This window comes from Sceloporus occidentalis, unplaced genomic scaffold (assembly GCF_023333645.1).
Source record: "Sceloporus occidentalis isolate IW3139 unplaced genomic scaffold, rSceOcc1.0.p SCAF_104, whole genome shotgun sequence".
NCBI lineage: Eukaryota > Metazoa > Chordata > Lepidosauria > Squamata > Phrynosomatidae > Sceloporus > Sceloporus occidentalis.
The window spans coordinates 2,494,746-2,566,834 of record NW_028317084.1 but is presented as its reverse complement, the minus strand read 5'-3'; the positions used below and the strand labels follow the sequence as shown (position 1 = coordinate 2,566,834).

At 41.2% G+C, this 72,089-nt stretch overlaps 1 protein-coding gene across 5 annotated transcripts; it reads right to left on the bottom strand.

The window, feature by feature from the left end:
* Nucleotides 1-21,303: 21,303 nt before the first annotated feature.
* On the bottom strand, nt 21,304-67,820 carry ODF2L (outer dense fiber of sperm tails 2 like). Of its 5 annotated transcripts, XM_089497531.1 has the most exons (19): nt 67,700-67,820; nt 65,183-65,275; nt 63,267-63,431; nt 60,880-61,043; nt 58,314-58,440; nt 56,106-56,237; nt 52,985-53,047; nt 52,034-52,105; nt 49,768-49,884; nt 40,858-41,043; nt 36,950-37,059; nt 31,159-31,294; nt 29,816-29,926; nt 28,112-28,216; nt 27,809-27,967; nt 25,938-26,023; nt 25,684-25,846; nt 23,836-23,961; nt 21,304-21,480 (listed from the first exon to the last, which is right to left on the bottom strand). In XM_089497531.1, exons 1-19 carry the CDS (start codon nt 67,790-67,792, stop codon nt 21,352-21,354), a joined length of 2,337 nt encoding a protein of 778 aa, XP_089353657.1. In that variant the 5' UTR covers nt 67,793-67,820; the 3' UTR covers nt 21,304-21,351. The 5 variants fall into 5 exon arrangements, with proteins under 5 accessions (XP_089353657.1, XP_089353658.1, XP_089353659.1 ...); XM_089497532.1 differs by lacking the exon at nt 49,768-49,884; XM_089497533.1 differs by lacking the exon at nt 56,106-56,237.
* Nucleotides 67,821-72,089: the final 4,269 nt, after the last annotated feature.

Here is a 72,089-nt window from a genome sequence, read left to right as displayed (position 1 = left end):
TTGGTAAAACATTCTGGGGAATATCTTCGAGGCTTGTTGGCAACACTGGTCACATGACACTTGGGCCTCACACTGCCAATCTTCCAACCTTACGATCATCAGAATTGGCATCTTAACCACTAAGCCACCCCTGATGTGAAATTCTTAACTAGTTTTAAGTTATTAAACATAATACGTATGAGATCACATATTTTCAAAAACAGATGTATGGGGAGAGTCTGCAACTTCATTCTATACTGATGAGAATGTTTAGATATTTTGAATCACTTCAGGCTTTCCTTCTGGCAGTCACTGAAACTATTGTTTGGTTCTTGGAAGTGCACAACAGGGCTTAGGGATAGACATATAGCAATATCTATGATTGCATATGATGGCTGAGCGAAATCTAGAAGAATTGGGAGTTGATATTAATCAAATGAGGAATTCCTTTCAAAACATGTGGTACCAATGAAGCCCAGACAAATCACAGCTAGGTAGGGTCAGCTATAAAAAGCAGGCAATAGAAATGTATTATGTGTTAGGTTATTTGCAGAACTGGGAGGACATATCTAAAACATCTCTGTCCGCTGTCCTTCTCTGGAAATGTTGTGACCTTGGAAAGTCCAGTGTTCTTTTTGTGTACTTATAATTTAACCTCTGGAACTTTAACATATGGTTAGGAATACTAGTGAAGGGCATCAAGATGGTATTTGGCCAAGTATATGCATATAAATGTTCTCTATAGCAAGGAACAGTAGCGTCACTGGGGAGTGCGGGGGATGCGGCCTGCACAGAGTGACACCCCAGGAAGGGGGGGGGTAACCCCGAGTCAGCCCTCCAAGAACTCCCTATGCTCCATCCCCTGCTCACACTGATTTGCCCCCAGCACATGCTGCTCTGCCCCCGTGTGTGCCGCTTCATCCCCCCCACGTGTGCTGCTTTGTCCCCCCACATGCTCCATCTCACATGCACTGTCCTGTCTTTTTCCAGGGGGCAGAGAGGTGCATGCTCCCTCTCCTAGTGCTGGCCACCACATGAATGCTGCTCTGTCCCCCTGCATGTGCACCACATCTCCATGTGCTCCATCTTGCACACGCCATCCCATCCTTTTCCAGGGGGCAGATTAGCACGCTCTCCCTCTCTCTGTGCTGGTCCTCATGTGCATGCTGCTCCATGTCCCCACATGCATGCTTTGTCCTCATGCATACTCCACCCCCACGTGCTCTGTCTCCCATGCACCGTTCTCTCCATTTCCAGGGGGCAGGCCAGCACACACTTGGGGTGATGGTGTGGCACACACGGGGAGCCGGCACTGGGAGAGGGAGCATGGGCAGTCCTGAAAGCCCTGCCCACCAACCCCCCCTGGAAGTCCCACCCCAGACCTCCCATCCACACTAGCCCTTCCACCTGCACTGGATGACAGCTGGTGCAGGAACACTATTGGCAAAGAATGAATAAAATGAATGTATGATGTGAGAAGAGTCATTTGTATAGCTTGCCCCTTGGGACAGTCAAAGAAACTGTGCCTGTTACTAAAATAATTATAATAAAAAATTTATTTATATATATTATACATAAACAATAGTAAAATATTTCCTAATCTCCTTAACCCTCCCTCCCTCTCCTAGAATATAAGAATAAAACATATAATCTACAATAACAGTTTTAATACAACAAGTTACACAAAATTAGAACAAATTTACAAGAAGTTTGAAACAATTTTTTTTTTTTTTGTTTACGGGAAAATACAGTATTTAGTTCATAAGCAGCACTGACCAAGCCTACAACACTCACTATCATGGTATATAAACACACAGAAAAGTAAAGCACCATCTTTGTAGCAATGGGAAACAGTGGGGGAATAATAGCCAGATAGATAGACGATCTCTTGTGTTTTCTTTTTTGCCTTTTCTAGATCTCTGTGTACATTCCTTATTTTACTGACATCACTCCTTTCTTTTCTCATCTAGAGAGAGGCAGGCAGCCATGATGCCTGAGCTGTTTCCCACAAATGGAAGCCAGCTTTATGGGAGCTCCGGAAGTATACACTATCTTTGAGCGGATTTTCTGAAACAATAAGTGGAAGTTTTCCCTTAAAAAAAAAACAACTTACTATGGACCTTTAGAGTACAGTGAGCCCTTCCCTTTTGTGTGGGATCAGTTCCGGACCCCGCCACATAAGGGAAATCCAGTGTATGTTGGAGCCCCATTAGAAATAATGGGGCTTGTGCCCATGGTGCAGTGTGGCATGCATGCCAGAGGCGTGCCCCCATTATGTCTTCAGGGGCATGTGATGGCCTTTTCTGGCGTGGCTTTCAGTGTATGCAAGCACACTGTAGTTATTTTTGTTTAACAGCCACAAGAGCCAGCACCTTATATTCTCACAGTTCTAGCACCCTATATCAGCGGTTCTCAACTTGTGGGTTTCGACCCCTTTGGGGGTTGAACTATCCTTTCACAGGGGTTGCCTGAGACCATCGGAAAACAGTAGCAAAATTACAGTTATGAAGTAGCAACGAAAATAATTTTATGGTTGGGGGTCACCACAACATGAAGAACTGTATTAAAGGGTTGCGTTATTAGGAAGGTTGAGAACAACTGCCCTATATTCTCCTGGTGTTCTTCCATTCCTAATAAATAGAGGGTACATCTTTAAGTTCTCCCTACATTCCTCTAGACCAGGGGTAGGCAACCTTTTTGAGCCGGGGGCCGGGTTGCTGTCCCTCAGACAACTGGGGGGCCGAAGCCAAAAAATAAATAATTAAATAATTTTTAAAAAATTAAATAAATAAATAAACCGGGACAAATGTAGGACAAAAATTTCAAATGGAGGACGCTTTTCCTAAAAAATGGAGGACACGCTAAAAAATTTGCTGATTTTTTAAAAAATGTTAATATAAATGCATGTTTCGGAGGCTTCTATAGACAATTGCCCCCCTTGCCCGCCGATTGCCCCCCTTGCCTGCCTCCTCTTGATAGGCCAAAGGCCCCACACCCTCACGTGAGAGGCCAAAGTCTCTGGCGGCAATCGGCAGCAGGACTGGGCTGGGGCCGGTCCCAAGGCCTTGCCGGGCCGCATCCGGCCCGCAGGCCGCAGGTTGCCTACCCCTGCTCTAGAGATCCTTGTAACAGGGAAGCTTGCCTACCATAACTGATGAATCTCTATAAGCTTCTCAGACCCACCAAAGTTCCTTGCAAAACACACTGAAAACCACCAAAATGCACAAATGCACGACAAGTTTTCATATACAGGATTTTTATTTTGAAAGCCACACTTTCATTTTAAAAAACAAACCTTTAAAATCTTGGTTGGGTGGGTAGGTAGGAATGGCTTTCAGTGGTCTGGTTTTGAGAAACGTTGAAACCGTTATTCGAACAACTAAGTCCCCCTGTTGCAGATGTGGAAACTTCCATTGCCCTTGCCATTCTGCTGGTGGTATTTACAGCACAAAGTGGGTGTGCTGGAAGTGTATCAGGATAGGCTCTGAATCCAGTGGATTGAATGTTTTGGGCTCCTGCATTGCACAGTCTGTGGAAAATATACACTGCTACTTCTGTTATCTGGTAACTCTTCATTACAAATACTGTTCCATGAACTAAATTCATATGCTAGAATAAGCAAGAGAAAGATGGAAGTAAAGGACTCAAAAGAGTTCCATAATTCTCTATGGAAATTCTCCATGTTGAAAACTCTTTTATCTCACCTCTGCCCACACATGCACCTGCAAAGATCACAGCCTTGTATTCTCTTTACAGATGTAATTCTTCACCAGTTTTCTTCTTGAAGGAAGCAACAAGTAATTTTAGCATTCCTTCCATGCAAGAAACACTTTGAAAACTGCACAGTTTTCTAAGCCCATTTGCAATTAATTCCTGTGCATAGAAAATAATATATCTGTGCTGGGAAAATATTTCAACCATATTTCAACCATCTATATACAGTGGACCCTTGTTATACGCTGTGGTTTGGTTCCAAGATCCCCCGTGGATAACAAAATCTATGGATGCTCAAGTCCCATTAAATATAATGACATAGCAAAATGGTGTCCCTTATGAAAAAAATGGAAAATCAAGGTTTGATATTTGAAATTTATACTTCTTTTGAACATTTTCAAAATGTGGATGCTTGAATCCGTGTGTATAAAAAATCTGTGTATAAGAAGGGCCAACTGTAACAGCTTTGGCTATTATACCAACTGTGCCCCTTCCTAGAGCTGGAGGATCTAAAGATGATAATGCATGCACTGGTAACCTCAAGGCTGCACTTTTGCAGTGTGTTATACACTGGGTTACCTCTGTACCAAGTTCAGAAAATTCAGTTAGTTTAAAACATGGCATCCAGATTAGTTACTGGTACGTCTAAGAGTGACTAGATTACAGAAATATTAAAATCACTCCACTGGCTGCCAATTGGTTTCCGGGCAGGGTACAAAGTGTTGCTTGTTACCTTTAAAGCCCTATATGGTTTGGATCCAGGTTATCTATGGTATTGGCTCCTTCCTTATAATCTGTCCCTTACATTCAGGTCCTCTGGGGTCATTTACTCCACGATATTTACTCTGGGTCTAGATTGGCAATTGTCACTCCTAGGCTGTGGAATGACCTGCAGGAAGAGATTTGGCAGCTGAATATGCTGTCTGAAACAAAAACAACATTAACAACTAGTCTCTTCTGGATGATTTTTTTTAAATTATGAATTTTAAATTATGAATTTAAAGTACCAAATGGGTTGTACACAAATTTGCTTTCCTTTCTTTTGGCAGCAGGTTCCTTAGAGGTATTCTAGAAGGTGAAAATGCAGTACAACAGTCTAACTTGACACCTTGTATAAGCGAGTATGGTCTTTAGTGTCAGCAGAAAAACTGATGCCAATGATTTACACAAAAGGACAGAAACACAAATTGTTTCTTCACGCAAGCACCAACAACAGTCAAATCAAACAAACCATAATTATTCATATGAACATGTGGCAAAAGCTGTTCAGATGAGAAGACGTCATCTAATGCTTATTGTTCTGTTTCATCCAACCTACTTTTTGTGTGTGATCCAAATTAAAATTCTTCCCCACTGTTTATTGTTGACATTATTATTGTTGTCTGTTAAAGTGTTAATGTCACCATGTGTCCACACAGTGTTGTGGTTTCTTGTAGCTTGTTGATCAATTTAGATAATAAAAAAGAGTTTCCCACATGGTCTTTACCAAGTATCTGGTCACATAGTGTGTGCAGTTAGCACTGCTTATCTGTATGAGTACCCAGTGACTGAACAAAATGGTCAAATACCACAAGTATAGATGCTGATGAGATATTAGACTTCCCTTTACCTCATATGGATTAAACCCATTATGACCTGCTTCTTAAAAAATCACAAACACACGCACAACCCAAAACAACAACCATATGTGTGCATGTATACAAACTTACTTTTTTAAAAGCGAGATCCAAATATAGCAGCATTTAATGATTCAGTGCCTAGAGAATAACACAGCTGTCAGCAATATGTGTTTCTGAGTTTCATGTCAAAGAACAACTGTAAAACTGTTGTTCCTAATTTCAAAATGATGATCATGGTAGTCAGGTGTGCAGTTCAAACAATATCATATATGTTCCTTCACCAAAATTGGAAAAGGCTACTTTTTTGAACGACAGCTTCCAAAATCCCTCAAGGGTTGGTTTTGTCCCCCACGATGCTATTTAACATCTACATGAAACCACTGGGAGATAGCATCCAGAATTTTGAGGTACGGTGCCATTAATATGCAGATGACACCCAACGTTACTATTCCTTTCCACCCCAAACCAAGGAGGCTGTCCTTGTACTAAACCAGTGTCTGTCATCAGAAGTGGAGCAGATGAGGGCAAATAAATAGATGCTTAATGCAGACAAGACAGAAGTGTTCTTGGTCAGTTGTAAGGCAGATTGGGGAATAGGGATTCAGCCAGTGTTAGATGGGATTACACTCTTTCCCAAACACAAGTTCACAGTTTAGGTGTACTCTTGGACTCAGCTTTGAACCTGGTCTCTGCAGTGGTGAGAAGTGCTTTTGTTTTTGCAACTTTTGAAACTTGTGTGCCAACTGCACCCATTCCTTGAGATGCCAAATCTAGTTATGAGGGTACATGCCTTAATTACATTCTGTTTGGACTGTTGTTACGCACTCTACTTGGGGCTCCCTTCAAAGAGTGTTCGGAAACTTCAGCTGGTCCAAAGAGCTGCAGCCAGATTGTTAACTGGGGTAAGCTACCATGAAAAGCCCCTGTTGAAACAGCTCCACTTACTGCCAGTTTGTTTTGGGGCACAATTCAAAGTACTGTACTGGTTATGACCTATAAAGCCCTATATGGCTTAGGTCCAGGTTATCTGGCCTTATGTCTATGTATGAGCCTGCCTGGGTCCTGAGATCATCAGGAGAGGCCTTTCTTTCAGTCCTGCCACTGCTGCAAGCATGGTTTGTGGGGACATGAGAGAGGGCCTTCTTAGCGGCTGCCCCTAGACCTTGGAACTACCTCCCTATGGAGGCTAGAATGGCCCCCTCCTTATTGTCCTCCTGTCAGTAGGCTAAAACCTTTTTATTCAGACAGGCTTTTAAAACAGAAAGTTTTAAAAGAATGAACCAGGGAGTACAGTATTGTTTGAACTGTTTGTAAGAGCTGAGGGTGATTTTTAAAAATACTGTAAATAGTTTAATTCTATTCTAATGTTCATTTTAATAAGTTTTTAATTGTATTTGTTTTTTAAACTTTTTTAAATTTGAGCTGTTTTGAGTCCTAATTTTGGGGAGAAAAGTGGGATACAAATAAACCTAACAACAATATCAACCTAATTATTATTATTATTGTCACTGTTGTTGTTAGCACACTAATCTTAACTTAAAGGACCATTCCCATATTAAGGTGAAGTGAGTAGAAACTTCCTTCTTTCCTTCATAGGAAGACTGGATAAGGAACATTTATTATGTTGATCTAAGAACGATAGGATATAAATTTCACCAAATCAAGACTTGCATTAAGAAACTTAAATCAATCCAAAATTTGCAATTGCAGCAAAGTACATGGCCAACAAGCAAGCAAACAAGAAATAACATGGCAAAGGTTTGCATATAGCCCTTATCTTTCACTTGGATCAGACCTCGTGAAAACTGGAAATTTTGAACCCGTGCTTCCTGCCCAGAGCAGACCCATGAGGTTCAGAGCAGGGCCCTAAGATATAACAACCATAATTGTGTCTCTCGGTGTTCTTTTTAAAATGTAGTCGCTAGATGAAGTAAAGACAGTGCTCCCATCCCTATAATGATTTTGTAGAAAGGGATATTTCAGCAGGGATATTTCCACCTGGAAGTGGAGAACAAAATCACCAGCCAGACCAGCTTGTAACTGGATCAGCTCAGGCAGCAAAATGTACACACCTTCCAACTGTGCTGATTTGTGGACCATCCCAATGACTCTGTCATTCCACTTTTTCATCTGCTTTTAAAATGCTCTGGGCTGCTGCCTAGAATGAAATCAGGTTGGTATCTACACTGCTGAATTAATGCAGTTTGACAGCACTTTAACTGTCATGGCTTCATCCTATGGAATCCTGGGATTTGGAGTTCTCTAGCAGCTACCAGTAGAAAGCAAAGAGCTCAATAGGCTAAATATTTCCCAAAACTACAATTCCCAGGATTCCATAGCATTGAGCCATGGCAATTAAAGTAGTGTCAAACTGCATTAATTCAGCAGTGTAGATACCATCCTAGTTTCATTTTCCTCATCCCACTTTCCCCCTTTGTCCTCAGCGTATTTCAGTTGAAGGAAATAGAGTTCAACATGCCAAAGCACCGTATATATTTGACTATAAATTGACCTCATGTGTAAGTCGGGGCAAACTTATGGATTTTGATATGACCCTTGGATAACTTGAGGGTACGCAACAAAGGACCTAAATGATGAAGCAAAGGAAAATTGTTTCACAATGAGTACAGTTATTACATACTGTACTGTAATAGTAGTAGTAAAATTTTATTCAGTCGTTGACCAGTATACAAATACTTGATAAAATAATGTTTTACTGTAGTAAATATAACCCGTTGTCTGAATCATAAAGTATTTGTGTGCGTATACATATGTGGAAGTTGGCTACAAACTGTACAAGATAACTATTGCATTGGCTAAAAATAGATCCTTGCAAATTTACAAAAGAGCCAAGAACTGCCATTCACAGACATTCACTAAAAACTACTCCACAGCAAAACAAAGCAAAACATGAGAGCCCTTTCTCCCGTGACATACGTTTTCTCGATATAAACTTCATAGATACAGTATTTCCCTTCCACTGCATGCTGGGGTGTTCCAGAAGCAAAATGGTTTCTGTAATGGTATCATATCCAAAAGGTTTGCTGCGTACCGCACAGGTTTGTATTTAAATCAACATTTTCATTGGTTATGTGTAAATCAATTATAAGCAGCATATGGCTATGGGAACAATCTAGTTCAAAGAATGATTAATCAGTTCCAGTGCAAGAACTGCTAAACAGAAATGATTTGTTCCAGACTTTGGGTTCCAAAAAATCCAGTCCTTGTGCTTCTGCAAGACTAATCAACGACATAACAAACAGGGAAAACCCAGGAAATTCCTACTAGTACCATAGGGATCACTGACCACCAGAAGATGTCAGAGATCTTGTCTGCTTCAGCAATAGAGCTGAATCCTTTCAGTGGGACAACTTGGCTGCATCACTAAATTTCCTACCTGCTGTTTCACTTACTCTAGTTCATGAATGAAGATCGATCTATTTTTTAATTTTTTCTTTTCCTCTGCACGTTGTCTGCTTTAAGGCATTTCTGCAATCCATATTCTCTCACATACCACATTACAATTCCCCACTGGCAATATGATTCTCTGCATAATCCCCACCCGACTCTTAATGAGGGGGATTCAATCTTTGCAGAGATTTCTTTAAAAAAGAAAGAAAGAAAGAAAGCAGCCAGGCCTTCTGCTACAACCAAAAACCTCTTATTCATGTACTTGCACATGCATACATATCACACAGAGACCCAATGTGGCGTCATGGTTTGAACATTGAACTACGACTGTGGGGACCAAGGTTCAAATCCTGGTTTGGCCATGTAAAACCACTAGGTGACCTTGGGGAAGTCACACTCGCTCAGACTAGAAGAAGGCAATGACAAACCTCCTCTGAAGAAACTTGTCAAGAAAACACCATGATAGGTTCATCTTAGGGTTGCCATAAGTCAGAAAAGACTTGAAGACACACAACAATGATAACATATCACACACAGACACACACACATAGAGCAGCATTCAGAATGGCACAGTTCCACACTAGTGGAGAATGTGTGGGAATTAAACAGCCAAAAATACAGGGACGATTGCATGGGATTTTCTCAGCAGTTTGACACCTGTCAAAAGAGAAGTCTATGGAGCTTATTGCGTGGTGTTTTAAATCAGCTCCAGCCTCCTAGCATGCAGCTGGGATGCAGGATGGAGACGAGGATTATTGCACACTAAATCACCACCAAATGGTGCTGGCTGCCATCATCCCAGGTCCCAGCTGGATCCAACCCACGCGCTGCCAGCATCTTTTAGAAGTCAGAAAGATTTCCGACTTCTAAAAAGTGCTGGCAGAGTACGGCTTGGACCCAGGTTGATGGTGGCCACCGATTCGGCACTGATTTCGTGTGCGATAATCCCTGCCTCCATTCCATGTCCTGGCTGCAGTCAGGGAGGCTAGAGCCAATTTAAAATGTCAAGCGATAAGCTCCTAAGTGTAAACAGATGAACAATTAAGTACTATGAAGCCACTTGATAGAGGTACGTAACTGGTGACCCTGGGCTTTGTTAGGTACTGGCAAAGTAGTCCCCAATCCCAACATGTTTTTATTTTATGCATCTCAGTAACTCTTACTCCAACATGCTATGAGCCAAGGCACAGGCAAATTGGAGTAACAGAGGAGAAGATAAGGGGGGATGTCATCTTCAGAGGTTTTTAAGCTGAGGCTGGATGGCCATCTGTTGGGAGAGCTTTAATTGTATGTTCCTGCATGGGATGGGTTTAGACTGGATGGCCTTGGGGTTTCTTCCAGTTCTACGATTTTATCCAATGCTTATTTTTCTGTCCACACTGAAGAATGATACAACACAGTCTTTGGACTGGTCCTTGGTATCATGACTTCTGAAGAAACAAGTTGTTGGCCCTTCAGCTTCTATCCAGTTAAAAAGATGCAGCTATTTACTCCCCCAGCCTGCATTACTGAACTGATTAAGGCTGATATCAGTTATTGCTACATTTTATACCACCTTTAGTCTAAGGAGCTTGTGGGGAAGGATGTAGATGCAAAATAAAAACATGATGTAGATGCAAGGCTGGTCTTAAAGGTCGCTAACTCAAGTCAACAGACCATGCCGAGCTATACCAACTTAAGTGATCATTACAAAAAGGGAGAGAAAGAAGTATCTTTAATGTTTTTCTTCCCAAATCCTGTAGGTTGTTTGGGTTTTATTGAGAACAGCAAACATCTGTCAATTAATTTAAAAATCGGTATAACATCAGCTTGATGTTCTCATGTGGATACTTTACTATGAGGTGCCTCACAGGCACAAAGTACCCTGCAAAAACTGTACATTGTAAGCACCACAATGTAAAAAAATAAAGCTATAGGCTGGCAAGGGCCATTAAAGGTGCTATAAGGGTTGTATTTATCCCAGGGCCAACCTTATGAGTGTAGCCATTGTAACTTCTATCCCACATTTTATTCCCACAGGAATCCAGAGAGCTGGCATAGGCTGGGCCATGGCACCCAGAGGACTTCATGGACGGTCAGGAATTTGAACCTAAATTTTTCCAGTTATAGTCCATAGGACTATCCATTATACCAAGGTTGGAGACCCTTTTTCAGCCCAAGGGTCAAAATCCAGTGATGTAGACTTGCGTTGACTGACTTGGCAATAAATGACATATTGACCCCTAGGACATCTTGTTCAGCTATAATCCAGAAAAACCTTTCACAACATTTTGGAGCAATAAAAAGTTTGCAAGAGAGGCATCCTTTATTTCTAGCAAAAGCCAAGATTGCTTCCAGTAACCAGCTCAGGCAACACTATTCACCCATGAATGGGAAGGGGTGGTGGGAACTGATGTCAAGCCACTCCATTTGTACTTATGGGAATTTGCCAAGCAGCAAGTCTGAAGGAAGTTTATGGAGTTCTTAAGTGTACTTGTATCACACATTTATCTCCATTCCAATGGCATGCTGACAGATAACTGGAAGCTGGGACATGACTTTCAGATATAAGAAGGCTCCTTCTGGGCAACTGTGGCTGCTGCCACACTGCAGAATGCACTTTGACAGCACTTTAATTGTCATGGCTCCATCCTATGGAATCCTGGGATTTGTAGTTTGTTGTGACACCAGGGCTTTGTGAGAGAGGCTAAATCTCTCACAAAATTGCAGTTCTCAGAATTCCATAGCATTGAGCCATGGCACTTAAACCTGCATTGATTCTGCAGCGTAAATGAAGCCTAATACATGTTTGCCACAAGATGTGGAAAGTAAAAGTGCTACAAGATTTGTGGAAAATGGTGTCCCTTTAGGTTTTGAGTCCCTTTCAGGAGAAAAGTGGGATATAAATCGTATAAATAAATAAATAAATTTTATTTTCGGCTTTTTACACCTCACTTTGTGTGTGTGTTGATATGAACTCCTTTCCCCTACTTTGCAATGCCTGGAGTTCATATCAACACACACACAAAGATGGTAGATGAATAATTTCAGCCAGAGAATTGAGTGCTGGACAATCTGTAATATTCATTCACGTGGAATTATTGGAGAGGAAGAGCAGAAAAGAACAGAAGGATAATCTTGTTAAGTGTTTTCTCTTCCAAGATCTAACTGGATGCCAGCAACACAAAGAAAGCATGCACTGCCAGTAACACAGACCACACAAAACCCACTGAACCACACAGCTCTCATGCTTGTAGTACGATTGCTCCCCAATACAAGTGCCGAAAATATTCCTCATTTGTTGTTTGGAGGGAGGGCAATGCCCCCCCCAGAATAGTTAATATAGCTCAATTGTAGTTGTTTTCAGGGTGGGTAGGATAAGAGTACTTTGGGGCAGTGGACTCTTACGTTAAAATTTGGACAAGTTTTGAAAAATGACATAAGAAAAGGTTGATTAGCTTGTTTGTATTGTGATTGTTGGGGATTATGTCAGTTCCATATGCTGCATTTATTTCAACCAGAGCCTGCAATGTTATTGTAGAAAATTAATGCCAAATGACGCCTCTGACCTCCTAAACAATGGGTCAGTGTTATTTGTTCCATTTTTAAAAACGTGCGTTTAAGTCTATTATGTTGTTTCATTAAAATGACTTGTTTTTAAAAGAGTGACAGGTTACGTCCAGACTCTTAGGAAGTGAACATTTAGAGCAGAAAGCAAGGGACGGAGAAGCCTATATTTAAGATGATTTGCATATCCAATTTTTTATTTTTGGTGGTGGTGGTGGGAAACACTCCATTATTGACTTTTTTCTTCCTCTCACACACAAACATATTCTTTGGTTTTCAGCATGGAATGCACCAATTGGCCCATCTAGTTAGCTAGCTAGGCTTAGGAAGCCTAGGGCCCAAACAGACAGGCTAAAAAGTAAAGTTGCTTTAGGTCACTTTGGAGATATCCTATTTAAATGACATACACATCTTAAGAGGCCAGACGATGTGCCAAAGCTGTGTTCCAGTCCTTAGGACTGGAGTGTGGCTTTGGCGCAGCTTCCGGCCTCTTAGAATGCATGCGTCATTTAAACATCACACTTCCAAAGTGACCCAAAACAGTTTTATTTTGGTCTGTCTGTTCGGGCCCCTAGTTTAATTTCTATCTTCATTGACTGAAAATTGTTTGGGAGCTCTTCCATGGGCTACCTAGAGACCGAATCCTGAGACCTTTTGCTGCAAAATAAAGTGCTCTGCCACTGAGTTTACCCACAATTGTCCTTTGGCTATTAAACTTGTTTTTGTCTCAAAGCTTATGTTTTTTCAGCTATTCCATGTTGATTTCTCTCAAAAAGGCCTACACCACCACTCTGCATTCTCAGAATGACATAAAAATGCCAACCTAGCATTTTGCGTCTGTCAAAAAGCATATTTTTCGCCCTGTAAACCCCAACTGTAAAATTAAAGCTGCTAAAAATACATGTTTACTTTGGGGAGTTTATAATTCACAGCGGCATTTTTTGGGGTGGGGCTGGCAAATTGGTACGTGGATTGTCACCGCAGATAAGCACGCTGCATCTCTGGAAGGAAGTGCCTCAACCAAGAATAATCCTGTGGCCAGGGCAATAATTAAAAAGGGGAATTGGCATGAGGGATGCTTTGGCGGGGAAGGCTTCAAGTTGTGCAGGTGGCTGCCGGGTGTCTAAAAACTACTCTGAAAATTAGATGGTATGGATGAGCCATGAAAGATTTGCACAGCTTTTCTTTAAGACTCTGTATGTTGCCACAGGAGTTTTAGAGCTGTTTTTGTTTGCTGCTAGAGCTATTACAATTACAGATTGAGTCTCCCTTATCCGAAACGCTCAGGAGCAGAAGTATTTTGGGTTTTGGTCTTTTTAAAAAAATATTTGCATATACATAATGAGATATCTTGGAGAGGGGACTCAAGTCTAAACATGAAATTCATGTACGTTTCATAGTTGTTGTTGTTGTTGTTGTTGTGTGCCTTCAAGTAATTTCCATTCCATATACACCTTATACATATAGTCTGAAGGTAATTTTATAGATATTTTTAACGATTTTGCATATGAAACAAAGTTTGTGTCCACTCAACCGTCAGAAAGGAAAGGTGTCACTATCTCAGCCATCTATGTGGACACTTCGGGATTTCACAATTCCAAATAAGGGATACTCAACTTATATAGGCAAATCTCAGTTAACAAAGTCTCTGACAAAGAAGCTTCTGTTCATGATTTTTTTTTATATTCTCCAAACCCCATTTTTGCCTTGTCCTCTGTCTAGCTGGAGCCTGGAAGGGGAAGCACTGGCACTGCGAAGGGAGTAAAGGAGAGATAGAGAAGTAGATTTTTAGTGTTGGGTTGTTGCAGCACCTGATCTGTAATAAAACATTGCAATAAACATTTCCTGGAACTAGGAAAGAATGATATTCTGCTCTAGCCAATGCTTCTGTAGCTGTGTGCGCCTGAACTTTGGCGATCAAGGTAAACAGCAACTGCCTCCAGAATCCCTTACTGAGCATGCAAGAAATAGCAAAGGGAGAAACAGAGAAGCTTGCCTCACCATTTACCCCTCAGCATGTTAAAGAAGCATAGATCCGTAAGTATAGCCAACAAAATGGAAATCATAAAAGAAGCGGTCTGGTGAAAAGGAAAAAAACAATCTCTGGATGCTCTTGTATTAAGCTTTTTAGTGGTCACTTGAAAGTTCACAGCATTTTGTTTACTCATGTAAGGCTTTTCTGACTAAATTGTTTTATTTCTCATATATGAATATTGTTAGTTTTGAATAAAAAGTTTTTCTTAAACATGTTTGCTTTTTTAAAAATTGGGGTGCAGAATGCTATTCATATTCCAGGAACACATTCACTTTGTTAGGTATACCTGTAGTTCGGTTTTCAGAAAAGCTTGTAGAGAACATCTACTCTTCTATGGAATAGTTCAGTCCTCTTTAATAATATCATGCCCTGGAAAACATCAGCCAGTACTTCAGAAAGCTTTTCCTTTAATCCAGAGTAGGTAAAAATGTATGTTTAGAGCTTGAGAAATTTCAATTGTTCCCCATGGGATGAATACAGCTTCCTCCTGCTTTCAAAATGCAGTTGGCAGATGTGCACAACAGTGTATAGAAAGCTGGTTCAGTCATCAGTTTTCTTTCCTACATTTCAGGTGGGCTGTTTTCATTCTTTAAAGTACATAATTTAAAGTACATTTATTTAAACCAATGTTCATCACCTTATTAATGCACACACAAAAAACATTTTTTTAAAAAATGATAAAACTGCTCCAGGAATGAGGGAGTCTCATTTGTGATGTTCCAAGTGCCAAAGTTAGCGTCTGCAAAAAAGTCACACAACTCTGTTTTTCCACCATCCCTCATTACACTTGGCTGTAGAGAAAAATTATTCCTTTGAGAAGAATGCAGCCAACTGCCTTTCTACAGAAGTCCCAATATTTGAACAATGTTCCTTTGGTGAGAAGTTGTGTGTGTGTGTTTTAAAAGTCATGCAGCTTTTACTGTGCAGAATCTCACTTTAAAAATCACTACAGTTTAAGATCTTGCAGTGGGTTCCAGATTTTATTTAGACAACACAGGGTTGTTTGCAAGAAGTCAATTGAAGACCAAGGGTGGCTTCTTGTTGTTATTGTTGGATACCTTCAAGTTGTTTCTGAGTTATGGTGACCCTAAGGCAAACCTATGATGGGGTTTTCCTGGTGTGATTTGTTCAGCAGGGGGTTTCCTTTGCTTTCCTCTGAGGCTGAGAGGGTGTGACTTGCCCAAAGCTGAGCAAGGATTTGAACCTTAGTCTCCAGAGTCCTAGTCCAAGACTCACACCACTACACCATCTAACACAAGGGCAGAGGAACAATAAATTGCAGAGCTATAGTATGAAAGTACAATGTAAATTAAAAGGCCTGTGCAATCAAATGGTTTTTAACTGGTGGTGATGGTGATGTTAAGGAGCCAGTACTGAAAAGTCCCTTTCTCTTATAACCACCAGCCATAATCCACCTGGAAGACTTGAAGAGCCTCAGGGCTTGGGTAATGTGAGGCAGAATTGAAGAGTAATATTAGACACAACATTTCTCATGTTGACCTTGTTGGTCAAGCAAGACCTAAGCACAACAGGGAGCCCCTATCTTCCTAACTGCCTGCTTGTGTAGCCAGAGTCAGTGCATTTCTGGAGAGATGTGCAGTTTAGCATTTCAACATCCAGAGTTGATGGCGAAGCTGCAGCCATGTGCTGCCTTGAATCCCATGTCTAGGAGAAAGGTGGAATATAGATTTAATAAATAAATAATGAAAAATAAATGGCTTTCAGCACATGGGGGTGCATTCAGCAGTCTCTAAAAAGAATCAGTCCTGTTTATACCAAACTGTCAAGGGATTCAAAGGTAAACAAACATATCCCAGCAGTTTGAACAGGGCCTGCAAATGCACCAGGAGCTAGTCACAACAACAATAAAGTAACCAGCATAATGATGGCTCCATCTGCACTGCAGAAATAATGCAGTTTGGTAACACTTTAACTGTCATGACTCAATGCTATGGAATTCTGAGATTCGTAGTTTTGTGAGATTATTTAGCCCCCTATGTCAGAGAGCTCTGGTATCACAACAACATTTCTTTTTGGTGAGAATGGATGGTGTTGGACCACTTTCAAAGGTAGTCTCACATACAACACGCTGCACTAATCCTCAGCAGTACTATTTATAACTAGAACGGTTCTGCTTTAAATTGTCTGAACATTGGTTCAGTCAGTGTTCAGATCATAATGGACTATTTAAGGAAAATAAACTTAATGCCTTAAACTTATCTTCACAGGATGATTCTAGGGCAAGGAACTCACTGTGGGTTCGCATTTCTCGTATGTAATTCTTTTGAAGCAGTGCATTTTACACTGAGAAGCCATTAAGTTTCTATTCTCTGGCTGGAGGCAGCCTCACAATAAGATTTATGGGAGCTTCTTGCCACCGATAGGAAGCGGAGATAAAAGTTTTGTATCAGTTCTGAAATACTAGTAACAGTTTATTTGGCAGACAGGATTAAAGGGGATAGGGGCCCCAAGTTGTCTTAAGAGTCTTAGGCTTATGCTTTACATTTGGGTTTCCCAGACATTTAGCAAATTGAAAGCATATGATAATAGAAGCATTCCTCAGTGTCAGTCTCTTCTTCTTCCTCAGATGAGCATTACAAGAAGAGTAATAATGACCTAAGCATCTCTTTTCCCAAGCCAAAAACATTCAAGCAGTATAATCCCTTGGGATCTGATCTGTGGTTTGTTGGACTATAAATAATTGGTCAGAAATCCATGGTCTTTTTTCCAAACCAGTCTGAGGCAATTGCTAGGCTGGCAATTAACTGCTTATGCAGAGCATTTGCTACCAACAGGTGGTCTAGTAACACCACTAATACCCACTCGGCCATGGAAACCCACTGGGTGACCTTGGGCAAGTCACTCTCTCTCAGCCTCAAAGGTGGGCAAAAGCAACCTCCCCTGAACAAACCTTGCCTAGAAAACCCCACGATAGGTTTGTCTTAGGGTCACCATGAGGCAGAAATGACTTAAAGGCACACAAATATAGTTCTATGGAATGGTAGCAACTCCACAGCCCCAATCATCTCAGGGTTTTGTGTTTTTAAATTCAAGCTTCTAGCTCTTATGGCTGTAAATGCCTACCTTAATATAAACATCTCTTAGCTTTATAAAAAGCAAATATAGCTGTGTTGGCCTGCAGACAAAACCTCAACTCCATTGTGTTAATGCCATGGTTAGGCCAACCATGACTATGGCCTGTTACAGACAGCCAAAATAAAGCTGCTTCGAGTCACAGTGGAGGTATGGTGTTTCAATGATGCAAGAGTCCAGAAGCCACACCAAAGCCACGCTCCAGTCCTTAGGGCTGGAGCGTGGCTTTGGTGCGATTTCTGGACTCTTAGGACGCATGCATCATTGAAACACCATATCTCCACTGTGACTCGAAGCAGCTTTATTTTGGCTGTCTGTAACAGGCCTATAAGATTATCTACTTGCCACAGACTTTTTATAACATTGTGCCTGATCTAAAGAATTCAAAGGCTTTCACACATCCCTAAGCGTTCCTGTTTGGTTTAATAAAGGTAAGGATCACAGTATTAGGTTTCTCTCTTAGCAAGAAAACAAGAGATTATAAGTTGAATGGTAAAACATGCTTTATATGGCAAAGGTTTCCACAACCAACACTTAAAGTAAGCAGTAGGAAGTGATGGGAGATACCTCTTACTGATATACTGGATATGATATTATTGGAATGGTCATCCAGAGTATTTATGGGGTCTGGGATGTGATGTTGGGGGGTCCCTAGGCTGCCATTGCCCTTCCCTTAAGTCCTGAATAGCAGGCTAGGTAGTGGTCAAATATGGACCCCTGTATGCTTCCTATAGGTAGAGGCATAGATGACAAAGCTTATCTACTCACTAAAGGTCCATATAAATAGTCTATAGCCATGTTTTCCATCTGGAGTACTGCCCGAATTCACCGCTCTTCCAACTTTTTACTCTTCTTGAGAGGTTATATTTGCTCACCATTAATAATATACTCTTGAGACCCATGTAAATAATTTAAATGTGTGGGGATTTACTGGATAAATATTTCAAATCAAGAGGGCAGGCAAATTTTCTTCGGGTCAATGTTATGGCTGCCATACAAAACTAACAATGGAAACATATATGTAATTTACCATGAGAGGACTGATTGTGTAGAAGACTGATGGCAACCATTTGCATTCCATCAGTGTCTTCAGCAAAATTCCCATCACTTAGAAAAACACCCCTCTTTTGCTTTATTCTCCTTAATGCATGAAAAAGAAGAAACTAAGTCAGTGCTTTTTTGTTACAGCATCAAACAACCATCACGTCTATAGGCTCAACAAGACAGGCTCAAGGAAAACCAAGAGCAAAATATCATCAGGAATAAGTAAGGAAACATCACCTGTTTTCAATCAAGCATTTCGATCTAACATTATTACAGTTTTGAAGAAATGTAATCATCAGTAGCCATTTATAATTTAATAAACAACACATGTATAATTTATAATTTAATAGGATCAAATCCTTAGTTCCATCAATGCGAGCCAACTTATTTTACAGAGTTGAGGTACCATTATGCAATTTGTTCGACAGTTGTTTGTAGTTTTAAAGAAACGGTTTACCCTGAGTAAGGAGTAGAGCAGGGTGGGCAAACTTTGGAGATCCAATTTGCCAAGTTCAGAATCTCCTGGGGATGCAGAACACCTCAACACAAAAGTGACCCAAACTGGAGGGAAAATGGTTTTCGAATCTTTTAGACAGTCTTCTATTCTGTCAAAAGGAGTGCTTTTTTTGGTCAGACTCAGAGCAGGAGTTTTATACAACCCACTCACCCACTTGCTCCAACCCCCATATTTGTCACATATGCGCCATTACCTTTTGAGATGTCACCTAACCTCATTCAAAGTTTCCCAGGCATTGTAAAATACACAATTCCCCTTTATTTATTTGTTTTATGCATTATTACTTTTTTTTTCAGAGTATTATTGGCCCACATCTTGAACTGTCATAAATTCTTCTACAACATCAATGAAAATAGCAGAAGTAAAATGCAAGCCACCAATGAAGAAACCAAGAGGAGGGATGTAACACAGATGCGTCACTAGCCTGGTGATGCAAAAGTTGTTTTTGGACTAAAACTCTCAGAATTCCCCATGTTGGCTGAGTGATTTCAGAGAGCTGGAAAACTATCTTCCCACACTGGGAAGCAGTTATTAGATGTAGAAGTTTTTCACCTTTCTCTTTGAAGTCCCTCCCTTCCCTGGTGGGTCTCTTGCGTTGAACTAAATTAGTATGTTTTTAATTCCCATTTTATTCTTGGAATAAACCAGTCCTAGTGGATGGGCTAAGATGGAGGTGAGTAATATTGGCTGGAACAACACACCACAGAGATATTACTGTGATAACCAACTTGCACGTTTGTTTGCACAGAAGGAGGAATATAGGTCAGTTTATATACTGCCAGGTGGCAGATGGAGTGTAGGTAAGGGAGGAAAAGATAAAAGGGATTTTTTTAAAATTAAAAAATTTCAAGTCATCCTCATTTACTGATTTTCCAGACATCAAGAAGAAATCCTAATCAAATCCACATTTCTGTTACCCATAAAAGTTTGAACCCCCTGTTCCTGAATTTCTGTTAAAAAGTACCATAATGGCAAGTGAAGTAACAATAGAGCAATGTTTAAGTTTTTACTGGGTGTCTGTTTTCTTAGATAAAAAGATTTGCAGTTCTCAAGAAGAAGAAAAAAATAAAAAACTTTATTTTGGAAATAATGACACTTTTTTGCAGAAGACACCAATAACCCATTCTATTTGGCCTGGGTGGGGAAACAGGCTGTCATTAGGCCCATAAATAAGAGACACTGGAACAGGGATAATCAATCTTTCACACACGAGATATATATATTTGCAAGTTCAAACCAACCACAGAAGGTTGGTTGCTGATCAAGGAAGTTCTGGGGAACAGAAGGCTTAACTGCCTTCCCTCAGATTGACATTTCTCTGATCTAACCTCCTCAGTAACTGCTGCTTAGCCAACTGCACAAATAGCAGCTCTGAGGGAGGAGCAACTGACAATTCTTTTCATTATGACTCTTTATATTGGGCAGAAGTTGGAACACAATGTCTAATTTTAGCAATTCCACCTACATAAATTGAGAACTTAGTGATACTTCCTTAAAGTGTCATCAGTTGGATGTCTATTAATTTGGAGCCAACTAATATGACTCTTGTCTAATTCAGCAGGATAAACTAGAGAGAATAATATGTACACATAATGAAGCCAGAAGGACTATTTTCAGTGAGTTACAGTATCAGAATAAATATTCCTTCAGCCTCTGCAGCCTTCCAGATTCATTCTTGGCCATGTATGCTGCCCTTAAAGTAAGATCTTAGAACAGCCTCCTCCAACCAGATGTTTAGAACCTCCACGTCCATGAAATCCAGCCAGCAGGGCTAATGGTGAAGAATGATGGGAACTGTAGTCCAAGAGATCTGGTGGGCATCTGACTGTGCACTCCTGATGTTCTGCCAAGAGTGACCTTCCACAATCACATCAGTGGAAGAGTTATTTACTGATTTTCCCATTCCCACAAAATAAATTTCCTTATGGACACAAAGGGCCAGAAAATGTAAATGTAATGCTTCCATTTTACATTTTCATCAGCACTGAACTTCATCAGCAGAGGATGCAAGGTCTGATTCTTCTAAATCCAAGAGGAAAACATTCATGGAAACAGTTGTGGGGCAACATCCTAACATCACAGAATATGGAATATCCTTTTGGATTTCAAAGCCATTCTGCACTGAACTTCAAGAAAATTTAGCATGCTAGCACCCATCTTTTTGCTTGCTTGTTGTTTGTGGGATGTTTTTCAACTAAATTAATGTTCCACCAATATACATGCAGATGTTTTTCTAATCTAGTGATATGTGTGGCTAACAATTAACATAAAACATGCCTTTCAGATACCACAGTGGAGGAAATCCTAAACGCAACAGACTCCAATGGGATGATCAGACACAAACATTTGTCCTGAGATGTGCTTCTTCATTTTGGAAAGAAACAAGAGAAAGTTCAGCTGAACATTGTTACATAAGAGGTTTTCAAAAACTTTACATAATTCTGGATACTCTGGGTCTGGTTTTCTGATCTTTGGAGGCTGTGTTCTAGTTCTTTCAAAGACACTTCATGATGTTTCTCTCTCTGGAAAAAATTAAACATTATTGATAGACATATTGACTAATAAAATGTTTCAAATTTTAGTATACTGAAAAATGTCTCTGGTAAACCAAACACCTTAACAACTTTTATTTTTGTGTCCATGAAACAAGGATGCACACATTTTAACTTCAGGCAGGCTAAGCAATCATGGACTTTAATCAGCTTTATACTTTGAAACACAAGGCTAAAGTGACTCATAAGGAGCCTTAAATTTCATTTTCCAAGTACTGTGGCATCATCATACCACTATAATATGGTTTTTATGACTGCACCTGTAACCAATTTAAATTACTTTTTTGGTACCAAAGGCACTTGTTAAAAAAGAGTGATTGATAGTCCCTTTAATAGGTCCATTCACAATTCTCCAACCCTATAAAAGATACACAGCATTCTCAGGATTTATCTTTATGTTTATTAGAACATTTAAAAAATACATGTGGTTAAAATAAATGTCAGAATTGTCCCAGAATTTAGATGTGCTGGAGATTTTTTATTTTTATTTTTTGGTATGTGCAACAATCACTTCTGGTTAAAAGTGATCAAACAAATTACTTTCTTGGGGCTTATCTTTTATTGTGATACCCTATAACATCCACAAATTTAGCAGGCCTGAGCATTGTACATATTTACAATTCTTCCCCGCTTCCAACAACATCTCTTTACCAAGAGGGGAAGAATATGCTCTATATTTTTCATTTCCATTGATTTGCATGCATGTTTACAGACATATGCACTAGCGTGTGAGCACATGCAGACCTGTATATGTATGTCTGTAATTAAGGGAGTAGAACAATGGATGTGTTCTGTGTTAAATCAATGGCATTCAATGCATGAGTGAGATTACTTTTATATTTATTTTTAACTGTCAGGCCAAATAAATCTGAACTGGAAAATGCTTACAACATAATATACTGGCCCTGACAAAAGAAAGGAAAGCGAAACGTATGCTGGAGAAAATGTATTAAGGAAGTTATGATTCACTTCAGCTGAACTTTAAGATGGAGTGGTTGGAAATGGTTAACTAAAATAAATTAACTGTGTGGGGGTGAGTGGGGGGAGATAGTTACTGATCATTTCAACAGCAGCGGATACAGAATTCTACAAACAATTCCCAAAGAGAGACAGACAGACATGAGCCTTGGGGCAACTTAAATCAGAAAGTGGTTTAGCTTAGTGGTGAAACACGTGCCTTGCATGTAGAAAGTCCCAGATTCAATCCCTGGCATCACTATTACCATTTATATTTACTTATTCATATTCCACTTCCTCCCTAGAACCTGGAACCAAGGTGGCTAACAAAAAGTACAACCAATATAAAAAACAAGTAAAAGTAAAAAACATACCATATGTTATTGTTAAAATACAGTCGCCCCTCCGATTCCAAATCCTGGGGCAACTGTATTGTTATCTATAGAATTAAGAACAATTTAAAACACCTTCCTGAAAAGGGAAATCAAAACACTAGAACACACTATTAATAAATACTTCTGCTTATAGTCACTTCCCGAAAGTCTGCAGAAATAAAGTATGTTTTTACCTGGTGACAGAAGAATGAATAGCCACTCAAGGCTCCCTAAAAAGGGAGAGTTGGTGCCTATCTACACTACAAAATTCATCTGATTTGATCATCAATTTCTTTTTTTTTTTGGCAGGGGGGATGTCTGACTAGGTAACTGTAGGTCAGGACTATAGCACTCACTGGCAGAGAATTGCAAGATCTCTCTGCAAACTACAGATCTCAGGATTCTATAGGATGGAGCCATGATAGTTAATGCGGTATCAGATTGCTAAAACTGCATATAATGTAGATAGCCTTTTGAGCCACCTCCAAATATCTGTTCCTTAAACTTGTGAAAGAACAACTATGGGAGTGCCCTTTAAGTCTTTATCTAGGCCTTAACTATTGCAGACAATTCATCTGTTAATAACGGGTGCTATTATTTTAGTACAACTTTGGAAGCAAAATGAACAGAATGAACAGATACCAAAGAAGTGAATCTATGCTCTACAAATACACATATATTTTGTTGACATTCAAAGACTACAAAAAAGTACAATAATTTGGGATAAGCTGAAATATCTGACAACTTACTGTAAACCCAAGGCCAACAGCTAAACTAGCTTACTGTAAACATAAAATGTGTTTGAATTTGACAGATATTATGTGCTAGAACCCGGGTGTGTGCTATGTTTGTATAGATTTTGTATGGCTGAAGTACAAAGAAAAAAGGAAACTGAGAGCATGTAGAATACATTTCAATACTGAAATAAAATTTAAAAATAAATATCAGAAGCAATACCAAAAGTTTGGTGGAGTGCAGGGGAGGGTCTACTTACAGCTTCTAATCTTCTAGATAGCTGTTTCTGTTCTTCTTTTTTCTTTCTTAATTTATTTTCTAGATCCAGTATTTTCAACTGAAATGCCTGCTCTTTAGAAGTGATCTTTTCCATCTCTTCTGCTAGCTGCAAAAATAAAAGTTAAAACCTGTACTATAAGTTTTAATAACACCCATTTGATGGAGTGAGCTGCAGTCCACAGAATGTGGTATCAAATTAAACATGTATGCCTTTTGTGTGACCCAAAATTTTCTGTTGTTTTAATTCAAACAATCTGAAATGCCAGCCTGATCTTTTTCAATACCAAACGTTAACAGCACATTGCTATGTTTTACTATGAGTGACTTTTTAAGATTAACTATGTCTATCATGAGAAAATTAAAGAATGGGGGGAAATGCCAAATTCATAGGTAAGAACAACAGGTTGATCATCTTTTATCATTAACAACACTCCTACTTCAGATATAATATTAACATTATGAAGTTCTGACTAGTAGCATGTCCTGAGAAGTTGAATGCACCACCAAAAAAATGAATCCCAGGATTCCACAGGGTGCAACAATATCATACTACACAGTTATTATTCTATTTTTACTGCTATAGCTGCCTTCTGTGGAATTGTGGGATTCATAGTTTAGTGAGGCCTAAGAGCTCTCTGATTGAGAATTCTAAATGCCCCTTCCTCAACTTCAAATCCCAGGATTCCACAGGAGGCAACCATAGCAGTAAAATTGGAATAACAGTGCTATAATAGTGTAGTGTGATGAAATTTAAAGACATAGCTGTGTTGGTTTGGAAAATCAATATGGAAAGGGATCTTGTAGCACCTTTGGAGTATAAAAATGTCCCTTACTCACAAGACTGTTTGTGGTTATAAAATTAAGGATTTTCCACAAAACTGAAATACCTAGACCAGAAAAAATATGTTGACATAAGGCAACACAAAAAAAAGAAGAAACCATATGCGGCTACACTTTCCCTCATCATACTGTCATGTGTTTCACTCCAATATTGGGAAAAAAATGTCGGTAGAGTTAAAGGATGGATTCATACAGTAGCAAGAGTTTAAAACTACAAAACTGGGGACGGGTAAAGATAAGATCAGAAAAGAAGTTTTGCTTTATGGCTATCTATAATGCTCCACATGTGGTTCAGGTAATTTTAAACTGCGCCACTGTAAAGAGAGCCTAAAACATATGGAGAATGGCGTCCCCAACACATTTGCATTTAAGGGGAGGCAACACCATTAATCAATGTAGGAGTCTGGTCTATGATATAGATCAGTTCAAGGTGTTCCTTCCTGATGCTTAATTTGAGCCAGAACCTAGCTCTGGAACCAATTTTCAATGTCAGTGCTCACCTTCGAATATGTAAAAAGTCATGAGAAAAGAATGCCTTTGGGCATGTATAGAGTACCTCTCCCTCACCAGTGAGCAATCAGTGGTTTGTTTCCAACAAACAAAAAAAGACATGAGAAAAGAATGCCTTTGGGCATGTATTGAGTAGTTTAACAAGGAGAAAGAGAAAATGCATTAGTGCTGTTCCACAAGTTTTTCCACAAGAGCAAGCCGGAAATGCCTCCCAGCAATGTATCAGGGATTTTGTTCCAATAAGGAAAATGTGGGTAATGGGAGAAAACATAATAATCTGATCAACTGGGGAGCTAGCATGTCTCATTTCACAGATAAATAATCATTATTCTGTCCACCCCTATCAAAAAGGTGCTATGTGGGTTGTGTGCGGGGTTTTTTTAAGAACAGAGCCAACTGCTTCTTTTGCAAAAGATTCTTATTAGGTAAATTTCTAATTTCAAACAGGCAGTAGACAAACATTTACGATCATTTCTACCTTTTTTCTTCCATCTTCCAAAGCAGCTTCCAGCTGTCTGGTTAAAGCCTCACAGTCTGCAATTTTTTGGTTAAACTGGAATTCAGTTTTCTGAAGAATCTCTTCTTTGTTTGCCAACTGATTTTCAAGTTCGTTGTTTTGCAGTTCCATTTCTTCTAATTTTCTTTTAAGTGAAGTAAACATACAAGTGAAGGTTACCACAGAATGGAAGGCAGACAGAAAGAATTATGAAGGTAGCAGCAGGACACACTTACTTTTTAACTTCTTCATACTTCAATTGAATGTTGCGATTTTCCTCTTCCAAAGAGAGCTGTTCCAAGACCCCTCCACTGTCACCTACCTGTAGAAACAGTTATTCTCATTCTAACAAGTCACACAAAACTGCAGAGAAAAAACAAATTACTAGCAAGCAAAGTTTTTTGCCAGGAACAAAAAAATAGTTGTTCTCCAGATGTTGTTAAATTGCAACTCCCATCATTCCTCACCACAGGCTTTGCTGGCAAGGGCTAATGTGTGTTGCCCTCCAGCCCCATCAGTGCAATCCTTTATAGCAGTATGTGCAGTAATTCCCAGCAATGACAAACAGGTTTGGTTCTAATTGATTAGAGTAACATAAAAGAAAAACAGGAATCTAATATATTCAAGATCAAAACTGGGTACAAAATGAGAGAAAAGTTCACTTATCGGTATTTTATCCCACATCCTGCTATGCCAGGGGATTAATAGCAGTCTCTGTGGTTCTGTTCTGTATCCTATTCGCTTCTGAAGGAAATGACCCCTTTCTTCTGTTGCTACACTAGTGTCTTTGGAGCCCTTTCACATGACACAATTATAGCGTTATGATTCCACTTTAATTGCCACGGTTCCATGCTATTCAATACTGGAATGCTATTTAGGGAATGCTATTTAGAATTTTTATTTAAAAGAAGAAGGTGTAAAGGCAGGCTTACTGCTGAACATAAAGAAAACAAAAATAATGATCACAGAGGATCTACATAAGTTCAACCTAAACAATGAGGAAATCAAAATAGTGAAAGAGTTCCCATACCATGGACTGCAATCAGGAAATAAGAAGAAAACTAGGAATGGATAGGACAACCATGAAACAATTAGACAAGAACCTAAAGTGTAAAGATATACAACTGAGCACTAAAACTGGACTTGTCCAAGATACTGTATTCCCCATTACCATGTGTGGATGTGAGAAGTGAATAGTGAAAAAGGTAGATAGAATCAACTCATTTGAGATGTGGTGAGGATACCGTGGATGGTCAAAAAGACAAACAAATGAGTCACAGAACTGATCAAACCAGGACTCTCCCTGGAAACGAAGATGATGAAACTAAGGCTGTCGTACTTTGGCCACATCATGAGAAGATATGACTCACTAGAAAAGACAATAATGTTAGGCAAAGTAGAAAGCAGCAGAAAGAGCAGAAGACCATAGGCCAGATGGATAGACTCAATTAGGGAGGTCATGGGCCTGAACTTACATTACCTGAGCAAAGCTACTGGGGACAGGGGCTCTTGGAGATGTCTTATCCACTATCACCATGAGTCAGGGTCGACGCAAGTGCAGTTAACAACAACAATTTAGAATTCTCTGCCAGAGAGCTTTACTGCCTGCCTAAATTACAAATCCCAGGTTTTCACAGGATGCAATGACAGTTACAGTTCAATCATAGTGCCATAATTGTATGGTGTGAAAAGGCCCTAAAATTCCTTCCCATATGATGATTACCTGCTGCTACATTTCTTTTCTTTCTAGTGCAGGTAAATACCATTTTAATTATATTTAATTAAAAAAAAACAATTGTGTGAACAGAAATACCTTAAGTCTAAGTGAGGCATGAGAACTGTGTGTCTCTCCAAAACGTTGTCTAACTTGCAGTTTCAGCACTCTTCGCCATTAACTATGCAGGCTAGGGCTGCTGGGAGTTGCAGTTCAGCAACATGGCAAGTATCACACAATTCTCAATCAACTGGTCAATGGTGAATCAACACATATAAATCCCACTAATTCAGTGGATGTACTTTAGCTGGAACTAGCACTGGGACTCAATCCCTTGGGTTCTTTCCATAAAGGTTTACATCTTTTATAGATTATATATTATTAACCAAGCACCTGGACCTGTAGCTCCCTAATGGCTTTGGATTTATCTACGCAGCTCTTCTGGCAGGAGAGTAGGCTTTCCTGACATGTCTGCAGTTTCCCTTCAACTGCTTTCTGCATATCACGGGCATATTCTAACTCCTTCAAGTAGGCCTCTGTCTGGTCCCGCATCTAGGCAGCCATGGTGGGGGCAGAGTAGGAAAAAAAAGAAGAAATAAAATTTCAGTCATTTTTGCATATTCTCCAATAGTCAAACTATTGTAGCTTTAAAACAATGAACATAAGCAGAATAAACAATAGGTTTCCTACACTTACCGCATTCGTTTCAAAATCCTTGTCTTCCATTATCTTTCCACTGTCACTGAGAATGTTTTCATACTTGGTTTTCAATTCCTCTGCTTCCATTTCCAATCTCACCACCTAGAATGACATGTTTTAGAGAGATGTGGGCCACTTGAAGGCATGCAACAACAACAAAACCCCTGAAAACATGTACCCACTGGAAAGAATTAACTCATTATTTGGTACATGCTTTCATGGGTTTTGTTGTTGTTACGTGCCTTCAAGTCATTTCTGACTTAGGGCAACGCTAAGGTGAATCTATCATGGGGTTTGCTTTCCTCTACATCCCTTCTCAAAATGGTGACTGCAAGTTCCATCACTTCCTGTTGCCATTTTGAGAGGGACTGCAGAGTAAATTATTTGGGGGTGGTGTGAGGTTCATGAGGTTATATAAGAAGTGTAGTGTGTTTTCATACATTTGGAGGGCTTTTAATGTAGTTTTTGGGCAAGACTTTCCTGAAAATTGTGCCAAAATTTTAATTAAAATTGGGGGGGGGGAGCTTTGTGGGCAGAGCTGTGGAGTCAGTACACCAAAGGTTTGATTCTATTTTTCTACTGTATGACTCTTACTCCACAGCCCTGTTTGTTGGACTTGTGACAGGCTTCAGCGGATGCAAAAGTGTGGTCCAGGGCTGCACTCTGTCCACTCCTGCTTTTTAAGTGATCCCTTAAGGGACTATCACAGCTACACTGCCCCCTGGAAGTCATAGTAATGCTTAAGAGGCTTTTAATGTTTAAGACTCCACATGGAAATGTAAAATGTTACAGGCTGCATCCTTACTGCAGAAATAATCCAGTTTGACACCACTTTGGCTGCTAAGGCTCAGTACTATGGAATCCTGGGAATTGTAGTTTTACAAGACATTTAGCTTTCTTTGCCAGAGAGCTCTGGTGTCTCAACAAATGACAATTCCCAGAATTCCATAACACTGAGACATGGTAGGGCTTTATCATGTGCAGCTTTTAAGCTGCAATTCCTATGGGAAGGAAGTAACATCGGTGACGCTGATCACATGACACCACTTCTCTCCTGTAGCTGCCCAGTCCCTGACCTGTGTCTTTTCATTCACAGAGGAAACCCATGAATGAAATGCCTATCGCCCATTGCCAAAATTGCAGAAAGCCATTCCCGCAGCAGTACCACGATTGTTAGTCACTTGGTCTCATTGTTCCCTCCTCCCTTTCCTTCCTCTCCCTCCTTTTTAAAAATATTGTTTCCCCACTTTGTTCATGCTATTTTGGAGCTCAGGAGCCCTGAAGTTTAAAAATTAAGTGGACTGGGGCTGTGGATCTCTGAAATAGCATGAAAAAAGTTGGATAAAAAAAACCCTGAAAGGCATGCTGGGCAAAGCATAACAGAGGGAAGGGTTAAGGGAGAGGATGGGAATGGAGCACGATGCTGGCAGCAGCCCAAGTTGTGCTAAAGGAATAAGTGTGGTGGTGGTGGTAAAACTGGTATTTTACCACTTTATTTTTAGGTTGCAGGACTACAGCGTGAAAGGGGCTGGTGTGATAAAGCCTGTAGTTAAAGTGGTGTCAAAGTGGATTATTCATGTAGTGCCAATGCAGCCACAGTCTACTTTCTCATACGGACATCCAAATGCCTCTGGAGCATGATGGACATGGAGCTGAGAATACCATCCATCAAAAGCCCAAGACTATAGCTGTACAACCTACCTCACTTTTATATTGTTCAACCAGCATTTCCTGCTGCTGTGCCTCTTCACGTAAGTCTACAAGTTCTACTTCTGTGGAAGTAATACTCATTTCCAATGTAGAAAGAGATGCCTACAACAAGAATACGTTTTGAAAGCATACTATCAAAAACAATGTAATAGCAGAATGAAACAAATCTGCAAATATGTACAAAATTATTTTAAAAATATAGATTTAGATATAGTTTTATATGTAAAATTAAAGTTCATCTTTTTCCACATCTGCTTTATTTTCTCCCCCCACAAATATTTTTATTGAACAATCAAAAACAAACAAACACAGAGAAAAACAGGTGCTGGCAAAACGTCAGGAAGAAACTCTTCTAGAACATGGCCACATAGCCTGAAAAACCCACAAAAACTATGGATGCCTGCCATGAAAGCCTTCAACTCCACAAAGAAAAACGTTCTGTATCTAAAAACACACACAAGGAAATGACACTTCTAATACATGTGTCTGTAGTATGCTTTCAAGTCTTTCCAACTTATGCCGACCCTAAGGCAAGCCTATCATGGAGTTTTCTTGGCAAGAGTTGTTCAGAGGAGGTTTGCCATTACCTTCCTGAGGCTGAGAGCATGTGACTTACCCAAGGTCACCCAATGAGTTTCTTGGCTAAGTTGGGAACTGAAACCTGGTTTCCAGAGTCGTAGTCCAGCACTCAAACCACTAAACCACATACAAAACAAAAATGACCCCACCCCCTAAAATTGACTAAAAACAAAAACACACCAAAACAAAGAGACAATGGCTTCTGGCATACCTGATTATGGCTCCTCAATAAAACTATTCTAAAGACCCCTAACTTATTTAAAGTCAATATAATAAAATAGATAAGAACAAATAAAACACATTCATTTTCATTTAGATATCAAGACAAGGATGTTGTAAGCTGCCCGGATTCCCGGTGATTGGGCGGCATATAAATAAATCCTATTATTATTATTATTATTGTTGTTGTTGTTGTTGTTGTTGTTGTTATCGAAATCCAGTGCCGATCTGACTTACAGGTTCCACTGAAGGCAACAGGGAAGGCAATGGAAAAAATCTTGCCAAGAAAACCTAGGACTGGTCAAGTCAACCAGAGCTGACTTGAAGGCACATTATAGCAACAAATGAGCATAAAAATAACTATGGACAGATATTTCAGAGTGTGGCTTAAAAATCTGAATGAGGAAATAGTTCAGGGGAAATAGTTCTTTTTTAATTTAAGAACTGTCTGCTAGAAACGTAGGGCTAAAAAAGAATTAAGGGATCCTTCACTAATGGAACAGCTACATAATACAGAGTACTGTTGATGATGGTACCTTTAATGTTGTATTTTCAAGAGAAATCTTTTCATTTTCAGAGACAGTGGCATTAAGCTTTCCAATAATCTCACTCCTTGACTTTCTCTCAGCATCCTGAATTCTTCTGAGTTCCATCATATGGTCTGTGACCTGCCTTTAAGATTTTAAACACAATTTCTGTGTCAATCAAAACACATATACATAAAACCATTTAATTAAGATTAGCTAGACTGTGCTTTTCACTGCATCCTTTTTCTTTTTCAGCTTTTTAGAATTTTAGATGTGCATTGTCATATTTACCACATACTTACTATGAAAGCAGTATTTATTTGGAGGGAGAAACCTTCAGCTTTTAAAGTTAATGGAGGTATTAAAGGAACCGAAATAAGTATAAATATCATAGTAATAAGTGACCTGACTAGGAGTTTTATTCATGTGTCTTTCAACTTGATCTTTTTTGGCATCTTCCCAAGGTGGGTCTACACTGGCCAGAATAATCTGGGCTGCTCCAGAAGTATTCTGGTCCCAAAGATGCCCTGAATTTTCTGTTACCTGGGCACTCTGGAGGGACACCAGGTGGCTCCTGTGAACCCTGCTGTGCTGCCTGGCACCACTGCTGCTTGCAAGGGTTGCTCCCTGTGATACCGAAAATGCAGTGCCCAGCATCAAACACATGGCTGGATGCCTCACTGTGAATTCAGATGGTGTGACTTGTGCCATGGTGGCAGGTGGCATAGCAGGATTTGTGGTGGGTGGCATGGCAGTGTGAACACCGCCTGGCATCACTCTAGAGTGCTCTGGATTTTCCTGGAAGATCCAGAGCAAAAGGTAGATTTTAAAAATTCACTTTAAAGCAGGGATAGCCCAGATTCAGACTGGTCTTCTCATGTGAAGACAGTCTGAACTCAAATCAAGTGATAGTACGCAGCCTTGCTTGACCCTTGAGCCAGTTTGGAATCATTCTGTTTCTCCATATTTGGCTCTGATGGCAATCTCTTGTCCTAAATACAGGTTACGCATCAGGACAATTAGATGTAGTGGCACTCCCATTTCCTCGAGAGCATTCCAAAGCTTTCCATGGTCTATGCAGTCAAAGACTTTGCTGTAGTCAATAAAGCACATGCAAAATTTATTTTGAATTTTCTGGTGCTCTCCATTATCCATCGTATGTTTGCTATGTGGTCCCCAGTGCTTCTTCTTTTCTTAAATCCAGCCTGCATTTTTGGGATTTCTCATTCCATATATGGTAGGAGTCTTTGCTGCAGAAGTTTGAGTATGATGTTGCTTGCATGAGAAATTAGTGCAATGTTCCTGTAGTCACTGGAATCTTTTGTTTCCTTTTTTTGTGTACAAGACTATATACTGATTGTTTCCAATTTGTGGGCTGCTCCTTTATTTTCCATATTGTTATACAGTATTTGTTATATTTTACTTAGAATTGGACTTGATTTTATCTCTGTGGATTGTAGCAGTTCTATTGGTATGTCATCTGTTCCTGGTGCTTTATTCTTCCCAATTGTTTTGAGTGAGACTTTCACCTTGCTTTCCAAAATTTAGAATTTCTCTTTATAGGTTACTTCTTTCCATGTGTAGTTCATAAATGTAACTGTGACTGCACCAAACGCCGTTACCTTCCCACCAAAGTGGTACCTATTTATCTACTTGCATTTGCATTCTTTTGAACTGTTAGGTTGACAGAAACTGGGACTAGTGACAGGAGCTCACCCCATCATACTGCACTCGGGCCTCAAACTGCCAACCTTCCAATCGTCAGAACTGGCATCTTAACCTCTTAGCTACCACATCACATCCTTTCATATATTTTTATATATGTAAATCCTACTATTCTCCTCAGGTTGGAAATAACTGGATTCAGGCCAATTTTCTCTATTTCACTGGTAAAGTAATATAAACTAGGAAAAAATCACTTTGCCTCTGGGTTGTGTTATTGCACTCATTCTTCTGGCTTTAAATAAAGGGTAGAGAACCTGTGGCATCCAGATGTTGGTTATTACACCAATCAACCCAGAACAATGGACATGCTGGCTGGGGCTGCTGGGACAATGTGTAGAACTAGGATACTATCACTGCTTTTAGTGGATAGTGTGGTGTGTATATGGGCACACATTTAACCACAGTCAACTGCGGCTGCAGAGCTGTTTCTCCAACAGGACAGAAAACCACAAGGAATCCATGCTGCCTCTCATATTTGGAGATGTCATAATATTTGATCACTCCATCAGGGATGGTTAAAAGATTGGGAATATCATAACTCAGGACAGAACAGGTATAAAAGACTGAGACAGAAACTAGTTTGTTACATACTGTTCACAAGTTTTAACACTGGTTTTCAGCTACTAACTGAAAGTTTATTTCAAAAGCTTTTAGCAAAGTTTATAGAAAATTCCAAATAAGATTTTAAAAAGCCTTTTATGTTTTAGAAAATAACAGACAACGTAACCATGGACTGTGGTTAATCACTCTGTCATTACTTTCAAGAATACTCTTACAAATTATCAAAATACCAATTGAATAAGTTGTGTATTTTAGTTTCCAGGAAAACTGGACAACTTAAAAAAAAAAGAATCCCATTTCAGCTTTGTAAGCATTCTTTCATGCATTTACGATTAATCCCTTAACTACAATTTATATTTCCAACCACAAAAAAATTATCATGCCATTTCTTACCTTTACCACTTGGGGCGAAGGGAATGACATTGTTATGAACCTATCTGGCTGCTAATTTAGGGCAATCGTGCAACACTGCTAATTCAAAAGAAATGCTCTTTTGCAAATTTATTAGCCAGAAAAGGCTTAGCTGCCCCTGTTTACATAGGAATGAAACACCCTTTGCAAGCACAGAAACACAGGCTACTAAGCTGCAATAGGCTGGTTTAATTCGCCTTCCTCAAAGACTTTCCTCTGTAGCCACGAATTCTAATGATGGAGGGATGGAACAACGTATTCTTTCATCCCCTGTTCTGGCAGCTTCACCAGTCTATCTTCTCTTTCTCCCCAAACGGCACAGATACCCAACAGGTGAGGAGAGGAGGGACAGATTACTCTGCTACTGTTCTACAAAGATGGATCAAGCCATTCTTCCTCTGACAAAACGGCTTATTTAGCTACATGAAACCTCTTGTTGCCTGTAGTAACTAGGTGAATCAGGCTGATTCACTGCTGCTGAAGTACAGCAGTGCACAGAGAGAGCATAATGCCCCTCAATCAAATGCAAAGCACAGCTTTTAGTTAATAGGAATGGTGACGATATGATAATATAGAACCAGTCAGCATCAGGATGAAAACGCTTATTAAGAGGTGCTGGAAAATAGAAATTTTCTGCCTGGGAACCACATAAAGAACACCATATTTGCCATTATCATCTTGTTTTATTCCTAAAGCTCAGAAAAATTATTAAACTTTCTTATCATCTTAACATGGCTCAAGTTACGTATTTACCTTTTTATCCTATAAAATGGCTGAGGTAGCACAAAGAGTAACAAAAATATATAACTGGATAATCCTTCGATAAAAACATAGCAATAAAACATGTTCAGAGTTATGACGCCTGGCTGAGCAGAACTATCTTTGGCACCAAAAAGACTGAGATCGACAGAGGAAACTGGAGACTTGGGCGCATTACAGACCGCCATAAGGGACGTCCTCAGGACGTCCTAGGTTTAAAAAGGGGCGTCACTTCTTGACGCCCCCAAGCCTAATACGTCCTGAGGACGTACAAGATGGCGGCGCCCCATCTACATGGGGGCCACCATGATGGGGTCATGAACGAGCCGCCTCCAAACGAGGCGGTGTGGACGTGACGCCATCACGCTGCACGAGGGCGCTTAGTGCGCCCTTTCGTCGGCGCAGGAAGGAGCTCCGAAATGGAGCTCCTTCCTGGTGTTGCGTCGCTGGCGCAGCTTTTAGATGGCTGTGCCCAGCGACGCAGAGGAGAAAGGGGCCAAGTGGCCTCTTTCTCCTCCTCCCCGCCACCGCAGGGTGTCCTTGGGGCTTGAAGCCCCAAGAACACCCCTTTCCAGGCCTCGGGGAAGTGGCCTTTTGCCGCTTCCCCGCAGCCTGGAAAGCAGCAGATCGGGGCCTCAGCGGCTGCCGCTCTGGTCACTGAGGCCCCGATCCGGCAGGGAAAGGGGCGGGTGCAGGCCGCCGCTTTTCAGCGGTCTGTAACGTGCCATAGAATCATAGAGTTGGAAATGACCACAAGGGCCATCCAGTCCAACCCCCTGCCATGCAGGAAATCAAAGCATCCCCGACAGATGGCCATCCAGCCTCTGCTTAAAGACCTCCAAGGAAGGAGACTCCACTACACTCTGAGGGAGTGTGTTCCACTGTCAGACAGCCCTTACTGTCAGGAAGTTCCTCCTAACGTTGAGGTGGAATCTCTTTTCCTATAGCTTGCATCCATTGTTCTGGGTTCTGTTCTCTGGAGCAGCAGAAAACAAGCTTGCTCTCTCCTTAATGACATCCTTTCAAATGTTTAAACAAGGCTATCATATCTCCTCTCAATCTTCTCTTTTCCAGGCTAAACATCCCCATCTTCCTGAGTCTTTCTCCATAGGGCATGGTTTCCAGACCCTTCACCATTTTAGTCACCCTCCTTTGGACATGCTCCAGTTTCTCAACATCCTTTTTGAATTGTGGTGACCAGAACTGGACACAATATTCCAGGTGGGGGCTGACCAAAGCAGAATAGAGTGGCACTATTACTTCCCTTGATCTAGACACTATACTTTTATTGATGTACCCTAAAATTGCATTGGTATTTTTAGATGCCGCACTGCACTGTTGACTCATGTTCAACTTGTGGTCTACTTGGACTCTAGATCGCTTTCACACATAGTTTCATTCAGCCAGGTGTCCCCTATCCTATATCTGTGCATTTCATTTTTCCACCCTAAGTGTAGTACCTTACATTTCTCCCCATTGAATTTCATTTTGTTAGCTTTGGCCCAGCTTTCTAGTCTATTCAGGTCATTTTGAATTTTGATCCTGTCCTCAGGGGTGTTAGCTACTCCTCCTAATTTGGTGTCATCTGCAAATTTGATAAGTATGCCCCCAATTCTGTCATCCAAGTCATTGTTAAAGATGTTAAATAGCACTAGGCCCAGAACAGAACCCATAGCTCAAGATACTCTGAGTTCTTTGGGGGCTAGCTAGAGTCTAACTTCTGATATTTCTAATTCAGGAACTGGATAAATGGAAACACAAAAATGAACACGTGGGCTTTTTAACCAATAAAACAACTCTCTTTTGAGGATCTTGTGGGGTTTCTAGTTTTTTTCTGTGGATTTCATTGGGTGATTCTCAGTTTCTGCTTCCACCAAAAGGCCCAAGGCCTAAGTACCAGGCGTATGGACACAGCCATGGCATTCCATGACTGGAGTGACAGTAGGGAAGGTTACTGACAGAAAAGGATTGTTCTCTGATTTCCACTCAAAAAATCTTAGTAGTCAAGCATACCTGGAGAAGGCTTCACCAGCAGAACTTTTAAAAAAGGAGAAAATGCACATGTAAGCAAGTAGTCTTTGAGGCATGAAAGTGCCAAGCTTCAATGGTTTTTTAAAAACTGAACTCCAGCACCTTGAGCTGAAGCCAGAAGAAGTGTTTCAACTCTGTCAAGATGTATCTTCGCTGTCAGGTAGAATTTCCACATTCTAAATTCTGCAATAAATTTGCAGATTAAATTAACAAACATCCCAGAGAGGAGCAAACTTGTTTGCCAGGCTGCATTTTGAAATAAAATATATAAAAAGACCGATGACTTACAAGGAGGTACAGTACATTCACTTACTTTTTTAGACTTTCAACTTGAACTTCTAACCTGGTTTTTTCATCTACTACTGTCTCATGATGACTTTTCCAGACATTAGAAGCTGAAAGTGCCTCAGACAATTGGATTTCCTGGAGAGTGTACAAAAACACAGACCATGCAATATAAAAAACTCATTTTTAATTCTGCCCAATTCCCTAAACACAGGAGGTATTTTCATTCAAGTCAGTTTCCAGGTGTCCTGCAGGAGGACAGAATAATATAAACTTAATCTTAACATAAACATACCATAAAAAAACCCTGAAAAACTGTAATGTACTGGAATCATCTGGGATCCATATTTTCCTAACCTCACGGCAAAGTAAAATTCTTAAAGTCACTAAAAGCATATTACTAAATAAGAACATTTTAAAGTTTTGTTCTAATAACTCTGTTCATGCAAAACGGTGACATGCCTACAATCCTTTGATTAGAGGTTACTGTAGATTACATTTCTTTCACTGTTTTCTTTGTACCAGAAGATAGGATTTTGATGCTATTGCACTTCAACTGCCTCAGATTCCTGATTGGATATTGCTCATGACATCACTGACAAGAAGGAACACAATAAGATCACAATGGGGATTTGAAACCTATTCTTCCTAAGCCAAGTCATTGGGCAGTCTTGTAGTCAAGCAACAAAGGCAACAAAGAATTCTATACTCAAAGGCAACAAAGAAATCCATCAAAGCAATTGAACAGGCTGGCGGAAGTAGGACCACGTGTGCCTTCTAAGTTGGGAAAGAAATTCACTGGACTCGCATTGCCTTATGCAAATAGCCATTTCACACCTCCAATGACTAACAACAGAATGAAGCATGTTTTGCCTTGGAGATCTGTATCTTCCCAAGGCTTCCAATGCATTTGGCAAAGAAAAATGTGCAGAAAACCATATGAGAAACGTGCACAAGTACAAATGCACATATTTGGAAAATGTGTGCAAAAACACTTCTGGTGACAGAGAAAATGTGAACGACTTAAATCCAATTGCTAGTGCCAACTACCGTAGACCCAATTAATCAACTGCTAAATGGCAGGTCAACACACTAATTTAACATCACATTAATTCAATGGATTCACTACCGTTGTAACTAGCAACTGGGTTTAGGCCTAAAAGTATGCTAAAGTTCTTATTCAGGAAGAAAAAAAAAAGGTAAAGTCTCACAACAGAATATGAACATGAGACAATAATGGTGATGAGATTCTAAAAAAACTCAATGGAAACGAGAATAAAAGATTTTAATACTGCTAGATCCATAACTCCGTTGCATCCAGGATGCAAACCAAGCAACAGACTGCTAAAAGAATCAAGTTCCCTCTTCAGTTCCCACTTTAGAAACCCAGTTCCTTCTCTGCCAGCCTACAAACAGGCTAATCATATTTTTTCTTTGCATGAGAGTAAATTGTGCAGGCTTATTTGCAAGGGTGCAAGAGACTCTCATGGATACTTCACAGCTACTCAGAATACACTGACAAACACAAAGAAGAATACTCAAGATTGCAGTTGTTTTGAAAACTGCACACCATCACCACCAGTACCACTGTCCATCTGAGTTTTCCTAAACAATCCAGAGTCTTTAACTATACAACATTCGAACCCCGCCCCCCAAAAATTACTTCAAGCCAGACAGTAGAAAATAAAAGGAACACATCAACCAATGTTTTCAGTGGCTTTAAAAAACAGACTGAATATTTACCACAAGTCAACTATATATCACTGTGAGGAAAGAAACCCATAAAAACTGGAAGTAATTTGCATGCAGAGTAGAGAAACAAACCACATGACCAAAACATTTAATATAGCATCTACAATGAATACACTCATTTTACCAAGTGAAATGCTTTTATAAAAGCATGTCCTCAGTTATTCAGAAGCAGAAACGAAGAGAAAGACAGAAAGAAAATACACTGTAGATGTATTTCTGAGTGGCCACTTACTTCATTTGAAGAACTCACAAGCAGATCTTCATTTTAACCATCAAATGATTGGAGACAAGAGGCTTCCAAGGAGGACCAAATGTTACAGATGTGCAGCAAGTAATTGCTAAGTGTACCTCCAAAGCTCAGGCTATTCAAAAGTTGAACTAGTTTCTAAATTAGGTAGGCTAATGATACATTTCTGCTAGATTCATTTTTTAAAAGTTAATAAAGCAAAATCAGATGGGCATGCATGAAAAAACTAAGGGGGAAACAGATGGGGAGGAAGGGATGGCCTGAAGCTGCCCCTTCCAAAGACGGATTGGGGCCATGGAAACCACATGCTGCAACCCCCATCCACCTTGAACCCAGTCCAAAAAGGAGAGGCATAGATCTACTCCTTTTTGGGCTGTGGAAAAGCTGCCTCTAGCCCCAGGGTGGCTTCAAGATGCCGCACTCAATTGGAGCATCTTGAAGCTGTCCATGTCTGGGCGCTTGCTTGGCTTTCAGGTGGCTTCAGGGCATCATCAGAGCATGCGGCCCTGTAAACGCCGCATTCTGATGACGCCCTGAAGGAGTCTTTTAAGGGCTGTCTATTCCGGATCTAAGATTTAGGAACTGATCTTCAAAGGCTGATTCTTGGGCGAACACCACACAACTTTGAATCTATTTGGTCTCCAAATCTGTGTGGTTTAGTCTTTCATATCAATCTGGAATATTGGAGCACATAAAGAAACAAAAATTATGGTTCCAAAAAATTTACAGAAGCCAAGTGGTCCATTATATAATTTTTCCTATGGAAATTACCTGGAGAGCCTATAGACTGTAATACTGTAAAGAAACTTTACACAGGCAAGGATTTCTAAATTAGGTAGGCTAGTGATTTCAGGAATTCTCAGGCAGTAAATCTCACTCTTTGGTTCTCCAAATATTTGGATGTCAACTCTGAAAGTCCTTCACTATGGGTCATGCTAGCTGGTGTTTCTGGGAGCTGGAATCCAAACCAGTGAGAGGGGCCAAAGATTGTGAGCCGTCTGAGTCTCAGTTTTGGGGAAAGGCCTAGATATAAATAATAATGATGATGATTATGATGTTCTACAGAAATATTTTTGGTGGTGCTGAGCTTTGGGGAAAGGCTGTCCATAGTTTCCCATCCGTGCACTGGTCAGATACGTACTACCTCAGCTACACATTAAGTGCTATAGGATTAGGTGTTTCCATGAACGTCAGCTTCTTGGTGTTTTGGCTGACATGAGGCCTAAACAAAGGCTCCACTACTGTAGATTATGGTTAGGTGAATCAAACCTTGAAAAGAGCCTAAAGTTCTCAAGCCAATCAGCTGATCACTCCCTGAAATCATTTGTGGCATCTTAAAATAAAGACAGAACGCTTCTTCAGGATTACAAAAAAAGGAAAGAAAGAATAACAACCCTCAACTCAGGGCACCACTGAGGCCACACATGCATACTAGTATGTCCCTATCACCATGTATGGGTGCAAAAGCTAAATAGTGAAAAAAGTGGATAAGAAATGTATCAATTTCCTTGGAAGCTGAGATCATTGCTGTCATACTTTGTCCACATGATGAGGAGGCATGACTCATTAGAAAATACAACAATGCTAGAAAGGTAGAGGAAGTAAAAAGAGAGGAAGACCACACACCAGATGGAGAAACTCAATCAGAAAGGTCATGGGCATGGATTTACAGGAACTAAGCAGAGCAGTGGAGTAGGGGGGCTTGGAGATGTCTCATATAGGGTTGTGAGTTGGGTCAACTTAACAACAACAAATGTCACTTTATAAACATGTACTATTAAAACATTAGATATTTCTTGAGGTAGACAAAACAGCAAAATATATTCTTGAAAATAAAGTTTTTCATATTATCCATTATAGCCAGTTATTCTTTACGGGGACTAATGTTAGGTTGTCTCCATTCTTTTGAAACTATGGGTTCCTTGCCAACGACTCACCTTGTCTCCAATTTTGGAAATTAAGGTCTCCACAACTGCTTTCAAATGTTCAGCTCTCTGTTTCTGAACACTAGCTGCCCTTTTCAGTGCATTCCTCCTTTCCTCTCTTTTCCCCTTTTCAGCCAAAATTTGCTGCTTATGCTCCACAACTTGTAGCTTCCATTCAGCAATCTTCTTTTCAACAGTCTGCAACAGAAGAAAAGAAATCTCATCATACATTCCAAATGTGAATGCTCACAGCTGAGGTTGGCTAAGAGAGGGGAAACTGACAGTATGTGGATGGGTGTGCAAATGGGCGAATAAGAATTAAAGCAACATTTTTTCCTTTAAAAAAGAAAATTAAAAGCAGTTAAAGATGCCTAAGCTCAGACCATCAGAGTATTAAAGACAACTGGTTTAAATTAGGCATGTGGGTCAGTTCAATTAAGTTTGGCAAGACTATGTAAAATGTACAGTCAAACACATACTCAAGTATTTTGAAGAACTAGTTCTATGCAATGTTGAGAACCTGAAGCACTTGGTTCTCAAGTACTGATCCAGCGAGTTTGAGTTAAGATCAAGTGACAAAAGGAGAGACTGTAATCACCATATTTGAAGCAGGAAAGAGTGATCAGAACAGTTTTCCCCAACATAGGACCCATCGAGATGTACTTGACTACAAGTCCCATCATATCCAGCACATGGCCATGCTGGAGGGGATTATGGCAGTTGCAGTTTGACATGTCTGGATGGGTGTCAGGTTTAGGGAAAGCCACTTTAGAAGATGAAGGAAGAAGCTTTACTACCCTAGGCCTGTTACAGACTGCCAAAATAAAGCTGCTTCGGGTCTCTTTGGAGGTATGCTGTTTAAATGATGCGTGGGTCCTAAGAGTCCGGAGGTTGCACCAAAGCCACACTCCATTCCTAAACACTGGAGTGCAGCTTTGGTGCAGCTTCCAGATTCTTAGGATTAATGCATCATTTAAACAGCATAGCTCCAAAGAGACCCGAAGCAGCTTTATTTTGGCAGTCTGGAACAGACCCTAGTTTCTAGAAAAGTTGCAATCTCAATTTTTCCTTGGTTACAACCAGTACAGCTCTTTTCTAGTTTTAACATCTCCTATGTAGGGCTGAAACTGTTAATTAGCCAGATTTTTTTTAAAAAACTTCTGATCACATAAACACGTGGCTGGAAATATTTGTTTTCCTACAAGTACCGTATTTTCCGGCGTATAAGACGACTGGGCATATAAGACGACCCCCAACTTTTCCAGTTAAAATACAGAGTTTGGGATATACTTGCCGTATAAGACTTCCCCTCTTCCAACGCACACCAAATAAAAATTAAAAAAAACATCAGATTTGATTTCAATATGGTAATTTTAATTCAAATGCTTATGACATGCAGGTACTTAGCAGGAAACCTTGTTGTATACAAAGCCTGCTTGGATTGGTCGGCTCTCCCTGCCTGCCCAGCCCTCCCTGTTTCCAAGACAATCAGAGCGGCAGCTGCTTTCATACTATTGTCTCATATGGTGGGGATGCGGCCGCGGCCGTTTTTGAGCTTCCCCCACCATATGCAGCGACCACAGATTCTCCAGTATGGCTCAAAAGTTTCAGCACCTGCCCAATAAGATGACACCTGGTGTATAAGACAACCCCCAACTTTTGAGATGATATTCCTGGGTTAAAAAGTAGTCTTATACGCCAGAAAATACAGTACTTAAGAAAATGGCAAACAAGAGCCAGTCTAGAAGCAGCATTGTTCTTTCTTGTCAAGTAGCAGGGAATGCTTCTTCCAAGATAGCATTCGCTACAACACATATCTGTGTTATCATGAAGGAGGCATGCTGATTTGCCCTTAAAAACATTTTTTTAAAAAAGAAATTAACAAATTTACGCATATTAAATGAAACAAAAGTCAGGCAAATGACTAACAGTGAAATCTTATGTATTTGTATGTTCAGAAATAAAGATTGGAAGATGGGGGGAAACGTAACGTTTTTGGCAGGACCCCCCTCCAAGCTTTTATTTATAGAATCATAGGTGGGATACAGATTGCCCATTTGGGGCGGCATGCAGCTGCCCCTTTGCGCCACGTATTGGGGCCAGGGCAGCCACAGCAGCAGCCCAGAGGCCCCAATCCAGTGCTTTTTGGGACCAGGGAGAAGCAGCAAAATGTCACTTCACCTTGGTCCTGAAAAGGGGTGTCCTTGGGGCTTCATGCCCCAGGACACCCTGGAAGCCGCAGCCAGAAGAGAAAGGGGCCGCTCAGCCCCTTCCTCCCTGGCATCGTTCCTGCGGCAATCTAGTTGCCGCAGGAACAAGGCACCCTCCGGGAAGGGGCTCTGTTCCAGAGCTCCTTCCAGAGCCACTGTTAGGCCACCACAAGCAGCCTGACACGGTGCAAACACGTCACGCCTGTGCGCGCCATTTGGTCATGACATCATAATGGTGGCGCCCGTGTATACAGGGCACCTCCATTATGCCACTGCAGCTACGTGTTAGGGTTGCGGGGCGTCTGTAAAGGATTGCGGGGCATCTGCCATTCAGGAATACACAACCAAAGCACCCCCTACAGATGGCCATCCAGCCTCTGTTTAAAGATTTCCAAGGAGGGAGACTCCCCCACTCTCTGAGGAAGTGTGTTTCACTGTTGAACAGCTCTTACTGTTAGGAGATTCCTCTTAATGTTGAGGTGGAATCACTTTTCCTGTAGCTTGCATCCATTGCTCTGTGTCGTGCTCTCTGGAGCAACAGAAAACAAGCTTGCTCCATCCTCAATATGATACCCCTTCAAATACTTAAACAGGGCTATCATGTCACCTCTTAACCTTCTCTTCTCCAGGCTAAACATACCCAGCTCCCTAGATCACTCCTCATAGGGCATGGCTTCCAGATGCTTCATCATTTCGGTTGTCCACCTCTGGAGACACTCTAGCTTGTCAACATCCTTTTTGAATTGTGGTGCCCATAACTGGACACGGAATTCTAGGTGAGGCTTGACCAAAGCAGAATAGGATGGTACTATTATTTTCTTTGATCTATATCTCTATAGATGCTATATTTCTATTGATGCAGCCTAGGGTAGCATTGGCTTTTTTAGCTGCAGCATCACACTGTTGACTCATTTTTCAACTTGTGGTCTACTAGGACTCCTAGATCCCTTTCAAGTGTATTGTTGTCAAGCTAGGTGTCCCCCATCCTGTGTAGGTGGAAAACTGAATTAGAATGATGAATAAAATATTTAAGACAAGGTATTCAGATATTTCTTTCCCCAAAATAATTTGCAGAAACTATATAAGGAGACTTTTATGTAAGATGATGTACAGGATCAGACCATTCCAATTCCTGGTCCTGGTTCCTTTTCCTCACTTTTTTTAATGGGAGTGAGTGTCATATCTGCTCGGCACTATGGAGAATGAATGGAGACAAACTAATTTTCTGTTTTAATTATAGATGGATTCTTCCATTTTTATTGGGTTATCTTTTCCTGCTTAAACTAGCAAAACCAAAGAGGTTACTTATTGTCCAAGTGTTCCTTACAGCTGTAGCTCTATTTACACATGAATAAATAATAACATTTTAAACACCCTAAATTCAATTTGTAATTATATTTGTTATTATATTCTGAATAAAGAATTCTCTACATAAAGCATAATTTTAAGTCAATGGTTTTTGTGTGTCTTCAAGTTGTTTCTGATTTATGATGACCCTTAGGAAAATCTATCAGGGGGTTTTGTTGGAAAGATTTGTTTGGGGGGTGGGCTGCCATTGCCTTCCTCTGAGGCTAAGAGAATGTGACTTGCATAAGGTCATCCAATGGGTTTGCATGGCTGAGTGGCAATTCAAACCCTGATCTCCAGAACTGTAGTCCAATGCTCAAACCACTGACTAGATCATGCTGACTCTTAATTTAATTTAAGCCAAACCAAATTAGAGATATATATGTGCATTTTAAGTTCCAAAAGCGAGAAAGTAATTTTCAACGTATAAATGGTGGTAAGACTGCAATTTTCAATTTTTCAAAAAAATACCCATTTATTCCTGAAAGAAATTAGTTCCTTCTATGGCTTTAATATTTCTGGAAATTGTACCTCTCTGTTCAGAAGTAAGTCCCAATGGGTTCAGTGGGACTTACTTCAGGATAAATGTATTATTATGATTGCAGGTTAAGACTTTTTTTTAAACCTAGGGACAGTTCTATGAAGAATGATTAAAGTGTTCTGGGTAAGAGGTTGAAAAAGGAAATCACTCTGCTTTTTCTTGTAAAAATCTGTCTCTGCTTTCCTTGGGTAGCACCTCCAATAGGGAACCCCCATCAACACTGCAAAATGTAGCACTGAGTATGACAGATATTTTACAACAAGCTTTCCCTAGGTATAGTATCTCACACATAGACTTGCAAGCTTGCTCAGGCTACCATAATATTCATATCTCAAAACCAATGACAGTTAACAGCATTTTTCCATAGTGAGGACAGGGTGGTCTTCCAGAAAGCAATCCTGCTGACACCAGTCCTGTGAGGTAGCCAAAAGCTTAGAGGTACAGAGGTATTATTTTCATTGGATCAGCCAGTTCAAAGACATTGCCTGCAGAAACATTTTTAACATACAGATCCAACATAAATGTACTCATTCTACACTTCTGCTTCTGTGGGCTCAAACTAGCCACTAATACCTCAGACAGAACATGTCTGAATATACTGTAGCCTGCCAAGTCACATGCAGGCTACCAGCAGCCCAACAAACCCTTGGTAAACTTCTCAGTTTTTCCGCCTTGCTTGTAATTGCAAATACTGAGGTGGATGAAGTGCAGCCATAGGGCTGCATATGTCCCCCAGACTGTTTTTATGGATCCTGGCCCTTGCAAATTTCCATTTTTCTAGTCAAAGAAAAGAGGACATGCCCATCCCATAGCTTAACATAAAAATATCAGTTTTTCATAACCTCAAATGTACTTCCTGTTTTTATTTTGTTGTATTTATATAACTCAGCCTTTTCCTTGAATTAGAGGACTTCAGGATGGTAGTGCACACTCTGGTAACTTCAAGGCTGGACTTCTGGAATGCACTATACACTGAACTCCCTTTGTACCAAATCCAGAAACTTCAACTATTTCAGAATGTGGAAGACTGATTTGGGTACATCCAGAAGTGATCACATTAAACCAATCTTAAAATCACTCCACTGGCTGCCAATTAGTTTCTTGGCAAAGTACAGTGGGCCCTCGCCTTACGCGGGGATCCGTTCCGGATCCCACCGCGTAAGGCGAATTCCGCCTATGCTCAAGCCCCATTATAAACAATGGGGCTCGTGCACGGTGGCGCGGCGGCGCGCGGGGCTCAACGGGCACGCACGCCCATTCAATTGAATGGGACGCGCCGCCCCGTGCGCGCCCCACGGCTTGAACGCGTATTCTCAAGCCGCGTAAGGCGCGCCCGCATATGACGCGGGCGCGCTGTACAAAGTGTTGGTTGTTATCTTTAAAGCCCTACACGGTTTGGGTTCAGGTTACCTACAGTATCACCTTCTCCCATACAATCCACTCTATATACTCAGGTCACCTGGAAATGCTTGTTCCAACCAGTCAAGACTAGACTGGCAATGGCTTCCCAGATAACTTTTTCATCTGTTGCCCCTAGACTATGGGATGACCTGCTGGAGGAAATATGATATCTGCAAATGCTGATGGCATTTTTAAAAAACCCATTAAAGACACCTCTTTTCCAGCTGGCATATCCAGTCAATTTTAAATCCTGCCTTTTTAATGTTGATATTTTAAAGAATGTACGAATATGAATGTTTTAATGGTTTTATAGTATTGTATATGGGGTTTTTCTTTTTCTTTTTAAATTCTGTTTTGTATTTTAATATGCTGTACCCTGCCTTGAGTCTTTAGAAGCAGGAAATAAATAAGTAAGTAAGTAAGTAAGTAAGTAAGTAAGTAAGTATTATATTGTCATCCGTCACCCCCCATGCCAGGGGTAGGCAACCTTTTTGAGCCGGGGGCCGGGTTGCTGTCCCTCAGACAACTGGGGGGCCGAAGCCAAAAAATAAATAATTAAAAAAATTTTTTTTTAAATTTAAATAAATAAATAAACCGGGACAAATGTAGGACAACATTTTCAAATGGAAGACACTTTTTTTAAAAAAGTGGACGACGCGCAAAAAAATTTGCTGATTTTTTAAAAAATGTTAATATAAATGCATGTTTCTGAGGCATCTATAGACAATTGCCCCCCTTGCCCCTGCGCGCGAGAGGCCAAAGGCCCTGGCGGCAATCGGTGGCAGGACCGGGCTGGGGCCGGTCCCAAGGCCTCGCCGGGCTGCATCCGGCCCACGGGCCGCAGGTTGCCTACCCCTGCCCCATGCTAACACATTTTTGGCAGTCAATACATCCCTTAGAGAGCCAGCATGGTGTAGTGGTTTGAGTGTTAGACTAAGACTCTGCAACAATATGGTTCGAATTCTGCTTGGCCATGGAAATCCATTGCTTAACCCTGGGAAAGTCACATTCTCTCAGTCTCACAGGAAGGCATGTGTGAATCAATTCTGAACAAATCTTGTTAAGAAAACCCCATGATAGATTTGTCTTAGCGACACCATAAATCAGAAACGAGTTCAAGGTATACAACAATAACAACACATCACTACAGGTCCTGAAGGGCAGAAAGCTGTCCCTCAGACCAACTATAGCCAATCACCCCTGCCCAGGATTGGCAAGCAACACCACATGGCTGATGAGCCATGTTCTGGTTGGTAGGCCACAAGTTCTGTAGGCCCTGCTTTAGCAATTAATGGAAGTTACCCATCCTGAGAGAATGCAGCTGCTATTTCTCCTGTTGCCACAGGATGGCACCATTTCAGCACTACAATTCTAGCATCAGAAAGGATTGGTCAACACTGGTATAGTAAAGACCAGGCAATTTTAACATCTAGTTATGCTCATGTCAGTGAGGCCACCAAAGACTACTAGGTGCTGTAGGCTTTACTTCAGATAAAGGAACTGGCACAACCACCTCTGAGTATTCCTTTCCTAAGAAAATCCTATGAAATTCATGGTCATAAGTCATAAGTGGCTTGAAGGCATACATACTGTATATGAATGTTGTATCACAATGTCCAACTGCTTCAAAACTCTGGGTGGAGCTAAGCCAAATGCACTGACCATATCCTCATAAAAATATGCTTGCACAAATATTTTGGACAGGTAGAACAATCGATGTAGAGTTTCCAGTATGTTTTATGAAAGTTTTCTTAAAATCTCACTTCAATTTTTTTTCAATTTTCTAATTATAAAAATAGGTCACAAAATATGAGACTTTCAATGCTCATTTTGTAGGGTTTTTTCCTGGGACGAAAACAATTTCATAGGTCACATAAAAATCTTGATATTAGCTACTGTTTTAGTAATAACCCATAGGCCTAAATCCTATTTTTAGTAATCAATTTGATTTATCTATGTGTTGATTTATTATTTAACGATTGATTTAATGGTCTATTCTAGTTGGGAGTAACCAAGATTCCAGCCACAGTACAGTATGTTTTGTTTTATGCTACTGTTGTATATCTTAAAACCAGTGTTAGAACCAAGCTGAATATAAGTCTGATTTTAGACGCTGGGTTAAGTTTTGAATGTAGCCTAAAGAAACTGCTTATAATTTATGTGAAAATCATTCTTAATCATGAAACTGGTGATCTGTGTTTTCAAATTTAGCAGCTTTATTGAGTAAAGGAGGTCTGTTCAGCTGCTGATCAGGGCGCAAGAAAGGGGATGTTTCTAGCCACTTCTCACCAGAGAGCGAGATTCCAACAAGGAATTGGGAAAGGGGTCCTGCTTCCTATTTTCACAGCCTAAATTACTTGCGGGAGGGGACTGGACATATCATACACCTTTCACTGATCAGACCTCCTTTATCTACTGTGGATGCTGGCTGTTTAAGCTAGCACGAGGGCACATTTATGAGTATTACAGGAAAACTACAGGGTCCCTTGGCATCCACTGAGGAAGTAGAATCTATGGATACGGAGGGCTGATTATATATAACCTTAATGAATACACAGCAATTACAGATCTGTAAGTCTAGGGGGTTATTCACACTGTGAAAATAATTCCGGATGAATCTAGGTTAAAACGCTGTTGTTCACATGCATCTTGAATGCACCCAATTAAGGTTTTTTTGGGGGAGGGCTGCCAACCCCCCCCCTCCACTTAATCTGGGATAATCAAAATCAGGGTTTTCCCCAAGTTTTAAAAAAGATCTGCATCATTGATAGTGTGAATAACCGATGTGAAAAGACCCAAATAAACCTGGGATAAAACTCTGCATGCCACAAAATGGATTCTGAATGCATTTGCAGCATCAATTCTATCTTTATTTGAATGCTTGCATGTATGATCAACTGAACTGGTAGAGATGCACATCGATGCAGATCAATAGTATGAATAACAAACCCGGAATGTGTGAATGAGATCATTCACATCATCACGCTAAAAAAAGTCTGAATGGCCCCTAGGTTACCAATCCATAATTGCAATACAGAAAGCCAGCCTGTTCCATTGCAAAACAGCCTTCCCTACCATCAACTCAAGAAAACATTCTGCAAGTGGAAATACACATAATGTTTTTGAACTCTGATAATTTGTATCCAATGTGGATGTATCTTGTACAGCTCATAGACTACTGTGTATTTAGAACAAGGAAGCTTACCCAGAGTAGAGCTTTTATAAAACAAAATGTTGTTCTTTTGTGTTTAATAAAAACCTCCATGATTTTCATTAAATCTGTTGTTGTGTTTTTTACAAAAGTAAAGAGTTCACTAGGAAAAATATACTATACCTTCTAACAGTAATCCATAGTTGACTTATAAACATATTTCCCTACGCTCATGAATCTACTAAAGAAGGAAAATTATTCAAAATTGCAACCTGAAATTTTGTTCTCAGTTGATTATTCTCAGCATCCTTTTTTTCTATCTGACACTGCAGGTGGTTTTGCACAGACTGTATTGATTCAGAATGGCGCGATACGTTTAGCACATTAGCCTGAAATATAGAAGATAATTCAATATAAATTGCAAAGTCAATGTAGAATGAATCTTCATACTCAATTGATTACATCCTAATTTCCCTGGTCACATAATGAGAAGGCATGACCTACTAGAAAAGACGATAATGCTAGGGAAGGTAGAAGGCAGTAGAAAGAGAGGAAGATCGCATCTCAGATGAATAGACTCAATCAGGGAGCCCATGGGCCTGAGTCTGCAAGACCTAACCAGAGCAGTGGAGGATAGGGGGTCCTGAAGATGTCTCATCCACAGGGTCGCTATGAGTCAGGGTTGACTTGAGAGCAGTTAAAAAGGATTCCAGATATTTAGGAGAAACAGAGCTGTTGTTGTTGTGTGCCTTCAAGGAATTTCTGACTTATGATGACACTAAAGTGACCCTATAATGGGGTTTTCTTGGCAAGATTTGTTCAGAGGAGGTTTGCCATTGCCTTTCCCTGAGGCTGAGAGCATGTGACTTGTTCACCCAGTGAGTTTCATGGCTGTGTGGGGAATCAAACTCTGGTCTCCAGCATCATAGTCAAACACTCAAACCGCTATGCCACACTGGTTCTCAGAAGAAACAGAGGCTCCAACTTTAAAAATCCATATAAAAACCTACATTTCAGCATTTATTTCAGAAGAAATGAAGAAAGAAAGCAACACGTCATGTCTCATAGCTTTAATGTGATTTAGTCTAGGTAAAACTACTGTATTTTCTGGCGTATAAGACTACTTTTTAACCCAGGAATATCATCTCAAAAGTTGGGGGTTGTCTTATACACCAGGTGTCATCTTATTGGGCAGGTGCTGAAACTTCTGAGCCATACTGGAGAATCTGTGGTCGCTGCATATGGTGGGGGAAGCTCAAAAACGGCCGCGGCCGCATCCCCACCATATGAGACAATAGTATGAAAGCAGCTACCGCTCTGATTGTCTTGGAAACAGGGAGGGCTGGGCAGGCAGGGAGAGCCGACCAATCCAAGCAGGCTTTGTATACAACAAGGTTTCCTGCTAAGTACCTGCATGTCATAAGCATTTGAATTAAAATTACCATATTGAAATCAAATCTGATGTTTTTTTTAATTTTTATTTGGTGTGCGTTGGAAGAGGGGAAGTCTTATACGGCAAGTATATCCCAAACTCTGTATTTTAACTGGAAAAGTTGGGGGTCGTCTTATATGCCCAGTCGTCTTATACGCCGGAAATAGGTAATTTCTGCAACTTGTTTGTGGATCACTTTTATTTTTCTATTATATGCCCCATTTTCAACATTAAGCTCAGAGCAATGAACAATATGAAAGGAAAATAATAATAATAATAATAATAATAATAATAATCTATGCATACAATTTCAAGATCTAAGAAAAAGGCATTAGCATGTACAAAATACAGCAAATATAAATGAAGAAGTATAAAACAAAACTCTCTAAACTAGATGCTTCTCTGATCTCTGTTCTTCACCAGCAATGGGAGCAGCTATTGCAGCAACACAATGAGTCAGGAAGTGCATGGGTTGCTGAGAAGGGAGAAAGAGAATAAACAATGGCCAAAGGAAGCACATATTCAAGCATAAGGAGGCATTACATTTGTGCATGCTACAACTTTGTATATGTGGTGCACTGGTTTGAGTGTTGGATCTGAATCTCTACTCTGCCATAGAAACCCACTGGGTGACAACAGTTCAGCCCCAGAGGAAAGAAATGGCAACCTCCTCCTGAACAATCTTGTCAAGAACACTCAGTGATAAGTTCACCTTAGGGTTGCTACAATTTGGAAATGACTTGCAGACACACAACAACATCACTAACATGTCAGTCAAAATATACACTCTCAAGCTGCAATCAACACTCATTTACCTAGGTGTAAGCTCTACTGAACATAGTTGGACATACTTTTGAATACAGCTACACATGATTGTTCCACATGAGTTCAGTGTGACTGAATCCTAAGTAACTGTTTATAGAAACACATCCAAAAGCAAAGAAATCAACTCTAGGAAGAATATTCATTCAATTAAAAGAAACTAGCCACTGCAGAACCCATTAAACTGGAAAGTAATATACTGTAGATATAATGGCACAGCTGCTGAGGCAAACTATAAAATGTATATAAAATATGTATTCAAAGGGAATTAATTGTCCACTTACTTTCTCTTGGTGAAGCTGAGTTGAAAGCTCTAAAAGATGCCTCTCTTTTTGAGTAACTTCAGCTCTAAGACTCTTTAAAGTGGAGAAGAAACACACACACATTTATATTTTCACTGGACAGAGAGGATGGAGTACTGTACAGAAACAGTAAGTATTCTGGCTTTAGTTTTATGGCTCAGGGTTCATTGACATGCTGCTAGGCCAAAGAATACTGTAGATAACATACACATAAGAAGCCATGTAAAAGTTCATTAAACATACATACAATAACACGGTCACCCTGTTGCCATGCTGTTTAATCTTTTTCAAAAATATTGAAAGTAAAGCAGTAACTATGTACACTGTACGTGTATTACTTCAATGTGTTCATTAAGATCACAAATCAATGCAGTGTTGCACTAGTGGGTAACCACTAGCGCAATAAACTTTCTTCCCCCACCCAGTGCATCCGCACTGCCTCAAAACCAGCTCCAAGAGGGTTCTCAAGGACAGGTCTTAGAAGCACATAGGCTGCAATGAGAAGAAAAGAGAGACTAGGGCGCTTTACAGACCGCCCAAAAAGGGCGGTCTGCCGGTGCCTCCATTTCTGCCGCTGGGAAGCCTCAGCCTCCAAACAGGGAGGGTTCCCGGCAGTGGAAAAAGCCGCAAAAAGCGGCTTCTTTTTGCGTCGCGCTTGCGAAGCACGAGTGCGCAAATGGCGTACTCGTGACGTCGCAAGTGCAGGGGGACATGTGGACGCTAAGCATCCAGCACGTCAAGATGGTGGCGCCCATGTGTATAGGGTGCCGCCATTTTGTACGTGCTCGGCACGTACTAGGGTTAGGGCGTCCAGAAGAGGAGCCCTTTTGTAACCCTAGTACGTGCTGAGCACGTACTTTTTGCCCATGCAGAACAGGCCTAGATTATCTATAAGAACTTGGATTTTGCTCTGGATACCAAAAACAAACTTACTACAATTTCCATTTCATTGTCAGTTAACCGCTTTATCAGTTCTTCAATCTGTTTACTGATAATCTGGAGGAAAAAAGAATGGGGCAAAATTGATTAAAGGTCAGTTAATGTGGAATGGAATAGTGTAGTTTAATATATTTCCTGTGACATCAAACTCTCAAAAGTGATAAAATAAACATAGTTATCTATTCACAGTATGGGAGAGCAAAGAAAGGTCACATGCACACTCCATTAAAACACCTGATCTGTGTAAAACTCATAAAGGTGGAGGTGGGCTTAGCAAAGTCTGTACTCTAAGTAAGTTAGAGAAAACAGTGTGTGCAAGAAAGCAATGAGAATTCCTTCTCTATTAAATTCCTTCTCTTAGCAAACTAATAATAGGTGTCTTGGTATAATTATTTATACCAACAAGGTTTACATTCATCATTTCTTTAGCAGCTGAACTCTGCAATAATACAGGAACAGGGCCAAAATGCCAACCCCTGTCAAAATCAGATAAACAGGAATTCCTAATTAGTTCTACAAATGCAGACAAAAGAATCTCAAGTTTGATTATTTAAATTATGTACATATTGAGTGAATTTGGACACAACAATAAGACATAATTTATTTTGGGAATGAGCATGAATATTGGCCCACCCTGAGCAATCACTCCTGCTTGGCTTCTCTTGCCAGTGAAAATGATTAAACTACTGTAATCAAGAAATTTTCACCCATGGGTTATTGAAGTTAGAATTGGAATCTCTACCTTGTTGCTCTACTAAGAAATCATAAACTATAGTTTATTCTTGGTTTATAATCTTGGTTTGACAGATGGGTGACAAGCAAGGGATCTGAGGCCCAGTATTACTGCCTGGGAATGGAGGTTTCCTGCTTTGTTTATCTACTCTTTCCTCATAAGCCATGATCATTATATCCAAACTGAACCATGTTGTTAATAAAAGATGGGGAGGGGAGGAGAATGTGGTGGGACAGGACTGCAATGTGGTTCATGTTGACAATTTAAAGTTGTCTGATGACGAAAAAAGAAAAATCAATTATTTGTATGTTGGAACACAGCACCTTTGATCACCCCTCTCTAAATCACAAATCCCAGGATTCCGTAAGATGGAAACATGACAGTTACTGGAATAATAATGCTATAATGCTGTAGTGTGACTGGGCCTTAAGGTTAAATTTCTCTTCGTCAGTAGAGAAGAAAATGGAGGTGCACATCCTCTGGAAACTGTTTCCCAGAAAACTTTAGAGTTATACTTTTATTGCTGGTCGTGTCTGCACCAGTGGCATGCCCGAGGTAGAGCATTTCAGGAGAAGAATGGAGGCAGCTGTGGGTATGTTACATCTATAACACCTTCATTCCTTCCTGAGGCTCCAGGATGAAGCTCACCAGTTCTCTCATACATAAGCTGCATCTGCACTGCACAACTTACTTCCCAGCTCCCTACCTCATATGACAGCTGTCTCTATTCCTTGAAATATTTATTATTTTGTTTTTAAAATATAACCTTTTAAAATGATAAAACAATGAATTCTGACAGCAGAATGGAATGACAAAATGTCAATGCAGTATGGTGACAACTCAGACAAAATAAATATTATTGCAGTACTGAAGGCGCAGGAGTCAATCCAATAGTTAGACCCAACAAAAGCAGACCCAATCAACCAACTAAAGAATTCTAAGTCAAGTGTCAAGGCAAGGATGGGGAAAATGTAGAGTTGTTCTGCATCACACAGCATTCCTTACCACTAGCTAGGGCAGTTAGGGCTGCTGGGAGTTTCACTCCAACAAAATCTAGAGTGCTGAACTTTGTCCAGCTCTGATTTACATAAATCCCACTGATTCAGTAGGTCTGTTCTAATTGAGGCTAGCAAGTGGGTTGAGGTCAGAATACTCAAAGAAAACATGTATATGGATTGGGTCCCAGCACAGGGAAAGCTCATCAGGGATATCGTGGCGAACATCCAATAGCTAGTCCCAGTTAAAACAGAATCAATAGCAATCCTGTATAGTAAGCCAAAATTCATGTATGTAAAATCCACTCATTCATTGGGTCAAGTTACTGGAATTAGAGTCATGCCAGTAGCATGGTTACAATCTGTAACTATATCATTCTTGTGTTGCCATACTGATGCTATTCACAAGTGTGCAACTTGCAAGTGGCAGACTGTATTAAGTGGTAAACTGAAGTCCTCCTTTTCTGAAGTAGGCTGATTAGCAAGGAAGGTTCCTACATCTCATGCTAGATGTAGACAGTTACAGGTTTCTTATGCAAGCATGCCTAATGCAAGATGGAGAAGATCTAATAAATCTTGTGGAGATGGAAGATCACAGTTTTCCACAGAACACAGTCAAACTGGATCTATCTGGAAACAACTGTGGAAGCAACTGGATGGGAAAAGGGGCTTGATTTGGGAGAGGGACACCTGGGAGAAAGAGCTGTATACACTAGGCCGGGGTAGGCAACCTGCGGCCCACGGGCCGGATGCGGCCCGGCAAGGCCTTGGGACCGGCCCCAGTCGGGTCCTGCCACCAATTGCCGCCAGAGCCTTTGGCCTCTCGCGTGAGGGCGTGGGGCCTTTGGCCTATCAGGAGGAGGTGGGCAAGGGGGGCAATTGTCTATAGAAGCCTCCGAAACATGCATTTATATTAACATTTTTTAAAAAAGCAGCATATTTTTTTGCGTGTCCTCCACTTTTTATAAAAGTGTCCTCCATTTGAAAATTTTGTCCTACATTTGTCCCAGTTTAGTTATTTAAATTTTTTAAAAATTATTTAATTATTTATTTTTTGGCTTCGGCCCCCCAGTTGTCTGAGGGACAGCAACCCGGCCCCCGGCTCAAAAAGGTTGCCTACCCCTGCACTAGGCAAATCAAAAAGATGGAATCCTTATTTACAAAGTGACATAATGATAATTAGCTCTTGGATTACACTTGGCTATTGTGGACTAGTCATAAACAAAGAGAAACACAAACAGTTTTCAGGATAGGGCACTTGAGAACAAACTTGAGAAGCAGACACAGTATTATTATCTTATTATCTTAATCCAAAACAATTTAGCAATACTTAAAAGTGCTGCTGATCAATGTTATGCCTGATTATGTTTTCTGGACATCCTCTTACTTCTTTGTCCTTGCTTGCTCTAAGTAGGTGTTGTAACAGCCCCTTCATATTTCTGAGAACCTCTAGCTCCTTTAACAGTAAATCCTCTTGCATAGAGATCTTTATCATATCTGATGCAGAAACGTAACAAGCCTGACAAAATATTAAATTGCAATTAACTTGTTTTTCAAAATAAAAATTAAAAAAAATCACTTTGTCAATCCAATTTCACAATGGTGATCACTTTAAAAGAACAAACAGACCCATATATCATGTAAATACATAAAACTAATGTCAATACTCAAAGGCGATGCTGCAACGCATCTCACAGATGGGCATAGAGCCTGTACAGACTGGCTTCTGGGCTGCTTGGGGGTGTGGTGTTTAGATGCTGCACACCCCAAAAAGGTCCAGAAGTCACCCTGGCCAACCAGATGTGGGCAGCTTCCAGCCCCTCTGGGGTCATGGTGTTTACATGCTGTACACTCCTGGAGCAGCCAGAAGCCACCCTGGAGCTGTGCTGGGGACACCAAAGGCGGCCTTTAACCAGCCCAAATAGGATCTTTTCTGCTTCCATTTGGGCTGGCATCAGGGCAAATTGGGGCTGCAGTGTGTGTTTGCTGCGGCTCCAGAGCAACTAGCTCCAGGGCGGCCCCACTTTGCCCTTTTGCGGCAGCCTGTTCCACCCCATAATCCTCCATTCTATTAAAAGAGCCTTAGCAAGCTTTTGTTTCAACTGAAGCGGCATTATCATCATCATCATTATCCCTTTCCCTTGACTCAAGGTTGTTTCCAGCAGTTATAACAAACACAGTTGCATAGGACTTTATAAGTCTATGGGTCTTCATGAAGAGTGTAACATTATCTAGCACAGTACTTCTCAATTATTTTCTGTCATGCCCCCCCCCAGGAAGAAGAAAACATTTCACGCCCCCCGCGCGACTGTAAATAGTATCATTTGTCTATAAAATTGGTCAAACGAGCCCCCCTTTACGGAGCCTCGTGCCCCCCCTGAGGGGTGCGCCCCACTATTTGAGAAGTACTGACTAGCACAAGCTGGATCCTTACTCCCTGAACTACCTTTTCACTCACCAAGAGCACTTCTGTCTTGTCTGGATTAAGGCCCCGTACAGAGAGGCTAAAATAAAGCTGCTTTGGGTCACTTTGGAGGTATGCTGTTTAAATGACGCATGCCTCCTAAGAGTCCGGAAGCCACGCCAAAGTTGTGTTTTAATTTAAGTCAGGTTTTGCAAAAATGTAAAGTTTTGCAAATTGTGCATGGTGTGTATATGCTGTGGCTGCTAGTATGTTCTCTTATCAAAGCAATTAGACAAACTGGAAAGCACAGAAAAAGCTGTTGAAAAAAAGAAGGCAGAAAAGAGTGCAGCTAGGACAGTCATTAGGCTGTTATCTCCCATCTTATGTGAAAGGTGGGATATAAATTCAATAAATAAAGTAAAATTAAAAATAGCCTCATCAAGATTCCTGACTGGAGGTTATACTAGAAAAACAAGAGACATAATCTCCACATACATTCCACATAACGTATATACTTGTGCTAAAGTGGCAGATAACTAAACGTGGATCAACAAAGTCCTAGCATAAGTGGAAAATACTTCTATTCATGCAAGGGAGGGGCCCATAGTTTCTCCAAATTCACTTTCTGTCTGTAGATACTGAAACCGATACCCTGTCCCTGATAGACCCCTAACCCCCAAAGTGACTCTTTAAGACTGGACACAGAGGGCTCAAAGAGGGAAAGGGCAAGAAAATCCAATTCCAGAAAGGGAATGTAACTCATGTTCTTAGCATCCAAGCCACAGGCCATATGTTGTTGGACTATAACTCCCATCAACCTTTACCTTTGGCTGAGCAGGCTAGGATTGTCAGGATTTGCAGTCCAATCATACTTAGAGGATAACATGTTTTGCACCTCTGCTGTAGGCTATATTTGAAAGTGCTTATTTCAAGGTAGTAATGAGATGGATTACTTCTGGTAGGTCATTCTATAATCTTGGGGCCGCGGCAGTGAATGCCTTATGTGAAGTTGTCATTAACCTGGTATTATAATATTCTAGTAAGAACTTCCCAGATGTTCTGAGAGTGCAGGGCAGATTATGAAGGGAGAAGCACTCCTGCAAGTAACTCGGACCCGAGCCATATAGGAAATGACTTGAAGGCACTCAACAACAATTTCAGGAACATGTCTTCCTTACTAGTTCAACTTACTTTTGAAATTCTAACAAGAGTTTCTCTAAATGATGGCAAAAAAAGTTCTGCTGATCCAATTGCCAACTCTGCTTCATGAAGCTTTTTCTGGAAAGTGACTTTGTCATTCATGGCATCTTTCCATAACCTAATTAGGAAAAGATATAAAGAAAAGGACAACGCACATTGTAAAACACAGAAACAAACTTACTAGTACTAAGCCTTAACTATTCTGCGTGTAAACAATAATTGTTGGGAGGTGAATTGTTCTTTTGGACTTGTATAATAGCTTTTTACTTTCTACTAAGGGTTTGGGTTTTTTGTTTTGTTGTTGTTTTTTTGCCTGAGTACATTCCATGGATTTAAACCACCATTTTGCTTTGCACAGCTTCATACATCCATCATTTCAACAGAGAAATATTTTGTTTAGAGACCCCCTCGAAATCCACATGTTGCATGCATATGTATGGCCTATGCCCACAAAGTACTGATGCAATGTAAAGCCATGATGAATCAGAAGTTGCCAGAAAACAGCAAAACACATGTGCAATTACTACATTTGCTGATCCACATGCAACTTTCATATTACCTCCTTAGAACAGTGATTTATGTGTGGAAAATGTACACCATGAACAGCCAGCCCTCTTAGGCTACATGCCTCTTTTAAAATGCAATGTGACTTATGCTGTTTCTTCAGCAAGATGTAGGTGAATTTTAAGAAGGAAACTGCTCCTAGAGCATCAAAAGGAATTTCTAAATAAAGGGATAAAACAGACGGGCAGAAGGAGTGGCTTGAAGCTGCCCCTTCCAAAGACGGATTGGGCCACAGCAAACACACATCATAGCCCCAATCCGCCTTTTCCCCAGCCAAAAAAGGAACGGAAAAGATCTGCTCCTTCTTCGGCCAGGGAAAGGGTGGCTTTTCCTGCTCCGCTGCATCCCAACTAAGAGCGTGCTACTTGGTGTTGCAGACAAATGGAGGCTGAAAAACAGTCTGTATATGGCAGCTTTCCACTTGTATGGCTCCATCAGCACAGACAGGAAGAGATGGTAGATTCATACTACTGAGTGGTCCATACACTCCAGGTTGTTCCTACCCTTCGCACACAACTATGGCTGCATCTGCACTTCAAAATTAAACCAGCTTGACATTGCTTTAACTGCCATGGCTCTATTATATGGAATCCTGGGATTTGTAGTGTGTTGTGGCACCAGAGCTTTCTAGCAGAGGCTCAATATCTCAAAAACTACAATTCCCAGAATTCCATAGCACTGAGCCATAGCAGTTAAAGTGGTGTCAAACTGGATTATTTCTGTAATGTGGATGCAGGCTATGACATACTCCAGGGCTAAGCAACTTGTGGCCAAGTAGATGTCGCTGTATTGTCCTCACCACTGCCTATGCTATCTAGGACTGATATCCAACAGTGACTATGATTCTATATGATTCAGTATAGTGTAACAGGTTCGTATATATGATTTCATTCCTAGTCTGTGTTTTTCAAAATTAAAGAAGTGTATTCTAAAACATTATTCATAGAGTAATTTTAAATTTAAGCCCATCTCTTTAGATTGTCTAATTCAGGCTTTCACAGCCTGGTACGTTCTCAGGCATCTTGGGGTGCACCTACACTGTAGATATAATGCAGTTTGACACCACTTTAATTACCATGGCTCCATTCTATGTGTAGTTTTGTGAGGCAGCACTCTTTGGCAGAGGAGGAGAAAGACCTTCTAAAAATACAAATCCCAGGATTCCACAGGGTGGAGCTACAGCACTTAAAGTGATGTCAAACCACATTGGCCTGTTACAGACTGCCAAAATAAAGCTGCTTCGGGTCTCTTTGGAAGTATGCTATTTAAATGATGCATGGGTCCTAAGAGTCCGGAGGTCGCGCCAAAGCCACACTCCACTCCTAAGCACTGGAGTGCAACTTTGGTGCAGCTTCCAGATTCTTAGGATGCATTCATCATTTAAACAGCATATCTCCAAAGAGACCCGAAGCAGCTTTATTTTGGCAGTCTGTAACAGGCCATTATTTCGACAGTGTAGATACACTCTTGGATTACAACTCATGGTGGGAGAGGTTAAAGTCCAATGCATCTGGTCAATGCAGTTGGCACCATATTCAGGAAGGTTTCTCAAGTACTTGGAGGTAAATATATATATGATAACTGTCCATGATAATTGTCATCCTTCAGCCTGCGAGGGAGTGAACAGGCAGGCCCAGCTCCATCAGGGCTAGCCTGAAGAAGAGCCCTCCCTCCAGTCCATCTGCCTTCATCCAAGCCTCAGAGGGAGAGAATAACCACTGGACCTCTTCCCCTTTCCCACCACCATTCCCTTCTCTTTTTGTGTTGTGTCTTTTAGATTGTAAGCCTGAGGTCAGGGAACTGTCTAATTAAAAATAATAATTGTAAGCCACTCTGATAGCCTTTAGGGCTGAAGGGCGGGGTATAAATACCATAAATAAATAAATAAATTTACCACGGCTTTGCATGATAGCTTTTTGAACAAATTACAAAAAAATTCTAGAAAACATCTTAGCTGGATACACTTGTCTCACCACTTGATCTTAAAGCATACCATGTTGTTTCACCTTCACTGAGGCTTTCTTCCATGGAGCTGTTCTGGGACTTTCCTTGAAGGCATGGCAACAGTTCTTTCATCTTAGTCCGGTGTTTATCCACAAGACTGCTGTATGACCTCCAGTCTTCTTTCAAGGATTCTAATTCTGTGCTTCCTGGAAGCTTTAAAAATATTGTTTTTATTTCACCCCAAAGTATATATTTTTCTCTACTATTCATGTTCTAGCAAATGTAAAATACAGGTACTGGGCCTCCAATCCGGATTAAGAATGCAATCTTACTTCCACCAATGGAGTCCTGGACTGGGTTGGGCACGATATGCTTATCGTGAGGTAAAATGATAGGGAAAGAATGTAGCTGCTAACTACTTTATATACTGGTATGTAAGTCTAACGTACATACTGTATCTTAACTCATCAAAAAAAGGATTATCCCCTTCTCTGAGTAGAGCTTAGTCTTTCCTGGGAGAACCTAAAAGAAGCACTAATCCCCTCTACTGTTTCTGCTGTAGCACCACTTCTGTCCTTTTTGAATGCTGGGGCAGGAAAATGACAGGAGTGTTTCCTTAAATGCTTCTCCTCAAAGGTGTGTTGAGAGTAGACAGGGTCAGTGCTTCTTTTAGGTTCTCTCAGAACAAACTAAACTCTTACCTTTTGCCACTCTGCTCAGAGACAGGGATTCCGGCAATGTTATTCCAGCAATAAGGAATCAAGCTTTGAAAGATCTGACATTTCTGTATGTTTGTCAGCTTTTTTAGCTTAAAGTCAAGCAAAGTTAAAATTTAAAGGCTATAATCACTGCTAACATAGGTCCAAAACACACTGCAGAAATCATCCAGTTTGAGACCACTTTAACTGCCCTGGCTCAGGGCTAGGGAATCCTGGGATTTGGAGTTTATTGTGGCACCAGGCTCTCTGGCACAGAAGGCTAAATGTCTTACAAAACTACAGTTCCTAGAATTCCCTAGCACAGAGCCAGGCCAGTTAAAGCAGTCTCAGATTGGATTATTTCTGCAGTGTGTTTTGGACCATAGTTGTAATTTTCTTTGCTTTGTTTTTACATCCTTTTTGACATGCATGTGTTTTCTTCATCCCACACACTGTACAGCCACCATTTACTGTACTTCAATCCTCATCCATCCACAATCAATTACGCCTGCCATAATGTTGTTTCTTCTTTGACTTTTTTCCTTTGCTTCATCCTTTACATCCTTTGTTTCACGCCCCTAAATTTTATCAACTTATCCATTAGTCATATCAAAATCCCTAATTTTGGCCCTCAAACCTGCCCTTGACTGATACATGGGATCAAGTTATACATGAATATACAGTTTATCTTTAAAGCAAGACAACTAAAGTGTAAAGTATTGGTTGTGTGCATTTCTGGAGAGCCTCCAATTGAGCCTCCACAGGGAAGTTGTTCCATATCTGGGGTGCCACAGCAGAGAAAGCCGTCTCCTCACACAGCATATTGCTCTGACTGATGGGACAAAGAGGAGGCCTCCTCCAAGAGACCATAAATCTTGGCAAGGTACACATATATAGAGAGAGAGCCTTTCAAAAATTGAGATCACAAGCTGTCTTGGGCTTTAAATGTCATTAGTAGCACCCTGAATTCATTGGAATGAGGATTTTAATTAAGTGCAATCCTCATTCCAATTAATTTTTAGTGAAAATCATGCACGAAGGGTTTGAATACCTGTACCCTGAACACAGTAAAGCTGTGGCTGAGTCTGCACTGCAGAATTAATGCAGTTTGACACCACTTTAACTGCCATGGCTCCATGCTGTGGAATGCTGGAATTTGTAGTTTGTTGTGGCACCAAAACTCTGACAGAAAAGGCTAAGTAGCTCACAGAACAACAAATTCCAGGATTCCACAGCACTAAGCCATGCAGTTAACTCTGTAGTGCAGATGCAGCCTGTGATAACTAGACTACATGACAGAACTTCCCATTCTAATTAGCAAAGGATTTATTCTATACGTTTTCAAGCACATGAAAATACACATGAACAAAGATCTGTCCTTATGTCCATTTTGATTTTATTGTTGTTGTTGTGTGCCTTCAAGTCATTTCTCACTTATGGCAACCCTAAGGTAATAAGGTGAACCTATCGAGGTTCTGTTCAAGATTTGTTCAGAGGGTGTTTGCCATTGCCAACCCCGAGGCTGAGAGAATATAACTTGTCCAAGGTCACCCAGTGCGCTTTCATAGCTAAGCGGACAATCAAACCCTGGTCTCCAGAGTTATTGTCCAACACTCAGATCACTATGCCACACTGGGTCTCATGTCCATCTTACCTAGAAATAAAAGTACTGTATCTTTATGATGAGTAATAAGCCAATATTTGCATTAATACTATTTGTACCCCTAATATTTCTTACATGGTTATCTGAGTTGTCTTCATTCTGAGAACTAATATACTTTCCAGGTTGGCTAAGTGTTTCTGTACCAAGATGATCTCTTTTAAAACTCAAATCACAGGACTGAATAACTGAACAAAGCCTGTCTGCTTCCCCAGATGTTAGGTATGGCATTGTTCTTGTTTCCTAAAAGCCAGAAAACACGGAAAACATATGAAAGTTACACCAATGGCAAAGGTAACCATGTTATCTACAAAATCATGGCAATACTTTTACTAGGCCAAACCAAAGATTTCATGTTTCCAAGAACTCTTAATTAGGCTAGACTGTAAGAAAGTAAAGGGATTTGGCTATCATTAGCCACAGTCTTCAAGATGGAATGTGTGGAGAAGCTGGAGACATTCAAATTATGTTCTGTGAGGTCTAGTAACCTGATTGCTGCTTGGATTGCCTCTTAGGCTGTTCATGATCTCCACATTTTGATACCAAAAAGATAAAACAAATGGGTCCTAGAACAGATCAAACCTGAAATCTCTTTGGAAGCCAAAATGATTAAACTGAGGCTGTCGTACTTTGGCCATGTCATAAGAAGGTATGAATAAGTGGAAAAGACAATAATGCTAACAAAGGTTGAGGGAAGCAGAAAGAGATGAAGATGGATGAAACCTATTAAAGAGATCACGGTATGAATTTACAGGAATGTAGTGGAGGATAGCGAGTCTTGAAGATGTCTCATCTGCAGGGTCACCATAAGTCAAAATTGACTAGAAGGCAGTTAACAACGACAAAAATTCCAGCTGTTACTTGGAAAAGCCTCCATTCCTATGTTAAATGCACAGGTTTCTTGGCAGGTACAAAACAGAAGAAGAGAAAAACAAGACAAGTTTTTCTATTATCAAAGCTGGAGACATTTTTAGATAGTGTAATGTTTTTAAGGTGGGTTATAAACCACCGCTTTGAGGCGGTCTGCCGCCGCCGCCACTTGCTCCATGCGGGAGCCGCAGCAGCCACACCGCGCGGCTCCTGCACGGACCGAAAAAGAAGCTCCAAAATGGAGCTTCTTTAAGCGGCGCCTCTATGACGTCGCGAGGCGCCAGGGGCAGACTCGCGACGTCATAGACACCGCGACACGTGCGGACGCACAGCATCTGATACATAAACATGGCGGCCCCCATGTGGAAGGGGCGCCGCCATGTTGTACGTATGGAATACGTACTAGGGTTAGGGGGGTGCGGAAGCACCGCCCCTTCCTAACCCTAATACGTATTCCATACATATTTTTTGGCGGTTTGTAACCCGTCTAAGTCAGTGTTGCAATTTAATCACATTTGGATGTGACCTAAAGAACTATTGCATTTATTTGCAGACTTGAGTTTGCATGTTTCTCAAGGTGCATCCACTCACAAGGACATAGCAAACAGCTTTTGAAACTAAGAGCCATTTCAAAAACAGTTTGTGATATGGCAGGCAGATATACTGTTCCAGGAAAGAGTCACATATTCCAATAGGCTCCCTAAAAGCACATATCCCTATGGTATGGACCAAAGCAACCACCTGCATTACAATTCACTTGTAAGTCTGTGCTGTAAAAATACTCGTAGGTTGTTGTCACGTTGAGGAATTAATGCAGTTTGATATTGCTTTAAATGTCATGGCTCCATCCCATGGAATCCTGGGATTTTTATTTCTGTAAGATATTTAGTCTTCTTTGTCAGAGAACTCTGGTGCCACAACAAACCACAAATCTTAGGACTCCATAGGATGGAGGATAACAGTCAAAGCAATGTCAAACTACATTAATCCTGCAGGGTAGCAGCAGCCTTACTCTTTTATACTTAAGGCCTGAAAAGAATTGGGCCATGTTTGCAAGGAGTACTCCAGAATAGAGAGAGGAAGGAATTACATTTACAAAACCAAACTTTATTCTAACAACTTACCTCACAAATGCTGGAAGAAAACAGCTCCCTCTGAAAATGGGATAGATCACTATTCTGTCCACATAAGCTTGCCAAAGATGTGTTGTCTTCATTCTGACAAATGAATACACAGGAATCTGACATTTTTAACAGTAAAAAACACACGACAATTCACCATAAGGAGAAAGCTCTACTGATAATGGTAACAATGGTGCCTCATCTTAATTTAATGAGGAAAAATAAGTATAAACCCTTGATTTTTCTGAATAGATTCCTGTCACTTGCATCTTGTCTGTAAGCTTGCATCTGAGCTAAGTGGTGCAATTTGGTTTCCTGATGTAATTTTCTAGAAAAAACTAAGAAGAAGCAAATGTACTTATTTTTAGGATATATTTGAGTACTTACAAATGTTATTTCATTGATACACAAAACAGATTCTGCATGAAAAATGAGCTATTTCCACAGACTCTGCAACACCATTATCCCAAGCAGTTTCTCCAAAGCTACTAATTCCACACAAAAACACCTGAAGCTGGCAGTAATGGGACTCTCTTTACTTCCAATACTCTCCAACAGTTTATATTTACAGCTGAGAACCATAAATATGTCTGCTTTATCACTTTATCACTTTAAAGCAGCAAAGGATTTATTTCTAATTATGCCATAACATCAGTGCTGTATATGCCAACTTTCAGTGAAATGAAGACACTGATCTACCTTACTGTGGAGGGCTATGATGAGTTCTTTTAAAAAGGAATCTGGCAAAACCACTTCTGATTATTACTTGCCTAAGAAAACCCTATGACATTTATGGGTCCCTATAGGTCAACAGACAACTTGAAGGCAAATAAGATATCCTTTTGTTGTTGTGTACCTTCAAATCATTTTTAACTTATGGCGACCCTAAAGCAAACCTATCATGGGGTTTTCTTAGCAGGATTATTCAGAGGGGGTTTGACATTGTTTTCCCCTGATGCTGAGAAAGTGTGACTTGCCCAAGGTCACCCAGGGGATTTCCATGGCCAAGCCAGGATTTGAACTGTGGTCTCCCTGTGTCCTAGTCCAACGTTCAAACCTTTACACCACACTATGCCTAAATACGATAAAGCCACCACACCCCATCTGATGTTGAAAGATCAGCAGGGCAACTCTGGTTAGTACTTGGACAGGAGACTGTCAAGAAATACCAGGCACTCTAGGCTGTATTTCAGAGGAAGGAACTGGCAAAACCACCTTTGAATATTCTTTGCCTAAGAAAACCCTATGAAATTCATGGGGTGCCATAAAACTATAGGTCCCAAACACACTGCAGAAATAATCCAGTTTCAGACCTCTTTAACAGCCCTGGCTATGGAATCCTGGGAATTGTAGCTTTGTGAGACATTTAGCCTTCTCTGAGAGCTCTGGTGCCATAATAAACTGCAATTCCCAAGATTACCTAGCTCTAAACCAGGGCAGTTACAGTGGTCTCAAACTGGATTATTTCTGCAGTGTGTTTTGGACCTATAGGAGACCTGAAGCCACATACATACACAAGACAGCTTTTCCTTTTGAGCATCACAGGACAACAGGAAAAGACAGCAAGTCCAGTGTCATTTCTTTTCATCTCAGATGTGTGTATGTGTGTGTACATGTTCCTCAGATGGAGGACTGCTCTGTAGCCAAAGAAATGCACTCTGCACATGTCTAGGGGAAAACTGCTTTCCAAACCTCACCAACACAGCCCAGCATTTTGATAGAAAAGATCCTGCAGTTTAACCTACCACACTGCAGAATTAATGCAGTTTGGCACTGCTTTAAACTGCCACGGCTGCATCCTATGGCAACCTGGGACTTGTAGTTTGTTGCAGCACCTCTCTGCCAGGGAAGGCCAAATGTCTCACAAAACTAGATTCCAGAATCCCACAACACTGAGTCATGGACCAGGGTTCAAATCCTCCCTCTTGGTTACAGAAACACCCCCCCTGAGTGGCCTTAGCCAAGTCACACTCTCTCAGCCTCAGAAAAAGGCAAAGGCAAACCCCCTTTGAATAAATCTTGCCATGTAAACTCCAGGATAGGTTTGCCTTAAGAGTTTCCATAAGTCAGGAAGGACTTGAAGGCACACAACAACAACAACAACCTTGCTATCCCCAACCAATGTGCACAAACATGGGGTGCATCTAGACCAGTGATCCCCAAACTGTGCCCTTTAGGACATTTTTTGGACTTCATCTCCCAGAAGCCTCAGCCATGTTGGCCAATGGTCTGGGATTCTGGGAGCTGAAGTCCAAAATTGGCTTAAAGAGCCCGTAACGGCATTAAGATGGCAGCGTCCTCAAAAATGCCTTAAAACAAAGTTAGGGGGGCACTGATCTAGACTGGCAAAAGGATGCAGCTTGCCACCCCTTTAAGTGCTGTGGCTCCATTCCCGTCTGTTCTGCCAAAAGGAGGGCCGGCGCCTCCCTCCCAAAACTAACAGATCCCAGGAGTATATAAAAAGGCGCCTTGGCAGTTAAAGCGGTATCAAAGTGCATCGTTTCCACAGTGTAGACGCACCCTTTGGGAGCAAAAGGCTTGGCATTCCTCCCAGTTGGGGTGGGGGGTCCAGCTTCCCCCATGTGCCCTGTGCCCTGCCCCCTGCTCGCCCATATAAAGCCCCCCTTCTTCTTCCAGGCTGAGGAGAAAAGCAGCAGCCACGTTGTTACCCCCACGCCCTCCATGGCGGCTTCTCTAAGCTGAAGTCCAATGTCTCTGTAAACGGGGCAGTTTGGGGCCTACTAGAGCAAAAGAGGGCAAGGTAAGGGCAAGCGCGGGCTTCACGGGGGCGAAGTGCGCATGCTCGACGAATGCCGAGCATGCGCACTTCGCCCCTGTGAAGCCCGCGCTTGCCCTTACCTTGCCCTCTTTTGCTCTAGTAGGCCCCAAAGTGCCTTCTTCTTGCTCCTTCCTAGGAAGCTTCAACCACAAAACATAATGTTCAAATATATACATATTTACCATTTGACTTCCCATGTTCACCCGGTTTGTATAAACTTTTAAAAGAACTAATATAAGAGTGATCAAAACAAAGTAAGCTGGATGGTTTAACACACTGCCTCACATTTTATGCCCCTTTACCAGAGGGGATGTTTGAGTGTTGGACTGTGACTCTGGAGACCAGGGTTCAATTCCCTTCTTGGCCACAAAACCCACTGGGTGACTTTGGGCAAGTCACACTCTCTCAGCCTCAGAAGAAGGCAAGGGAAAGACCCCTCTGAACAAATCCTACCATGAAAACCCTAGGAGAAGTTTGCCTTAGGGTCGCCATAAATCGGCAAGGATTAAAGGTCCAAAACACACTGCAGAAATAACCCAGTTTGAGACTGCTTTAATTGCCCTGGCTCAGTGCTAGGGAATACTGGGGATTGTAGTTTACTGTGGCCCCAGAGTTCTCTGACAGAGAAGGCTAAATGTCACACAAAACTACAATCCCCATAACTTCCTAGCATTGGGCCAAGGCAGTTAAAGCGGTTTCAAACTGAGATATTTCTGCATTGTGTTTTGGACCATAGTTATTAAAAATGCTCAAGGTCCAATCCATTCTGCAGAAATAATCCAGTTTGAGACTGCTTAGTTTAGGTCTGCCTGAATGGCTCTCTTACAAGGAAGGAAGAGAGGAAGGCTTCCTAGCCTCAGAAGCACCCCAGGGAAGGCCTTGGTGTGTGACTGGCAGATGTTAACCATGGAATTGCACAGGAGGACCTAGAGATCCCTAGAGGGAATACGCTACCAGGCATTGTAGCTGCTCCTCCACTGCAGTTCTATGGTCAATGTCTGGCAGATGTTAACCATGGAATTGCACAGGAGGACCTAGAGATCCCTAGAGGGAATACGCTACCACGCATTGTAGCTGCTCCTCCACTGCAGTTCTATGGTCAATGTCTGGCAGATGTTAACCATGGAATGGCACAGGAGGACCTAGAGATCCCTAGAGGGAATACACTACCAGGCATTGTAGCTGCTCCTCCAGTGCAGTTCTATGGTCAATGTCTGGCAGACGTTAACCATGGAATTGCACAGGAGGACCTAGAGATCCCGAGAGGGAATACTCTACCAGGCATTGTAGCTGCTCCTCCAGTGCAGTTCTATGGTCAATGTCTGGCAGATGTTAACCATGGAATGGCACAGGAGGACCTAGAGATCCCGAGAGGGAATACTCTACCAGGCATTGTAGCTGCTCCTCCAGTGCAGTTCTATGGTCAATGTCTGGCAGACGTTAACCATGGAATTGCACAGGAGGACCTAGAGATCCCTAGAGGGAATACACTACCAGGCATTGTAGCTGCTCCTCCAGTGCAGTTCTATGGTCAATGTCTGGCAGACGTTAACCATGGAATGGCACAGGGGGACCTAGAGATCCCTGGAGGGAATACTCTACCAGGCATTGTAGCGGCTCCTCCAGTGCAGTTCTATGATCAATGTCTGGCAGATGTTAACCATGGAATTGCACAGGAGGACCTAGAGATCCCGAGAGGGAATACGCTACCAGGCATTGTAGCGGCTCCTCCAGTGCAGTTCTACGGTCAATGTCTGGCAGAGGTTAACCATGGAATGGCACAGGAGGACCTAGAGATCCCGAGAGGGAATACGCTACCAGGCATTGTAGCTGCTCCTCCAGTGCAGTTCTATGGTCAATGTCTGGCAGATGTTAACCATGGAATGGCACAGGAGGACCTAGCGATCCCGAGAGGGAATACTCTACCAGGCATTGTAGCTGCTCCTCCAGTGCAGTTCTATGGTCAATGTCTGGCAGATGTTAACCATGGAATGGCACAGGAGGACCTAGAGATCCCTAGAGGGAATACGCTACCAGGCATTGTAGCTGCTCCTCCAGTGCAGTTCTATGGTCAATGTCTGGCAGACGTTAACCATGGAATGGCACAGGAGGACCTAGAGATCCCGAGAGGGAATACTCTACCAGGCATTGTAGCTGCTCCTCCAGTGCAGTTCTATGGTCAATGTCTGGCAGACGTTAACCATGGAATGGCACAGGGGGACCTAGAGATCCCTGGAGGGAATACTCTACCAGGCATTGTAGCTGCTCCTCCAGTGCAGTTCTATGGTCAATGTCTGGCAGACGTTAACCATGGAATGGCACAGGAGGACCTAGAGATCCCGAGAGGGAATACTCTACCAGGCATTGTAGCGGCTCCTCCAGTGCAGTTCTATGGTCAATGTCTGGCAGATGTTAACCATGGAATGGCACAGGAGGACCTAGAGATCCCGAGAGGGAATACGCTACCAGGCATTGTAGCTGCTCCTCCAGTGCAGTTCTATGGTCAATGTCTGGCAGACGTTAACCATGGAATGGCACAGGGGGACCTAGAGATCCCTGGAGGGAATACTCTACCAGGCATTGTAGCTGCTCCTCCAGTGCAGTTCTATGGTCAATGTCTGGCAGACGTTAACCATGGAATTGCACAGGAGGACCTAGAGATCCCGAGAGGGAATACGCTACCAGGCATCGTAGCGGCTCCTCCAGTGCAGTTCTATGGTCAATGTCTGGCAGATGTTAACCATGGAATTGCACAGGAGGACCTAGAGATCCCTAGAGGGAATACTCTACCAGGCATTGTAGCTGCTCCTCCAGTGCAGTTCTATGGTCAATGTCTGGCAGACGTTTACCATGGAATGGCACAGGAGGACCTAGAGATCCCGAGAGGGAATACTCCACCAGGCATTGTAGCTGCTCCTCCAGTGCAGTTCTACGGTCAATGTCTGGCAGACGTTAACCATGGAATGGCGCAGGAGGACCTAGAGATCCCGAGAGGGAATACTCTACCAGGCATTGTAGCGGCTCCTCCAGTGCAGTTCTATGATCAATGTCTGGCAGACGTTAACCATGGAATGGCACAGGAGGACCTAGAGATCCCGAGAGGGAATACTCTACCAGGCATTGTAGCTGCTCCTCCAGTGCAGTTCTATGGTCAATGTCTGGCAGATGTTAACCATGGAATTGCACAGGAGGACCTAGAGATACCTAGAGGGAATACTCTACCAGGCATTGTAGCTGCTCCTCCAGTGCAGTTCTATGGTCAATGTCTGGCAGATGTTAACCATGGAATTGCACAGGAGGACCTAGAGATCCCGAGAGGGAATACGCTACCAGGCATTGTAGCGGCTCCTCCAGTGCAGTTCTATGGTCAATGTCTGGCAGATGTTAACCATGGAATGGCACAGGAGGACCTAGAGATCCCGAGAGGGAATACTCTACCAGGCATTGTAGCGGCTCCTCCAGTGCAGTTCTATGGTCAATGTCTGGCAGATGTTAACCATGGAATGGCACAGGAGGACCTAGAGATCCCGAGAGGGAATACTCTACCAGGCATTGTAGCGGCTCCTCCAGTGCAGTTCTATGATCAATGTCTGGCAGACGTTAACCATGGAATGGCACAGGAGGACCTAGAGATCCCTGGAGGGAATACTCTACCAGGCATTGTAGCTGCTCCTCCAGTGCAGTTCTATGGTCAATGTCTGGCAGATGTTAACCATGGAATTGCACAGGAGGACCTAGAGATCCCGAGAGGGAATACTCCACCAGGCATTGTAGCTGCTCCTCCAGTGCAGTTCTACGGTCAATGTCTGGCAGATGTTAACCATGGAATTGCACAGGAGGACCTAGAGATCCCGAGAGGGAATACTCTACCAGGCATTGTAGCGGCTCCTCCAGTGCAGTTCTATGGTCAATGTTTGGCAGATGTTAACCATGGAATTGCACAGGAGGACCTAGAGATCCCTAGAGGGAATACGCTACCAGGCATTGTAGCTGCTCCTCCAGTGCAGTTCTATGATCAATGTCTGGCAGACGTTAACCATGGAATGGCACAGGAGGACCTAGAGATCCCGAGAGGGAATACTCTACCAGGCATTGTAGCTGCTCCTCCAGTGCAGTTCTATGGTCAATGTC

Bases quoted from the DNA above. Each gene is read 5' to 3' on its own strand.
- ODF2L (XM_089497531.1), bottom strand. From the start codon at position 67,792: ATGGGCGAGCAGGGGGCAGGGCACAGGGCACATGGGGGAAGCTGGACC. The intron at 41,044-49,767 runs GTTGCAATTTTG...CTTCTGTTGCAG, and splicing joins AACTGAGAACAAAATTTCAG to ACTGTTGAAAAGAAGATTGC. The intron at 29,927-31,158 runs GTACCATCATCA...TTCTTGTTGTAG, and splicing joins TTGAAAATACAACATTAAAG to GCATCTCTTTCTACATTGGA.